General features: G+C 37.6%; 2 protein-coding genes across 2 annotated transcripts; one reads left to right on the top strand and one right to left on the bottom strand.

The window, feature by feature from the left end:
• Positions 1–4,989: 4,989 nt before the first annotated feature.
• LOC131053829 (uncharacterized) lies at positions 4,990–50,601 on the top strand. The gene is made up of 2 exons (XM_057988476.2): positions 4,990–5,466; positions 50,539–50,601. The coding sequence occupies exons 1-2, from the start codon at positions 4,990–4,992 to the stop codon at positions 50,599–50,601; spliced, it is 540 nt and encodes a 179-aa protein (XP_057844459.2).
• A 539-nt stretch (positions 50,602–51,140) lies between these two features.
• Positions 51,141–51,611, bottom strand: LOC131053828 (uncharacterized). The gene has a single exon (XM_057988475.2). It carries the CDS (start codon positions 51,609–51,611, stop codon positions 51,141–51,143), a length of 471 nt encoding a protein of 156 aa, XP_057844458.2.
• Between the last annotated feature and the right edge of the window lie 20,478 nt (positions 51,612–72,089).

Consider the following 72,089-nt stretch of genomic DNA (forward strand, 5'->3'; position numbering starts at 1 on the left):
TTGGAATATCATAAAAAATTCCTAGGACTAGGAGGTCCAGATCGACCTTGTCCTCTGCTTTTTGTGCTTTCAAAAGTTGAGTCTAACTGTTGTCATCTACTCTACCCAATTATTCACTTGTAGCTCCTAAGTCAATTCCTAGCACACAGAAAGAAGGAAATAGGGTTTGTTGATAGGAGTTTTCCTTAGGTTAAACCTCAGTTTAGGAAGTATCCTTGAATTGAACTGAAGTATGAAATAAAAATTATGAAGCAAATATTGGATGATATACCTCATATCTGAAATGATTGATGTATGTCAATGATGTAATGCTGTTTGAATGTGATCACGAATGTTGATGCAATAACATGACAATGCATAGAAGACTCAACATGAACACATGTTTGCATGAGGATTGATGAGATTCTCTCCATGATAGAACTTGAAGAATATGGTGGGATGAAATGTTACCTTGAATGCTTGAGAATTCTTGATGAATGCACATATGATGGGGCAAGTATGTGTTATATCAGTTAGGTGAAAATGAATTGATAGGATGTTCTTATATAGGATCCCCTAGGTAATTTATTGATTAGGCCGACCTCCAATGGTCAAAGTGAGGCACAAGGACCAAAAACCATCAAGGAGGGAAAATGCACCACACTATTTAAATTAGGGCTTGTTTAAGGAGCACCAAGGCACCCATGGTACCATGGTCTAGATAGGGGTACCCCAACTGCCCTTGTCCTCCTGAAATAGGACAAATAAGGTTGGATTCAGGAGGGAACAATCTTGGGATAGGGTTCACTTATCCATGCAACTAGAGGTGACATCAAATTTGAGGTAAAAAGGGCCAAAACGAACCTAGGGAGAACTCACATGGGCAACGCTAAATTAGGGGCACAAAAGGTTATGTAAATCATATAAGGTTACAATTTATGACGCTACAACTATCTTATCATAATACATCTTACATTGCCATATCTTATGCTTGCATGATCATATATGATCATATTATACTTTGATAATTTATAATTAATCCTTGTACATTGATCTTATATGCTTACATGATATTATATGATCATATTCTACTTTGATAACTTATAATTAATCCATATCTATTATTCTATCATTTTCATACATGTGGTCTTATCTACACCAAGATTATATTGTTATATCATATCTTGATTGTACACATTACATTTTCATGCTCATATCTATTGCCATACTTTCTCATTTTGATCCTATATTTTAAAGAATCATGATTCCCCATAATCATATTGAACTCCATTATCACACTTTATTATCTAGATCCATATTAATTATCTTATGATCATATTTGCCACATCTAGTAACTTGACCTACTCTTGAGCCTTTGTGACATAAATAGCTTATCTTATATCTATCTATCTATTTATTAAGGACTATTAATCTGGTTGAGCTTCATATCAATATTGAACTTCATTCCATTTGATCCTATTTATCATATTAATTCTACCCTATGTGTTTTTGTGCTCATGGATGCCACATTGGGCTGTTTATTATACTTTCATGGGTAAATTGGCCATAGAAGGATAGCTTGAATCATTTTATTTATCTTACTAATCTAACCATATGTGTGTTTGTGCTCATGGATGCCACATTAGGATCATTTATTGTGCTTTCACATATTTTTTGGTCATTTAAGGCCACATCACAAAAATTTTGTTCATGTTGGGGGTGATGATTCAAACTTTAATCCAATACTATACTTCTCATGATGTACTATGCTAATTATAATCACTATGTTTTACTAGTTGGATGATTATCTATACTCGCATGCTTATCATTTCTTATTAATTTAATCACATGCTATGACTATGATTATCTCACTCAATATGTTTTTTATTTTATATATTCTTATACGCTCATGTTTATCTTTAATATACCTAACAAGATCTTGCTTAAATCAATTGCACCCTGTGAGGAAATCATTTGAAGGAGGGGACATACAATATCACTAATGTTCTCATTTTTACATTTGATCTATCCCGTAGTTTGGAATCTACTTATGGAATCTTTTGTCCTTGTCTTGCTTAACTTCATGGGAGAATATATGTAAAAGAAAAGAACATGGTTTAGGAAAATCTCTATCCTTTTTGGACTAAGTTGTTTTGTCAATTGCATTTACTCTAGATACATGTTTGAAAATGTTAAATACATAAATCTTTGCATTTTGATGTAATATATTTGGATAAAAAGACATTCATTGCATTGAATTGTAATCATCCACTATAATCTAACATAGTTAATCCCATTAAAAAAATATAAATATAGTTACACTCAAATTTTAAAAATCAAACAAATAATTTAACATATTTTTACAATTATTTCATATATTTATTATTTATTTCACCTAATTTAAAATATATGTTTCAAACAAACAATAATTAACATCAATTATTAAATTATTAATGTCAAGAGGTATTCCACAATGACAACAACAAATGAAGCATAATGGTGTGAGTGTGATAACAAAAACACTTATCTTTTATCTTAATTTGACATTCAATTTCATGTCAAGATATTGATATTTATAAAAATACATTATATTTTCATAATAAAAATCACATAAAATTTACATCTTTGTACATAGTAACAATATAATTTTCATTATAATTTTTGAAATGTCTTCTCCCACTCAGGTTTTCGCCTCTGCATTTCGACCATTGCTTGGGTGTGGCACCTTTGCTCAATCTGGGTGTGGCGTCCCTCCTTCATCCTCGCTGGCTTTGATCCCTCCCCCCTTGGGCACTGGCTTCTTTGGGGACCCGACCATCACTACCTGTGTGCTGACTCCTCCGATGTGTGATGATCCCTGCGACTCCCCTGTTCCTGCGGTGGTCTTACTACCTGCTGGGGGTGGTTTTGGTGCTCCTCGCATGGGCGCTTCCCTTTCGGAAGATGGTCCCCCTTTCGTGAATGCCCTCCCGGAGAGTGTTGTTGTTGTTGACTCTTTAGCTCTCGATAATGGTTCTCAACCGATTGCTACTGGTGCCAAGGTTCCGCCCAGGCCTTCATTTGCTGGCGAGCGTAGCTTTGCTTGTGTGGCCAGATCTATTGCCCAATCCTCCAAGGGTGTTTGTCCTCTTCCCTGTGCCAAATCCTCCACTGTGGTGGTTGGTGGGCAGGATGTTGTGGACAACATTGGGTTCTACCAACGTTGTGCTTTAGTTTTCAAATTCTCTGGGCTCTGGCCTTCACTTCCTGACCTCCATCGTTGGGTGAGTGACTCTTGGAGGCCTTTGGTAGCTCATAATGTTGAGCTTTTTCCTTGTGCTAAGGGATTTTTTATTGCTTCTTTTACTTCTTCGACTGATAGGGATTTGGTTTTGGGCAAGCTGTGGGCTTGGGGAGTTCACTTCCTCTCTGTTAAGCCTTGGACAACTTCTTTCAACCCTCTCATTGAATTGCTTAATGTGCGTCCAGTTTGGGTTTGCCTTTCGAATCTCCCTCTCCATTTTTGGGAGCTTTCTTGCTATGAGGCTATTGGTAACTCTTTAGGTTGATTCTTAAAGGTGGATGATGCCACGTCTTCTATGGGCCACACTACCTTTGCTCGCATCCTAGTTGATATTGACATCTCTTTGCCTCTCCCGGGAGATGTGGTTCTTATGGTTGGTGATCGGCCTTGGACACAACTGTTAGATTTGAGGGTCTTCTCTTTTGATGTCGAAAATGTTTCTCTATGGGCCATCTTGCTTCAGAATGCTCTATCTCACGCCACAAAGGTACTTCTACTTGGTGGAAGGATGCTACTGTTGATCACTTGACCATCTATGTTGCTAAATCTGATTTGGACAGTTCCTCTTAGGAGGATGAGGTGTATTCTACTACTGCTAATGTTGCTGTCGATTCCATCGTTTTGGCTCCTCCTGCCTTGATGAACCCTGTTGCCTCTGATTTGCAGCTTTTCTCTACACCTACTGGTCTTGCTCCTGATGCTCTACAATAGCCTTCTGTTCTGCAACTAACTCATGTTCTGTAGCAGTTAGTTGTTGTCTCGCAACAACTTGCTACTGGCTTCACTGATGGTTTACAAGCGAGTTCCTTACTGCTTTGTCATTCCCTTGATGGCCCCGATAACAATATCGCCTGGATTGTTGTTAGTCGCGGGTGGAAGGGGAAGTCCTCCTCGCTCCCCCATGGATCGGGTGTCCACACCCCTTTTTGAGTTGGGTCTGTGTTGTTGAAGGTTGGACAAATTTCCTTTGTTCAACCTTGTTAATCCCAGACTTGCTCCGATGTGCTGTCTTTTTTTGCCTACAGGCTTTTCTTTTTTGATAGTCTATGACTAGGTTAAGGACCAGTGCCCTAGTTAACTTCGTTTTTTTAATAAAAAACAATATAATTTTATAGTAAAATTAAAAAATCCAAATAAAAATTGAATTGATACGTCTCCACATTTTTTAGATAGATGTATTTAAGATATCTATACTATTCTAATTGTTAGACATACACCTCATTCTAATCAATAATTCAATTGACTCTTTTTTCCTAATGATAATGGATCACAAAATGTGATGCAAAAGATTCTCACACAATTGAATTTAGAAACGACGCTTATTATTTTTAATATAAACTGTGAAAATTTAATATCTCTGATATTACAAACTACCTATTAAAAATATATATATCATTTAAATAATAATAAATCGATCTTTCCCTTCCCTAATTTTCCATATTAAAAGTGATGGCAGGAGCACTAAAAAACTGGGAACCATTTCAAGCAATTTCTTGAATCTTTTTAATGTCCGTTAAAACGTAGGAGGGATATCAAATCAGGCCTGTGGCTATCCAGCAACCTCAATGCACTTTTTTTCGGCTACTAAAAGATTTGCTATTGCCATTAAATTTAAATCACAGAAAGAAAGGAGAAGACCATAGAATTGAGTAGAAAGGGGATTGCTGGACTACTATTTCTGAGAATGGGAAATGATTCAGAGCAGTCAAGGAAGAAACTCTATACAAATGGCTTTGGCAGAAGAGGCAGGGCAGATAACTCCTATGGAAGAAGAGGCATCCTTTGTAAACAGATCACAGGAAATGTCTCAAGAAGAGACTGAGAATATTAAAGAGAACTTTTCTGAAAAGGAACTCTTTCAAATGCTTTCAATAATTGCAGCTCTGGTATTTTCTGTTACTCTCGCTGCAGCATTCACAGTTCCAGGGAGAATGAGAAATGAGCAGGGCATTCCAGTGCCAATGCATTCGGCTGCAATCAATGCTTTCATAACATCTAACACTTTAGCTATGTGCCTCTCTGTGTTTGCATTACTTCCGTTATTACTCAGAAAATCTTTCTCTGCGTTTCTGTTACAGGACGAGATTTGTAAGTTTGATCGAAATTTGGGAAATCAGAAAAGTGGATATGCCTTTGCAAGTGAACTCGTCTCCTTGGCTTTCGTGGCAGCCATGATTTCATACTCAACGGATTTTTATGTTTTGGTAACGCCAACTTGTTTATGGTTAGCGGTTTTCACTTGCTTTGTGGGATGCGCCGTCCCCTTCTTCGAGATCGTTGGGCGGATCGTACTGATTTTTAGATTGACTTGGCTCTTATTAGGGCTATTTTTTAAACATATTCCAATGTATGGGAGAGGGGTCATTAGTAGGGTAACTAACTATGTGAATATGCCGTAGTTGTATGGAATACTGTAAGATTTTCAATTTTTTTATTAAATTTTTTATTGTTCTTGTTGAATTGATTGTCTGAGTTTTATTGCATTAGTGTTTTAAATCACATTTTGTGATCTATTTTAGGATATTTCAAAGAGCTTAAGGAGTAGGATCACATATTGTGATCTTGTTAGGTTGATGCAAAAAACCACACACAATCAAATCCAAAAATAACAATAAGAAGCAGTTTTTGTGTGATTATAAAAAATATTTTATAATATATTTAATAAACGTTCATAGATATTTGCTACTTTTTAATATGGATCATATCTTAGATTATTATTGGCTATTAATTTAATTGATAATTAACTACAATGGTTATTAGATTGATTCTTGCCATGTGTTGTAAGAATTTATGTGATGTTGTTTGTTTGAAATCTAATGCTATGTAATACGATTTGTTCTAATTTTATTGCTAGTAGTTGTAATTTTAATGCTAGTAGTTGTAATTTGTTGTTTCACCTATCATCTCTTGTTTATTCTAACATCTTTCTTGATTTCTTTGGTTTGGAATGATTTGTTATATCTTCTGGTAGATGGTCTTACCAATTCATTTGCCAATGTATATATGAACAACACGTTTGTTACCATTAAAATTGATGACAACATTTATTTTAGTAGAAAACATGATAACATTTTATTTGAAAGAGTTGTTTTAATTTTAAATAGACTAAATTGACATAATAAAGTTTTTGTTAGTCTTTTGGATTAGTGATATATCTATTAAAATATTACAATAAATAGTAATAGAGATTGATTTAATTTGTTAGTCTTTAATATAGATTATGTTGACATGTTCTAAATTTGATTATTGTATGATCATCTTTAGACATTTTATTATAAAATGCAATCAATTTTTAAAGAGATCATACTATCAATTTTTTCAAATTTCCACAATCGATGCTATTAATTGTGATAGATTTATGGATTAAATTTTATAAGAATTTAATCTAAAGATCTATCACAATTAAGATCATACTATATTAAAAAATTATATAAAATTATTCTAATACATATATAAATTTTTTATATTTCTAATCATAAAATATAACTTAATAAAATAAATTTCAATAAATACTTATTACGTCAAAGACATTCCCTTTATGAAATAGATCAGTTCACTTTGGAAATCAACGGTTTATAACCTATAAAAACCGTGCAAGACGATTGAAAGATTCCTGACCATTAGATTTTTCTATCCTCATTTTTTTTCTTGGTAGTAATCCATTTTTTCTTGCTAGTAATCCATGTGTTTCCGGTGCTATTTTTTTAATTCTCCGCTCATTTATTTACTTGCTTCTTCACCAAGCCTATTGTTTTTTTGAAATATCATGCAAAACAAGCTTGATAGATATTTCATTTATTCAATTTTACTTTTGTCAGACAATATGGGAGATTATTTAATAATAAAAACATATTATTTCAATACATAACATAGTCAATAGACCGGCACTAACACCACGAATGAAAGAGAGACCGAAAAGTAAAGTACCAATATGAAATGAAAATGACAATTTTTATAAAATGAAATTCTGGTTCTTTATATCCCTTTAAAAGATTTTCTTAAATAATTTTTTAATTAATTTTCTGAATCTTTAGAAAAGTTAGTAAGTTTTAATAATGGGAACTGTAAGGGCATTTTTCATTCTGTGTATACTTCTTAATTAATGTAGAAGTTTATGAAAAGATAAATCAATGCTTTTTAATTCTATATAAAATATTATTATATACTAAAATAGTAAAATTTAAATTATTCTAATAATATTTAAAAAATTAAAAGTGAATTATAGTATAAATTATTTTTTATATTTTTAAATATAAAATAAATTTTACAAATTAAGTTTTCGATTATTCATATAAAGTTATGTTAATATTTTTTTCATTTCTTATTATTTAATTATATATAATGGTTAAATAAATACTTTTTTCTTATGTTTGGTCTATATTAATTCAATGTCGCGTAAGTAAGAAAATGTAAATTAACTTAGAACAGATCTAAAAAACAATTGGGGAATAGTGCATTATGATACAAAAATTTATATCCATATCCTTAGCAAATATCTTGGGATTTCCTCCTTCGGAATCCTCTGAATATATTTGTAGGCCAAAATCCTAGCCCAGCCTCGATCCTGTTCAACACACCACCTCCAGTACAATTTAGCCGCCAAAGCCTCCCCAAATAAAACAGACTGCCTTAAGCCAAGCCCACTCGACTGCTTCGGGCTACACACCAAGTCCCAATTGACAAGACACCATTTTTAGAAGGACAGGTTGCCTGCCCGTAAGAATTGCCTTGCTAGAGAATCCAATCCCTTCAAGAACCACTTAGGGGCCACTTGGAGCATACACTGATAAATCGGAAGAGCCTGAACCACCGACTAGATCAGTTGAACTCTCCCAACAAACGACAACAATCTGTGTGTCCAATGTTCAACCTTCATGCGAAATTTGTCCAAGATACCCTGCCACAAATCCTTGTGAGGATTACCAGTAGAGATAGGAATACCTAGGTAAGTCAAGGGAAGAGAACCGACCTGGAATCTCAGGATATGAGCAATCCTCCTCTGAATAGTTCCAAGTGTGTTGAAGAAGAGAATGGAATATTTATCCTCATTGATCAAATAGCCCAAAGTGGCAAGATAAACATCCAAAACTTTACACAGATATGAAGCTTCTCTAATCCGAGCTAATCCCATCAGGGTCATGTCATCAACAAACTGCAAATGGGACTGGGGATGCAGGTCATTTCCCCAACTCCAACCTTGAATAATACCCAGACCCACGTTATGCTTAATCAACCTCTCCAGACCCTCAACCAGAAGAATGAATAAGTACAGGGAGAGGGGGTCCCCCTGGCGAAGACCCCTAGATGCACCAAACAACTAAGTATGATCTCCATTAATTAGCACAAAGAAGGAGGTAGACGTAACACAACTCATTACCCATTGAATCCATTCATTAGCAAAGCCAAACGCCCTAAGGATCTTTTGGAGAAAGGACCAACAGACTCTATCATAAGCCTTAGCCATATCCAGCTTAATAAACATAGCTTTTTCCTTGGAAGCCACCATAGAATGAATGGTCTCAGTAGCAATGACCACACCATCCAGGATTTGGTGACCTTCCACGAACCCACTTTTCTCCTCTAAGATGACATCCCCAAGCCAGTTCTTCAACCTCTCCACTATCAACTTAGAAATGATCTTAGAGATCACATTACATAGAGAGATAGGGCAGAACTGGCCTAACCGATCAACCCCATCACACTTGGGGATTAGTGTAATGAAAGTCACATTCAAAGCACAAAGCATCTGCTTATTCCTCTGAGACTCTTGGACCACCTCCAATAAGTCCAATTTGATAGTATCCTAGAAATCTTGAAAGAACTCAACTGGAAACCCATCCGGACCAGGGGCTTTTCCTTTCCTCATGTGAAAAACAATCCTCTCAAGTTCTTCTAGCAAAATAGGACCCATAAGTTGCTCATTCATCTCCCTAGTAACTAGAGAAGGAATACAAGCAAGAACCTAATTCTCCTCTTCCGAATCCCCCTGAGTATCCTCACTAAAGAGGACCGAAAATACTTTAAAGACTCCCTAGAGATCTCCTGCAAGGATAAACACTGCTCACCTCTATCATTGACCAGAATAGGAATATAATCACCATGTCTTCTTGCTTTCACTAAATTGAAGAAGAACACAGTATTCTTGTCCCCCGCTTGAAGCCAATCAATACAAGCTCTCTATTTCCAATAGATTTCCTCCCTAAGCTCCCATTCCTCTAAAGACTTGATTGCCCTGTCTTCCTCCCTAAGAAAGGCTTTAGAAAAACCATGCTCTCTTATTTCCCTGGTAATGCCATTCAACACTATTTGAGCACTTAGCATGAAAAATATTCCTGAAACACTGGCGGTTCCATCGTTTAAGCTGAACCTTAACAAATTGCAACTTCTTGGCAAAAGTGTACATAGCAGTGCCAAAGGCTGGCTTCCCTTTCCTCCACCACTCTGCAACATGATCCTGCAAAGAAGGATCCCGTAACCACATAAGCTGAAATTTGAATGGAGTGCGAGTGACCCGAGTAGAAGAAGACACCAACTTTATGGGTTAGTGGTCCAACCCTCTCCAGTCTAGAATCTCTGAACATGTGGACCACCCCCCCACCAACCCAAAAACTAGAAACCAGAAAGTGATCCAACCTCTCCGCAATCCAATACTCCCCTACCCTCCTGTTGTTCCAAGTGAACAAACCATTACCAGGCTTAATATCAACAAGATGCAATGAAGATATACTATCTCAAAGAAGGAAAGAAGAAGGTTCCAAACACATAACACCACCCTTCTTCTCACACAACTCTAAAATGGCATTGAAATCTCCCGCCATAATCCAAGGATGAAAAGGGAACAACCCTCACATAAAAGAAATATGAGACCATAAATTTTTCTTACCCTGAAGATCAGTGGGGGCATAAATGTTAGTAAACAAGATATATTCCCAAGTCTCAAGACTAGAGGCAACCCCAGATAAAGAAGATCTGGAAGCAACCCACCAAATAGGACGAATCCTCAAGGGGTTCCAAAGACAGGCCACCCCTCCAGAGGAGCCAACTGCCTCAATACATTGACACTCGCCTCTTCCCCAAAGCTTCAACACCACACCCATCATACTTTCCACAGGAAGTTTAGTTTCCTGCAAAAAAAAGGTCATCAGGTGAATTACTCCTTATCAACTCCCGAACAACTTTTTATCTAGGGCCGCTGTTCAAGCCCCTCACATTCCATGATAGCACAATTATTTTGAGGGATTGGAAAAATGAGAATCCAGAGTCTTTACTGACCCCGACTCAATCAAATTCTCCCTCATCAATTTGATCTTATCCAAATCCTTCTTTCTACCAACCTTCAAATTCTTCTCCGATGCTCCTTTCTTAATGTATTTCTGATGAAGACCCAGGTGTAAGGAGGTCTTATTACTTTTGACCCTAGTAGGTTCCAATTTTCGAGCTGCAAGAGAACCCTCCCCCCCAGCCAACTTCACTTCTGCACCAGAAGTGGGTCCCAACTGTGCCACTACTGGCTGATCCATCTCCATTTGCTAACTTCCAACCACTTACAGAGCTTGGGTAGAGTCCCAGATTACACTTTCGAGAACCAACCCTAATGCACCTTGATCCAAAGGAATTAACCCCGGGTTCACTTCCTATTGGCTAAGGTCATCTAAGGCTTCAAATTTGTTAAAGGTATCCTCCTCATGTCTCTCCTATAAGGACCTCTTTTGTCCTTGATTCCTGTTATTTGTCTTAGCTGAGACAAAACCATCAACACCCACTACCTCATCTGACATGACAGCTTTTCCTTTATCAACCCCATCTAGGTTATGGGTCAACTGCTAAGGTTGGCGCACCACCGGTTTATACCTAGGACACTTGCATTGTAAATGACCATACCCATGAAATAGACGACATCGAAATGGTAAAGTCTCATAATCCAACTGCTGAACCCAAGAATAAGAGCCCACACACATATCTATAGCATCTGGCAAAGGTTTACTAAGATCAATTTCAACACGGATACGAGCGAAAGTCATTACCTTTCTCCCCAGGTTTTGCGTTGAAGATCCAACTAACTTCCCAAGAAATGAAGCGAGTACCCACAACAAATCCTCTTGACAACATTCCACCAGAAAATGTGGTAAACAAACCCACACTGGGACCCTATTCGGGAGCTCCTCCGAAGGGTTAAATCCCACATGCCAAGGTTTGATGAACAACCCCACTTGGTTGTAAAAATGCGGGACTCCTTAAAAAACCCTATTGCGATCCTCCATGCAGCTGAATGTAACCATGAAGTAGTTGTTTGCCAACAACATAATCTCCATTTCCCCTTCTGGTGCCCAAGTCCTCTGCGTCCAGTTTTCCAAAAATTGCAAAGAAACCCTCATCCCCAAAAACTTGCAATATAGCGAGTGTTTTGAAAAGTATTCAACATCTTCAGCTATCATCTCTGGAGGAATAACCAACCTCAGCCTCTCATTGCATCTCTCTAGACAACCATTAATCTTCGTAATTCGAGAGCCACCAACACTACCAAACCTCTAATCTGAGGCAAAAAGATTATTATCAAAAGTCTTGACACTTTGGGATGAGGATTTTGAACCCATCGCAGCACGAAAATCCATGATGAGAGGTGGCTTCGAGGCCTCTCCACCAATACTAGATATTATACCTAACAAAAAACCCACATCCCAAAGGGGAAAAAGCAAGGAATCACACCCCTACAAGGCAAAAAAAACCCACCCCTCCCAAGCACCACTGAATGGCAGAGTAGACCACAGCTCCCCTGCCCCACTAGTTATCCACGAGCCCGCAGGAAACCTCGAGCCCTTGTCGGGCGTAGCACAACCCCCCTCCTATAGACCACCGCTCAACCACCAACACCCGCCACCCCTAAAGAAACTCCTCCCCTTCCTGCACTAACCTCCACCGCCCTCCCCTCGACGCACTAGCAGGAAACGATCGCCCACAAGCTAGGGCATCGATGCCCTAGCTCAAAACCTTGCAGACTCCTTCACACACGACGCCATCTTCCCCTAAACTATACATTCAAATAAATTTGTTGTTTAATTTAATTCTATATTTAAATTATAACATATATAAATAAAAAATAATGTACAAATAGTTAATTATATATTTAGAATTTTTAAATATCTCATCTTTATTTTTTAAGATTTTATTACTTATTACATAATAATATATAGTAAATATAATATATAAATAATAAATTACATGTTTAAAATTTTATCTCTATGTATTGTCCAAGTGAGTAATTTAAACTACACGGGACACATACAAATCAATAACATCAAACTTGGTTATTGCTAGATTTAGGATTTTTTGAGTTTATAGGGCAATTTTTAAGCTTCGCCAATAAATAGACTAGAGGCTTTCTTATAAGCATATGAGGCTCCCTTCATACATAGACTCAAGACTCTCAAACATATTGATCAACATCACTTTTCTCTCCCAATAATATATTTAATTGTTTAAGATGAAACTATCAATAAGAATTTTTATGTTTATTATTTAAATCCATCTCCATCTCCATCTCCATCTCTCTCTCTCTCTCTCTCTCTCTCTCACACACACACACACACACACACACACACACACACACACACACATAGACATGCACCCTATTTTTTGTCCCCATCTCTATCTCTACCTATCTCCCCCCTCTCTCTCACTTTCTCTTTATTCCTTATCTCTATCACCTCTTTTGTCTCTCACTTCCCCCCCCCTCTCTCTCTATATATATACCTCTCTCTTTATATATACATATACCTCTCTCTATACATCACTTCATTTATATATGTCTTCCTATTTCTCCACCTACCCCTCTCTTATTGTCTCCCTCTTTCTATCTTTATTTCTCCCTCTCCCTCTTCCCCTCTATCTCTTTCCATCTCTCCCTCTCTATATTTATCTATCTCACCCCCTCTACCTTTCCCAAGTTATATCTCTCTCCTTTATTTCCTCATCTCTCCCTCTTTCTATCCCTATCTCTCACTCTCTCCCTATCACTTTCTTTCTATATCTATGTGCATCTCCTCTCTCTTATTTTATATTTCTCTCCATCCCCCCCTCTCTCTCTCTCTATATATATCTCACTCATATACACACTCTCTATTTCTCCCTTCCTATCTTTATCTCTATCTCTATCCCTCTATCTTTCCCCCTGTATCTCTCTCTCTTTCTTTCTCTCTATTTCCCTATCTCTCCCTCCTTTATTTAGATCTTATTATCTCTACCTCTCTCTCTTACTCAACCCATCTTTCCTGATATATCTCTCTATTTATCTCTCAATATCTTTCACTATCTCTATCTCCCTATCTCTCTAATCTCTTTCCCTATCCTTCTCCATCTCTCTATATCACTCTTTGTATATATATCTCCCTCTCTCTCTATATATATTATGTTATCTTTCTCTGTTACTACTCTTCTTCTCTCTCTCTCCTTCTCTTCCCACTCTTTTCTATCTCTATCTCCCTCCTCTACCTATATTTCTCCCTCTGTCCCCTCTCTCAATCTCTCCAAATATACCCCTCCCTTGCTCCCTTTCTATCCCCCATCCATATCTTTATCTCTACCTCCATCTTCCTCTTTATCTCTCCCTCTCTCTATCTCCCCTTATTTTTCTCCATCTCTTTGTATTTGTCTCTTCTTCTCTTTGTCTCTACATCCCTCTTCCCTCTATATCTCCTTATATATCTATCTACACATCACTATATCTTATCATATATATGTCTCTATCTCCCGCTCTCCCCCTATACATCTTTATCTCTTCTCTCTTTCTCTCTCTTTATCTATCTATTTGTATATCTCCCTATCCCTCCCTTTATATCTCTCTATCTATTTCTATCCCTCTCCCCCCCCTCTCTCTCTATCATCAATCTCTATCTCTTTACCCCTTTCTCTCTCTCTCACACACACACTCTTCCCCTTTCTCTTGCAAACATTACATGGATCTGCTGGTATTTGGGTTCGATTGTCTTCCTGATTAAAAGGTTCTATTTCAATTGTGTTTTGATTCCTATAAATGGATTTAAAACATCAATTGCTAAATGGACTACCAATTGACCTCATGTACTACAAAATATATGCAAAAAAAGACATTTTTCTTGATCGACTTTCCACATCTCTTTTTTCGGCGTACCCATTGCACACCAAGGTGCGATTGCTAGTAATAATATTATGAATAGAATCAAACATAAAATTTAAACATTACATGGATCTGTTGGTAATTGGTTTTGATTGTCTTCCTGATCAATAGGTTCTATTTCAACTGTGTTTTGATTCCTATAAATGGATTTAAAACATCAATTGCTAAATGGACTACCAATTGACCTCATGTATTACAAAATATATACAAAAATAATATATATTTCTTGATCAACTTTCCACATCTTTTTTTGGCGTACCCATTGCACACCAAGGTGCGATTGCTAGTAATGATATTATGAATAGAATCAACCATCAAATTTAAACGTTGGAGGGTGAATACAATTGAATTTGATTTTTCATATCCCTAATCTTTCATATTGAAATGGTGCATTAAAAAAGTGGAAACCGTTTCTATCGGTTTGTGAATGAAATTTTTTAAATTTTAATTAATGACCGTTAAAACTTCAAAGGGATATCAATTTTTATACCAATGATAACACATGAAAGTAAATTTAAAAGAATCTCAAATCACATTCTCAATGTCTTATTACAAGATTATGAAGCGGTGATAGATGTTTGGGAATTTCGAGAAGTGTTTTGTAACTCAAAGATTCATTAGTATATATATCTTTAAATTTAATATATATATATATATATCAAGGCGTTGAATTTTTTAATTTAATATATTTATATTAAAGTTGAATGAAAAAAATAAACGCTTCAATATATATAGGCATAATCTATATGTAGTCACACAAATCTGTCCAGCTTAATTAAATAAATATTCACTATTTATTTGATTAAAAATCCACTAGCCATCAGTTAATTAAATTAATATTTAATTAATTCATCTCCAAACATTCTCCTTTAAATTAAATAAATTATTCAGTTTATTTTAATTAATTCATTAAACCAAATTCACAATCAATTAAATGAATAAAATCTATTTATTTAATTAAATCCCCTTTTTCCTCTTTTAAATAAATTAAATTAAACATTTATTTAAATCATTATCCCCCCCAACTTGCATTTTCCTACAAATGCAACTTGCACACATTTATTGAAATAAATGAATTTTAATTTTAATAAAATTCTATTTTCCCTCACCCACCAAATCCAATTGCATTCCTAAATCTCCTTCTAGATTCTTCTAAACCGCTTCTTAATTAACCTAATCCATCCCCTAATTATTGCCACATTCCTAAGCAAAATGAAGTCACTTCTCAAAGACTTCAAAAGTCTTTGAAAAACATTTAATGCTTTGTGTGTTCAACAAATTAACCTCCAAAGTCTTCCAAAACCACTAATGGCTTTTACATGACCATTTATGGCTCTTACATAACCATTTATGGTTATTTCAAACTTGTCTCCCCAAACATTTATTGCTTTGACTATGTTTATCTCTCTTGCCTTTTGCACAAGAGTTTATCCATTGGATAAAAGCTTTATTATTTGAATAAAGAGTTTATTCATTCAACTAACCTTGACTTTAACTCCCAAGGTCATGTCAAGCATTTAATGCTTATTCCCTCTCCTCTCAACCTATCTCACATTGACACTTGTCATCCTGGGATTGGGTTGAAAGCCTTCACATGGATTTGAAATCATTCAATCCTGACCCTTGTTGAGATTGCTCAATCTCAACCATCCATTTGTTCCATTTTTCCTATAAATAGAGCCCATTTCTTCATAATCCAGATCCTGAAAACTTGTATGCATTTAACCTATAGGCATTTTAGAGAGCATTTAGTATAGCAAACTAATATCTTGTTATTTTGGTTAAAATCAATCATTTTAATAGCATCTAGTATTTTAGCTTTTCATTTTACATTTGGAGCAAAATACCCAAATCTCAATCCTCCATAAGCATCCATAATGCAAAAAGCTGCTGAGAGCTACACTATTTTGGAACTTGGAGAGGAGAGGAACAAGGGAGAAGGAGCTAAGAGCATGCTAAGAGGCATTTGGAGATGCCTTATTATCTTTGTTTCATTTGTTAGATATATTAGCATGATTTTAGTATCTCTTTTGATATGCCTGTTTAGATTAGTTTTTGATTGACTAACACTAACGATTTCTTGTGTCTTGTGTTGTTTGTCATTTGCTAACCTTGTCCATTTCGCAAAGCATCATTTGGTGAACTTGATGTGAATCCAAACACCAAAAAGATCATTTTTTTTTACCAATAACATGTTTGAATGTTGAAATTGTCACACAGGTTGCGCTTTAGCGCTATTGATCACGTTATAGCGCTATTGATACTTGTTGTTCTAGCGCTATTGCTCTTACAATAGTGCTATTGTATCAAGATTAGCGCTGTTGACATGGTTTGAGCACTTTTGACCCCGTTCTGGCGCTATTGACCCTGTTTAAGCGCTTTTGTCTTCTCTGTCTTTCTTATTCTTTTAGCGCGTTTGTGTTAAATAGCGCTTTTGTTCAAACACAGACTAGCGCTATTGTAACAGAACGTTGTACAAAAGACCTTGTAACCGAAAAAGTGAAAGTTTTTAGGCTTGTGAAAGCCCCCCTTAGATATGGATTTTACTAATCGGTTGTTGTTTGTGCAGGTTTAAAAACTCACCCTTTAAAATCAAACACTTTATTTTGGTGTTTTAAAACTTGAACAAACAAACTTTCCTTGCTTTCTAGTTAGGGTCACTTGTTTCTTTGGTGCATTAAAACTGAACAAAACAAACATTTATTTTCTTGCAAGTTAGGAAACACACTTCATTTGGTGCTTAAAATCAACACTTCCATTTTTCTTGCATCAAAAGAATTTACAATCCACACTTCTATTTTTGGTGCACATAAAATACACAATCAACTTGTTTAAACATTTTTTGCAAAGCGATTTTTCTTCATGCATACGTGCTTCAAGTTCAGTTGACCAGGATTTCCAATTTCTAGATTACAAACACATTTTGCCATTGAAGGATAAAAAGAACACCATGAATGTTGGAGCAACATCTCCAAATAGTTAGATCACATTGCAACGGCAGATTAAAAAGAACAAGTGTTTTTCGTGCTTGGCACACTTGTGCAAAAAATTGGTCGAGTGGTCCCACTTCTAACACACACTATCCTCTCCCTTGGCTTTCGTGGTCCTAGGTGCAAGAGAAAAGTGTTAGTAACACTCAAAATTTTCATCTTTTTAAGAGAGACCTGCCAAGAGACACATCACTCTTGGGAACGACCTCGTGTGGTAAATCCTTCGAGCCGCTATAGAAATCAGGTGAGAGCGAAAGCTGTAGCCTTGGGTATAGCTGTTCCTATAGTGTAACTGGCCGAAAGGACATATGGGCCCCACCACTAGTTACAAGACTCTTAAGTGAGTCACTGCAGAATGAACTTATGTCCAAAAACATCGAACATGACTAAACACCTTTAAATAGTAGCCCACCCGTTCTATTGATTGAGGATATTTGTGATATAATTTAGTGCAAGAGCATAGATGGTTTTGCTCCCAAGATACTCACCATACGTATTTCCTTGAGTAGAAACATAGCTTTTTGAAAAGTCACTTGTGGCTTGATAAAAGTGGTGACTCCCCCATCATAGGGATCATCTATTTGTTATGCTCGTGTAAGACTTAGTATATCACATCCTTACCTGCCAAGGCGGGATTTATAAGGTATGTAGTACCAAAGTCGAAGAAATATCAAGATGTGGGCTAAATTTATCACAACTGGCCATTTGACCTTAGGGATAAAAAGTGTTTGAAGTGTGTTCGTTTTAGTCAAGACCAAGTGCAAATTGAGCCGACTTCAGGCTTTGGAAATACACCTTAAAATACATCTAAAGGAAGGGTCATATAAAAAGTCCAAGGATTCGGTTGATCTAGACCCATACTCATTTGTGCCTTTGAGGCTACATTCTTGTGTTTGTGTGCTTACTTTGTTTTCTTGTCAAAGAAACATCAAAAGAAAATCACTTCCAAAAACAAAGTATTCATCCAACCAAACACCTTTCGAAACAACCAAAAATATCAAAAACAAAGTGCAAACAACAAAGAATCAAACTTTATGACCATTCTTCACATCTTGCGAAAGAAGAAGCGTCATCAGAATATCAACTTGAAAAGAAGACCATTGAGCTCAAAGGCTTTGATCAAAAGGAGGAAATTCTTCTATCTAAATAAACAAATCTTTGTCTCCCATAGAGTATTTTTGCATCACATGCGTCTCTACCTTCAAGGCAAAACAAACGAATTTGATTTAGAATCATTGAACCGCAGAGCTTTTATGCAATATAGAGCTTTGAGTTATCACAAAAACCAAGGAGGTAAGATTAATCCCAACTTTTTCCCAAACGTCTGTATCACATACAACGTCGCTCGAGAAATACCACCAACACCCGAATGGGAAGAGGTAGAGTTTGTCCCATTTGTGACACAAAGCTTTTATTGAAGTTAAAAACATTTTCATCCATCATCTTACTCATACATCATCATCAATCCATTCCAACTCTCAAAACATTAAGAGGTTCTTGTCCCAAGTTCTCTTTTTAGATATTGCTTGAATCAAACGCATCACATCACTTTTTAGATTGTTTCTACATCTAGGGTAAGCTCATCCTAAGAGACACATCTATGCAAGTTAAAACTAGTTCATGAGTGAATCCTCTCATTACTAGGTAGTTAAATCTGTAACACATCTCAGATTTCTCTACACCTTATCACATCCAACCTTATCAAAAACAAACAAGCAATTCAAAGAAGGAATTTCGGTTACATCTACCTTAAAAGTGCTAGAGATCTACATGCAACACAATTCACCAACCATCAATCTTTCATTTCATCAACTCATCATCATTTTCACACAACTTCAACAAAGGCTTGTAAACAAAATGGCCCAAACCCGATCACAGTCAAGGCAACGAGAAATAGAAATGGAAGAAGAAGAAGAGGAAAATCTCAATGAATTTCAAGAAGCACTTGGAGGAAATGCAAATGACGAAAACCCAAGTACTCCCACTCCTGCAACAATAGAAAGGGCCCAACATAACCCTCTCTTTAACAGATTGTTTGACAAAATACTCCGGAGCAATGCAGATGCTCACTTTTTAAAGCTCACTCAAGAAGGAGCAAAACTCCCCTCTGACTTTGATCTTGCCCAATTAAGACAAGCATCAGAATGACAAAGTCACCATGAAGAGGAGAGAGGTAGAGATCCCATCAGATATAACATTCCTCGAGGTAACCCACCACCTCCTCCTCCAAATGAAATAGAGATGTTGCAGCAACAAGTCAAGAATCTCGCCCAACAACTTCATAGTGGCGTCAAAATAGACCAATTCTCACTCAATGACATCTTTCCCTACCCTTTTGATCAGAATCTTTATATGCCACCCTTTCCACGAGGATTCAAAACACCCAAATTCAAAAAATATAGAGGAAAGGGAGATCCCTGCGATCATGTCAGAGAATTTCATTCCGCTTGTCTTGAAGTGGCATATGAAGACACATACCTAATGCGCCTTTTTCCCCAAAGCTTGGGAGGAACAACCACGTCATGGTTTTTCCGACTACCAGGTGGCATTAGAACATTTGAGGAACTCATCCAGAAGTTCCTAGCTCATTACTGTCATAACATTGAACGCGACATCACCATGGCTGATCTATGCAACACTAAACAAAAACCAGGTGAACTATTCTCAGTATTCCTACAACGATGGCGTCAAATGTCTAGCAGACGTTCTCTTCAGTTACCTAAACGAGAACTAGTGGAAATATTCATTTCCAACTTAAACAAAGAAATGGAATTTCACCTGGATATCAAAGACACAGACTCTTTTAATGATATGATCACCAAGGGTTTGCAATGTGAGCGGGCCCTCATCAAGAAAGGACTCATCAAAATCTATAATGAACCAAAGGATGGTCCTCGCCCACGCTTCAATAGTGATAAACCAAGCTTCTGGAACAAAAACAAGAATATCGTCAACGATGGGGTTGTGGATGCCAGGACTATAAAAAGTGCACAACCTGTGGTTCGGTTTGCAGGACAGAATCCTCCACCTCAGAATAACACAAATGTTCCTTCCAATCAAGGTCGCATCACATCTCATGATGAACCGAGACCTCGTCAGCAAAAATAAAAACGAACATACACTCCCTTAAGGGAACCCATTGAAACAGTATTGCGACAACTCATTTCTCAAAATTTGGTCACTTTACCTAAAACATCAAACTATGAGCCTCAGGTCAAACCCGCATGGTGGCGAGATACTGAACACTGTGATTTCCACCAAGGGAGAGGACACAAGACAAGTAATTGTCACCGATTGAAAGATCTTATTCAGGATCTTATTGACCGAGGAGAAATTGAAATTGAAGGACATGACCCAAAAACAACAAATAATGATCATCTGATGTTCAAAAATCCACTTCCATCACAAGATCAAAGGGGTCCTTCCACTTCTAGGTGAGGCACTGATACCACAGATTATACGCAGGCTGCATATAATTACACTGTAAATCATCTGTATGATGCCAGTGAACAAGTTGCAACTATATCCTTCAAAAATCCCAACTCAAATTGCAATGTTGTTACATGTCGCAGCAAGGTTACCATAAAGGCAGCTCCACAAGGCACCACCTCAATCCCAAAGCAGTACAATCTTGTGGAACAATTAGACAAAATGCCTACGCTTATATCCATTTTAGAGCTATTGCGCCTATCGCCATCTCATAAAACTATCTTGGATCAAACACTCCAAGAGGCGTCAGTCCCTGCAAACCTGAATACACACCAATTTCAAGCCATGGTTGGAAGTCTAAAGTCATCACCTTGTCTTACTTTTTCTGAAAGTGACCACTCTTCCTTCCAGCTACCTCATAACGCTTCGCTACACATTGAAGGCTTTATCAACCAACATAGGATCAAGCGAGTCTTGATCGATAATGGAGCAGGCCTAAATATTTGTACACTACAATCGGTCACAACATTGGGATATGCAATAGAATTAGTGGATCCTCGCAAGAAGATCACAATCAAGGCCTATGACGATGCAGAGCATTCATCCAAAGGAGCTGTGGTACTACCAATCCGAGTGGGCCCTATGGTAAAACACATCATTTGTCAGGTTCTGGACCTTCCTCTGCCATACAATCTATTGTTAGGAAGACCTTGGATACATGCCATGCAAGCCGGTCCATCTACCTACCATGAATGTATCAAGTTCCCACATAACGGTGTAGAGATCACAATCCTGGGTGATGCAAATCCCTTTGCATATTGCCATAATATCAGCCATCAATCAGAGATTACCGTTCCTAACAATAGAGAAGCCATTTCCTCCACATCATACATAAGTCCAACCTCTCTTGCCAGTTCAAACACCACTATACCCAAGCAAGAAAAGCTTAAGATCAAAATAGCAGAGGAACGTCCTGGGGAATACAACTTAAGTCAACTCTTTTGTGTGGGACAAATGCCCACTTCTCCTAGAACACATAGTAAACCACAATAGTTACTCCAGCAACCACTAATCACGCTAGCATGTGCTTTGACGTCTTTCATCCTTGGAAAGAGTCAAGAAGAAGAAACCCAAGATGAGGACTTAGCGGAATGGATCTATAAAGATCCCATCATCACTGATATACCGCAAGTTAAGCTACCTACCGATCAGTATGGCAAAGGTCTCCTCATTATGCAAAGAATGGGGTATGATGGTCAGAGTGCTTTGGGATATTGCAAACAAGGACGACATGAACCTCTGCTGCTGGAATTAAAACCCAAAGGTAATATAGGCCTAGGCTTTGAAAAAGAGATCTTTCCTAAACTCAAATTCAAAGGAAAGCCCAGCAAACCATTATGTCAGCCTACGACAAAAAGAACACCTTTCATTATCAAAGCAACATCGAACACCATCACAACTGCCCCACCGAGGCTCAGAATCCCAACACAACCATCACCAATGCCAATCATCCCACCAATCAAATCAGTAATCCCATCCGCAACAGCCATCACATCAATAGTACCATTAGCAGTAGCAATTGTATCAGAACCCGCAGCAGCATCTATGGCACCAGCAGTACTAGCAGAAGCAACTGAGTCAACACTACCGATACTCCCAGTACCAGATTCTTTAATCCCCATCGACCTTCCTACAACATCGATCATTTCATCTATAAAGGTACATCAACCAATCACACTTGCAATATTTAACTCAAAGGACATCCCAGTATGGTATAGTAATTGGATGCTGGAAAGTGATTCAGAGACCGACTCACATGAATGGGAATTTGATTCCATTCAGCTTAACACTTCAGATGAGGAAGACACATCAATACCTCCACCCCGCAAAGACATCCCTGTTTACGGAGAAGCATAGATAAAGACTTCTTGGGTTCCTAGGCTGACAACATCTTCCACAGACCCTACGTCTCATCCTATGCCTGATTCTGATAGGGAGAGTACCATTAACGACCTTCACCATAATGTCTTAACCCTCTCTGATACATCTAACACACTTAACCTAATCGATAAAGTAATGCCCATTATTCACCTTGAACTCATCGAATGGAACCAACCAAATCCCCCATGTCTTGACTTCTTCCAAAACAATGAGGCCATCATTGACTTTTTGGAATTAAGGGATAACCTACCAAGCGGGGATCACAAAGCTGGATTCGCCATTGAACTTAATAGCGCAACATACTTTGGGGCGGATGCCAAACCCTTCAACTACAAAAATATAACGATAAAACATGGATCTTCCAGTGAAAACCACACTGTGGCACTGTTTGATCCAACAAAAGTAAAAAGAAAGAGCGTATCCAACGGTGAAAATCTCTCTGAGGTGCCTGAGGATGAAGGGTTTGACATTCTCCCTGCTAGTGCACAATAGGAACGATCAACGATTCTCATTGAGGAAACCAAAGAATACAATGTGGGGACTCCTGAAAATCCTCACCTCATACATCTGGCATCTCTTCTCACTCCAGAGGAACAACCTAAATTTATAGAGTTCTTTCAAAAGCGTCAGATCAACTTTGCATGGTCATATGCAGACATGCCTAGGCTTGATCCTAATTTAGTCATGCATCACCTCACCATAGTAGAAGGAGCTAAACGTGTCAAGTAGAAGCTTCGCAAGATGCATCCTCAGATTGCAGTGCTAGTCAAAACATAACTCAAGAAACTCCTAGATGTTGGTTTCATTATACCAATTGATTATGCAGATTGGATCTCCAACATTGTGCCTATTGGCAAACCAAAAGGGGGCATCCGCATTTGTACCGACTTCAGAGATCTGAATAAGGCATGTCCTAAGGATGACTTCCCCCTGTCAAATATCGACATCATAGTGGACCTGACAGCAGGACATGCCATGCTTTCACTCATGGATGGCTTTTTAGGATACAATCAGATAAAGATCACACCAGAAGATCAACATAAGATAGCCTTCACATGTCCATGGGGCACATATTGCTGGAATGTAATGCCTTTTGGTCTCAAGAATGCAGGAGCGACCTATCAACGGGCAATGACCACCATCTTCCATGACATGATGCATACTATGATGGAAGATTATGTTGATGACTTACTAGAAAAATCACTCACCAGAGAAGGGCATCTCAACATATTAGATAAAATCTTTGATAGATTGGAACAATATCGTGTTCGACTCAACCCCAAGAAATGTGTCTTTGGAGTAACCCCCGGGAAGCTTCTAGGATACATTGTCTCAAGCGAAGGTATTGAGGTCGACCCAGAAAAGGTAAAAGCAATCATGGACATGCCACCACCAGAGAATATCAGTCAGCTAAGGACATTACAAGGGCGACTTCAATCCATCCGAAGATTCATTGCACAATTGGTTGATAAGTATCACCCATTCACACACCTACTACACAAAAACATCCGCTTTCAATGGGATGCTAGATGCCAGCAAGCATTCTAGATGCTCAAAGACTATCTCATGAATACACCATTGCTGATCCCACCAGATCCAAGTAGACCGTTGTTACTCTATATCTCAGCAACAAGTACAGTATTGGGTGTACTACTGACACAACATAATGCAGAAGGGAAAGAGTGTGTTGTTTACTACATTTCTCGTACATTGGTGGGCTATGAACTCAATTACATACCTATTGAGCAAGCTTGCCTAGCAGTAATCCTGGCAGCCACTAAACTGAGGCACTTTCTGTTAACACACAAGGTACAACTCATCACAAAGATCGATCCACTCAAGTATTTACTCAGCAAAGCAGCATTGACAGGTCGCTTGGCCAAATGGGTGATGATTCTGAGTGAATTTGACATGAAGTACGTGGATCGTAAAGCTATCAAAGGTCAAGTTATTGCGGATCAATTGGCCGATGCACCTCTCATAGGTGATCATCCTCTCATTTCCAATTTTCCAGATGAAGAGATATTCATGATCACAACAACACAACCATGGAAACTATACTTTGATGGTTCATACACTAGGCATGGCTCGGGGGCAGGCATTCTGTTTATCACACCTCAAGGTGACAGCATCCTGAAGTCTTACAGGCTCACATTTCCATGCACTAATAACATAGCGGAGTATGAGGCCTTGATCACAGGACTCAGGCTAGCCGTCCAATGGAAATTACAAGAACTGCAAGTATATGGCGACTCCCAACTGGTCATTCGACAAGCAACAGATGAATATCAGACCAAGGATGATAAACTCATGCCATATAAGCAAATGGTGGACAATCTAAAGACATCATTTACTAAAATTACCTTTGAGCAGATACCAAGAGATCAGAATCGAGCTGCTGATGCTATGGCTACTATTGCATCTCTCCTAGATCTTCCACAGAATTCAACACACTACGAGTTCTTGGTAGAACAACTTTGGATTCCTGCTTATGATATCCCCGAATCCGAAATGATATGTCACCTTGTTGGTTTCGAATCCTCATGGTACGGTGAGTTCTACACCTATCTCCGCAATCACATCCTTCCTCCCAACCAATCGAATAACCAACGTAAAACCTTCATTTGCCAAACTGCTCGATATACCATTATTGCTGAAACCCTATACCGACACGGTCTTGATGGTACTCTCCTTCAATGTCTAGAACAAGGTGAGATAATAAAGGCTTTGGAAGAAGTCCATGAAGGAATTTGTGGGACTTACTCAAGTGGTCCGTCACTAACCAAGAAACTCCTGCGCAATGGATACTATTGGCCATCTATGGAAAAAGATTCCTACTACTTTGTCAGAAAATGCAAGAAATGTCAAATTCATGGCGACGTGATACATGCACCAGCCCAGGAACTGCAACCAATCACAACACCATGGCCTTTTTGTCAATGGGGCCTTGACCTTGTGGGTAAGATTCATCCATCTTCATCCAATGGCCATAAATTCATTATTACCGCCACCGAATATTTCACAAAGTGGATTGAAGCTGTTCCACTTACCCAAGTCACCAACAAGCAGATCGCCTCATTCATCCTCAACTAAATCATCTGCCGGTATGGTGTACCCATGTCCATCATCACAGATAATGGCCTTCCTTTCAAAAATCAGGATGTCCGTGAACTTTGTGAGAAATTTCACATCCAACACTGCTTTTCCACTCCTTATTACCCACAAGGCAATGGTCAGGCCAAAGCATCCAATAAAAACATATTGAGGATCCTAAAGAAGATAGTCAATGATGTCGGCCATGATTGGCATGTTCAATTGAATCCAGCACTATGGGCATATCGAACTAGCATTCGAACCCCTACAGGCGCAACTCCCTACTCATTGGTCTATGGTGCAGAGGCTATCTTGCCTATTGAAGTCAAGATCCCATCACTACGGGTTTCCTTGCACAATCTCATCGATGATGAAGCATACAGAGTATCCCGTCTTCAAGACTTGGAGCTACTTGATGAGAAGTGACAAGCTGCATACAACCACCTCAAAGCCTATCAACAACACATGAGCAGAAGCTATAATCATCGAGTTAGACCTCGTATATTCGAGGTAGGTGATCTTGTTCTCTGAGAAAATCCTCGTAACCAACCAAACAGAGAACATCAAGGAAAGTTTGAATCAAATTGGCTGGGTCCATATGTTGTCACTGCTGTATTTGGGTCCGGGGCATATCAGTTGGCTACTTCAGAAGGAGAACCACTTGCAGATCCAATCAATAGCATGCACCTCAAATGGTTTTACACATAAGCTGCACAGAGCATCAGGCTCCCATATATACTGGCAAAAATACCAAAAATATCCAGATAAATGACCTAAAGAAAATACAAAAACATCAAAAGAATAAAGAAAAATCATGCATCCAAACGGCGAACAAACCACTCTGGTGGCACCTTGGGTAAGTGCGATGGTGAAAACCTAACAAACAGGTGCCACTCGTAAAAGGCTATGGCTCCATTATCTTTCAAACTTGTTACGATCACATCTACTTCATACATACATCCATCCATCCATCAACCATGGCTTGTTATAATTCTACAAATCCAAGAAAGTACTACATGCATCCTGCATCCTGCTTTTTTATAGTCATGTCTAAACTGGGGGCAATTCCCTTAAACTATTGATGGAAGTGGATTCTACATTGTCTTGTGATTCATTAAAAGTTCTTCATTTAAAACTATCTCACAAAATCCACAAATGTTCAAAACAATTCAAATCCAAAAACATTCAAAACAATTCAAAATCCAAAAACATCCAAAACACTTCAAAAATCCAAAAACATCAAAAAAAATATCGAAAATCACACAAAAACATGGCAACACCTTGTACATACTCATCCAAGTGGACACCAAAACAAACAATGACAAATACTCGCACAATGATCACTTCTAAAAAATTGACCAACACAATCGACATCAACAATCAAAGCTGTCTTCAACAAGGATGCATCCTTCCTTACCAAAACAAAGACAAAAATGACGTTTTCTTTGACAAGAAAATTATGTTAAGCTATCAATTACTTGGTTGATTTGTGAGTAATTCATTCGTTTATCTGTATTAGGATCTTTCAGCATTATTTTGTATCGTCTGTGCATTATTTCTGATGAAGTACTGGGGCATGTACTAATGGTGTCTACGTGGGAAGTTCACCCAGCTACGTGATCTTATGCAAAATGCAGTCATAGATCATTACGGCTTGCTGACTACAGTGTATACCTCGACCATATGAGCATGAACCATTACCAAGGATCCTTATTTTTTATTCTTTATGTATATACTGTTTGTTTGCAGGAACATTGCTCTTCCTTTGGTTCCTTCCCCCTCATCCAATTTGGATAAAGGTTTTATCTCTTATTACGGTATGCACTTGTCTTAGGATATGATCAGCCTAAGATCAAGGAGGATGATCCAAATCATGCATGAATGAAGATAATCCTTGTTTGTTCTGCAAGCAATACTCTGGTTGACTTGACCCTTATATCAAGTCTTTGGTATTAACTTGCTATATAAAATCCATGTAAGGAATACTTAGGTCATCTTGAATCATTATGTCAAGATGCTTGTATTCTCTTCCAACATTTTAAAGCTCAATGATGAAAATAGAGCACTATGGATCGTCATTTCATCTCATCTGTTTATATCTTGCATTTTGTTGCATATCACCCATCCATTCACTCATTCATATGTATGATTTATATGCCAAAAGTGAACAAGGTTCATATGAACAGTTATGTAAGAATTGAGCTGGTCTTGGATACAATCACGACCGAGTACTCTAATACATCATCAATGCATCATGCAAAGTCTCAAAAACCTTGCATTCCTCATGATCATATCATCATCGCATTTAGTTGCATCTTGCATTAAGTACATTCATGTCCTTTTTTAACATTGCATATAGTTCATTTTTGACATTAGTTTTCATTAATCATTTGCATGAATCATAAATAAATAGATTCATTCATGGGATCAAATTGTCCTTGATTGTATTAAGCCATTTGCTATGCATTCATTTAGTGTCCATTATCCATCATCATTTCATTATCCTTTATCATTTATCATTGCATACATTCATTTATCTATAGTTAAAAGGTGCATTCATTCATCCATTATTGTATCTTATTATGCTCATTTTTAGGATTCATTCACATTGCATTCATTATCCTCTTTTTAATTACATTAAGGTGCAGTTATTAAAACCAGGAGTTGCATTATCGTCACATTATCATTTTTACATAATCATATTTAAGCATTTAGAATCATAAATCCATTTGTTTCCAAACATTGGTTCATATCATTTTATATATCCATTATACATATGCATTCATTTAGACATTATCATATAAACATTTGTACTTTACATTTTGTTTATCCATATTACATTCATTTAAAAACATCTACATACATATCCATACATAACATCATTCATTCAACCATTGCATTAACATCATCGCATAAATTATCTCATCATTATATCACAAATAGGAAACATCAAAATCCTGTTCCTAAATCATCATAAACATACATCATCATCATGGCATTACATACATAAAGCATTACATCAAAATCAAACAAATCATACATATATAAACTTGCATTCATATGTTAGTATCCAACATCATAAATCATCATAAAAACATGCATATAAGAAACATCTCATCAAATGCATACATGTACACATATCCATCTAAACAATAACTCATCACCCTACATAAACATCCATACATATCAACCGCATATCATCAAAATATGGGATCTCCTCATATATATCATCTCATCTATCAGAGTACAATGAAGTCTACAAAATCGGCTACCAAGAGCCATCCAAGATAAAGTCCAAAAAAATAAACAATGATACAATACATATATGCAAAAATGCTTTCTCAGATGCCACTTTGGCTAGATGCTGTACCACCATCGCCACCTACCCCCCCACTGGTACCCGCACCACCTGATCCATCTCTCCATGGAGGCCTCATCAAACCCCCACTCACTCCTGCATCCCCTGATCTCTCCCTCCGCAGAGGACCCATCACACCCCCACCGCTCTGCACCCTCTGTGATCACTCTGATCTGGCCCGCCGCATCTGAGAATAGCTAAGAGCTCACTGACTAGCTGGCACTTCCTGCTCATATAAACCCCGCTAGTAGTCTATCTCCACTTGTGCTCGCCGCATCTCCCTCATCACCTCCCTTGTAGGCCCCTGTGCTCCTACTCCAACCCGGACTCTCTCTTGCAGCTCTTCTAATCTCTCCACTGCACTATCCCTCTCCTGCAGCACTACAGCCAGCTTTGACTCCCGTGCAAATAACTGCACATCCCTAGCCGCCACCTCCGCCTCCAAATCCTCTACTCGGGTCTGCAAATGTGCTATCATATGATCTCGAAGATCTCCAGAAGCTCCCTCCCCGGTATCCATAGCAGCCTCACCTGTACCACCCTCTCCAGTAGCTCTCTCCCCTCTGTCCATTGAGATCTCCCTCTCCATACCCCTACCACCCAGTCGAACTCCTCCCTGTATCAGCGGTCTCTGTGCTATCCGTAGTGGCAGTCCACCTCTCCCTCTCCACTGAATCCGCATCCCCAACCCACCACCTCCTCCTCCTCCTCCTCCTCCATCTCCATCCTCTCCTCCAACTCCTCCACCTACCCTTGGTCCTTGACCTCTTGCCCTCCTCTGTCTCCGTCCCCTCTCATCCTCAAAATCCGGAATCGGCTCTGTTGGATCGGATATCCGTAGGATTGGGTGTGCCGCCCGGTACTATGTATACTCATCTGATACTCCTACATCCACGACCCTCGGTCGTATGTCCCACGGTCTTGCCTGTAGCATCTGAAACTCTGCCAGTGCCTGATCATATGGCAGCACTGGCCCCCATGCGTACCTCTCCCAAATCACCCGCGCATACTCCCCTAATCCACTAGGCCGTCCCTGCTGTTGTCCAAACTACCTCATCACTCTCCCCGACACCTGTCTCTCTACATGGTACGAGGTCCTCCCAATGAGGAATCGAGTCATAAATACATAGGGCAGTGCCTCTGCCTCATCATCCCATGGCTCGCACTCCAGGTATGGTCGCCATATGACTGCATCTAGATCATCTAATGCTCGCCGCCACCACTCTAACTTCCCTAGGTGGGGCTGACTCATCATGCCGCTATATATAAACATATACGACCGATCTAATGCATGGAACCTAAGACTCACTGGTCGAGTCACAGGTAGGTGCTCCCAGGCCCAAATATGAAGCAGCGTCATTCCCACTGCTAAGGAACCCCTCCCCCGGTAAACCACCTCATGAAGCTCCTGGTAAAGGTGTGCTAGCACGCACGACCCCCACGCAAATCGGGTCCCCTCGGTAATCATCATCTCGATCACCTGCCCCCACCCCACGGCCAAACCATGTGATCGCCTGTCAAGACACAGAAGTCCTCCCACGATGCCTGATAGAACTGCTGGTAGAGGCTCATATAACGCAACTATCTCCTCCCATGCAATAGAGCCATCATCAATAAAAACATCCTCATCAAAGAACCTCTGAACTGCAAGGGTCCCCCAGGATCTGTCATACGTGACTAGCTCCCCCCAAATCGAAATCCGTAGGATGCGCCACACATCCTCCAGGGTCACTGTCATCTCCCCCTGTGCCAGATGGAAGGTGCACGTCTCGCTGTGCCACCGTTCTGCTAATGTTGTAATCAATCCGTGATTCATCCGAATCACGGGCATGTGCATCACTTCATACAATCCAGTCACAGCAATACAATCAATCTCCGCCTTTGTCAGTCGATCCCGCAACCCCTGTGTCGTCGGATGTCTCTCGCGTAACTGCAACACGCCTAGATCCTCCTGCACATGGACATTCATCAATCATCATCAGTTGTTTTGTTTCAAACTTTCTTAAGTTTAAACCTAAACTATCAATAGATACTTTGATCAAGTATCTTCGGGTCTCAATAGGTAAGCAATCATGGCAACCTAGACTTTAACAGACATTTATCCTAAAAATGACCTAAGTCTCATCAGGCTGCTATGGTTCAAAACAACTCTCACTTCACATTGCCATCCATCCATCATTAGGCATCAGGAGCTTTTATTCATACAAACTGGGGCATCTATTTATCCTAAAACAAAAGCGCTATTTTATCAACAATAGTGCTCAACCCCTAACAAAAGCGCTCAATAAGCTATCCAACAACGCTCAAACTATAAAAATGCTAAAACAACCACACAGTAGCGCTAATTCAGAGCAATAGTGCTCAATTAAGCACTCAATAGCGCTTATTAATCAATAGCACCTAAACATTCATACAATAGCGCTAAAACATTTCAAAAGCGCTCAAACAATAGGCCAATAGCGCCATTGCGACACAGTAGCGCTAGTTAATTGGGCAATAGCGCCAAAACATAGTTTCAGCGCTATTGCTCCGACTCAAATTGGACTCAGCAAAAAGCCTATAAAAAATGCATAAAAATTCAAATTTGCGTACTGCTGGTCCGTAGTCGTCTGGCCGCTGGAACCGATGGACTCGCTCAAATCTGTGCTCTGTAATCGGTACCGGCATCCTGACTACTGCTCGCTCCTCCCAAATGTCACTGTCAAAAGCTCTGGTTTCACACTGGTTGCGGTCACAAATGATCCTGTTTTCATCCCTTTCACCCCATTTAAACCCTTCGCTGTCACCATAACTTCCCCCTGCTGACCGTCGTGGTCCCCGTGAACTTCCCGAGCCCCCCATTTCTCCATTTTTCCCTCGATTTCTTCTATTTTTCACTCGTATTGCTCACTTCTTCTCTTCTAACACCCTGCCAATTTTCATTCTTTTTCGAGAGATCGCCCGATATTTCAAAATTTTTCGAACCATCTCTCGAGGGGGCATACCACCCATTAAATTAAATATTTTATGGGGCATTTCTTCACACCTATTTCTCTTTCTTTGAAACGACGCGATAAACCGCACCGTCTCAAAGAGAGGCAAATGTAGTTACACAAATCTGTCACGCTTAATTAAATAAATATTCACTATTTATTTGATTAAAAATCCACTAGCCATCAGTTAATTAAATTAATATTTAATTAATTCATCTCCAAACATTCTCCTATTAATTAAATAAATTATTCAATATATTTTAATTAATTCATTAAACCAAATTCACAATCAATTAAATGAATAAAATCTATTTATTTAATTAAATCCCCCTTTTCCTCTTTTAAATAAATTAAATTAAACATTTATTTAAATCATTATCCCCCCCACTTGCATTTTCCTACAAATGCAACTTGCACACATTTATTGAAATAAATGAATTTTTATTTTAATAAAATCCTATTTTCCCTCACCCACCAAATCCAATTACATTCCTAAATCCCCTTCTAGATTCTTCTAAACCCCTTCCTAATTAACCTAATCCATCCCCTAATTATTGTCACATTCCTAAGCAAAATGAAGTCACTTCTCAAAGACTTCAAAAGTCTTTGAAAATCATTTAATGCTTTGTGTGTTCAACAAATTAACCTCCAAAGTCTTCCAAAACCACTAATGGCTTTTACATGACCATTTATGGCTCTTACATAACCATTTATGGTTATTTCAAACTTGTCTCCCCAAGCATTTATTGCTTTGACTATGTTTATCCCTCTTGCCTTTTGCACAAGAGTTTATCCATTGGATAAAAGCTTTATTCTTTGAATAAAGAGTTTATTCATTCAACTAACCTTGACCTTAACTCCCAAGGTCATGTCAAGCATTTAATGCTTATTCCCTCTCCTCTCAACCTATCTCACATTGACACTTGTCATCCTGAGATTGGGTTGAAAGCCCTCACATGGATTTGAAATCATTCAATCCTGACCCTTGTTGAGATTGCTCAATCTCAACCATCCATTTGTTCCATTTTTCCTATAAATAGAGCCCATTTCTTCATAATCCAGATCCTGAAAACTTGTATGCATTTAACCTATAGGCATTTTAGAGAGCATTTAGTATAGCAAACTAATATCTTGTTATTTTGGTTAAAATCAATCATTTTAATAGCATCTAGTATTTTAGCTTTTCATTTTACATTTGGAGCAAAATACCCAAATCTCAATCCTCCATAAGCATCCATAGTGCAAAAAGCTGCTGAGAGCTACACTATTTTGGAACTTGGAGAGGAGAGGAACAAGGGAGAAGGAGCTAAGAGCATGCTAAGAGGTATTTGGAGATGCCTTATTATCTTTGTTTCATTTGTTAGATATATTAACATGATTTTAGTATCTCTTTTGATATGCCTGTTTAGATTAGTTTTTGATTGACTAACACTAACGATTTCTTGTGTCTTGTGTTGTTTGTCATTTGCTAACCTTGTCCATTTCGCAGAGCATCACTATATATCTTAAAATTAAAGATATATATGCTAGTAGCAGTGCGACTTCCAAACATGTAAGAGATTAATATAAATTTAATATAAACATGTTAAATAGGATATTATGTTATTATAAATATTAGTATTGTATACTTTAAGAACTAATAATTAAGAATTTGTCTTTTATCATTTGTTTAATTAAACTGACATTTTTATCTTGAGTTAAGGTTAATTACAATATTAAATTATTATTGATAACATTTAATAATTAGTAAATTTGTCTTTTAATATTTTCTTTAATTAAATTGGTATGTGTAAAAGTTGATCATCAACCATAGGAGCCAAGAATCATCTACAAGCAAAACACCTATCACACAAAAGATATCAAGCAAAGATAATATGCTCTATAAGAATCAAAAAATTATGTATTGAAGCACAAAACAATATTGGAGGTACAATTACATTGAATGAATGAATCTATATAAAGGATTAATGAAACCTTAGGTGTAAACTCGAATGCTAAAATTAGGAGAACTAAAGCAATGCAAAGTAGGAGCTAAATTAAGTTCAACTACATCTAGAACCAAAACTAGAAAAGTAAACTCTAGATAATAAAAAAACACCTAAGTTTAGATTTTAAGTGAAAAAGAAATTAAAGGAATTAATTAATAAATAATTAGATAATTGTCCTAAAATTACTCTATCACTATTCCTTAAGATTAACTTAGGGATAAGCTAAAGAGCTAATGATGAATGCAAAATGCATGCATGAATTCAAATCCCAACAACTAGGTCTAATTAGGTACTCATGTACAAACCAGTGCAAAACAATGTAACTCACACCAATGAGAACTCTTTAAACAAAGAAAAGGAGAAAAAGCACATGGGAAAAAATCCCTCTCAAAAAATGAGAAATGCAATGAAATGAAAAAGTTACTACATGTGACTAAGATGAAGTACTCCAAGTGGCCCCCTAAGTATAGAATTACTCATAGAAGTACAATGAATATCCTCCCATAAGAGAGAGAATAAGAGATGATGTATCATCCCCATAAGAGAGAAGCTACAATGTTAAAGATGAAAGCTTGAGGACATATGTTGATGAAGACCCAAGAGTGGCAAACTATGTGTCTCCCCTTAGGATGAAACAAATCAAGTGGCCAAGGATGAAACAACTCCATGAAAGGAGATGGAAGGAATATTTTCAAATTGTGTGCCATGGAAAACTATTCAATTGTCAAATTTTTTGGAATCATGATATGCCAAATCAACTAAAGCACATCCAAACTGTTGTGTAGATACCTGCTTAACAACCTTTGAAGGTACTGAAGTTTGGATGACAAAAAATCTCAAACTGCTATCAAGGAGGAATGGAATATGATCCTCAATCATGTCCCCAATGTCTAGAGTGTGTGATGTATTAAATAACCTTGCGGTATCATGCAAGTACTCATCCCACTCTGTTGAAACTAAAAAGAAATAATCAACCTACTGAACTAAGTTGATCTCTGAAGAAGTGGAAGGAGGAGGAGGATAAAAAAATGTCTTAGGAGCCATTGCATATGACTAAAGCACATATAGGTTCAAGTGACCAAACCTATCCTCTAATTTCTAATCCACTTTTGATGCATGAGAGATAGGACTAGATGCATGCTCAATGAGAGAAAAAGGTGAGAACTCACACAATTGGGATGCATGATCAACACTATCAATTCCAACCATCTCTCTACTATGTAGATCTTTGAGGAGCATCGAGTTAGGGGTAAACTCAATTGTCTTGTATGTCCCATTGTGAGTAATCGATTAGATGGAAACAAGGTTGGGACATAATGCAAGGACACAAAGAACATTATTGAATGTACCATCATCAACCTCACTAGAACCAATCTCATTAACACTCATGTAAGTGTCATTGCCCATCAATATCTGTGGAAATGCATGATGCTCAAAAGAAGAGAACATTCCCTTTGATGGTATTGTATGATGCGATGCTCCTTAATCAAGAAGTCATCTAGAGGACTAAGAATGTGACGATGCAAAGTGATCATGGCCTTTCATCTTGTCTTCACCACATGTCATAGATGAAGACCCAAAATATCCTGGTCCTGAAGTGGTGAAAGAGGATGTACTAAATGAAAGTGGCTGAATATTATTCTTGTGAAGAAGTTATTTTAGCTCATCAATCTACTTTGCATAACATTGATGCTCATCATGTCGTGGCTTGGTGCAATAAGCACACTTAGGCTTGTCCATGTGATTCTGAAGTTGGAGGAGCAGATTATGTACCTATATTCTTCTACCTCTTCTTCTTTTGATTCCCTATAGATGTAGGAGTCTTAGCAACCAAGGCTTGAGATTTGGAACCAGAAACTTAATCAAGTTGTGATAGCTTGGCTTGCTCTCGTGTCAAGCACAAAATGCCTCTAATGAAGGCATAGTGAATGCAGTACCAAAATCATCCATGGTGGAATATAATGATGATAAAAGAACTAAAATTAGCCTCGAAGCTTGGACAAAATCAAGAAGATGCACTCCTTGTCAGTCATCTGCTTGCTACAACCCTGTAACTATAATCAGATCGATTTGAACTTGTCCAAAAAGTCTTGAATGGAAGGAAATGAATCAAGTGTCAATGATTTCAAATCCGTCTGAATTTGAAATGCATGAAACTCATTAATACCCCCAAACATTTACTCAAATTTGAGCCACACAGCCCTAATAGTGGTACATGAATCAATATGGAACAGGAGAATCTTGTCTTAAACATGCAGGAAATCAAACCAATAGCTTGATCTGTCTTAACTCTATTTTGAATGATCTCATACTCACTAGTCAACTTGGGCTAGGTTTGATCTAGACAACACTATAAACCCCTATACTAAAGAAATGTAATCATTGTAGTCTTATAGTTATGATAGTTATGAGTGTTGAGTTTTTTAATAGAAGGATCAACCATTAGGATAGGGTTAGAGAAATATAAGAATCTGAAAGATGATGATTCTACTCCCCTCCTCCCCACAACAAGAAAAATGAACACTTTTGTACTTGAAAGTGCCTAACTTTTTAGCTATCCTAATATTTTGCCTAAATTTTTGTGTCCTAAACCAATTTGACCCAAAATTTCAATTGCTCAAATTTTGACAAAACAACAGTCGGTCTTAGGGTTTTTCAATGTTGTAGATGCGATGATAACCTCCATTTGAGCCCAATGTGCAGAGAAAAATTACCCTAGGTTAGATATCTCAAGCATGTAGACAAGAGCTTGACAGATCTTAAGCTTTGATATCGTGTAGAAGTTGATGATCAACCACATGAGCAAAGAATAATCTGGAAGCAAAACACCTATCACACAAAAGATATCAAGCAAAAATAATATGCTCTATAACAATAAAAGAATTTTATATTGATGTACAAAGAAATAATGGAGATACAATATTGGAGGTACAATTACAATGAATGAATGAATCCTTATAAAGGATGAATGAAACCCTAGGTGCAAACCCTAATTATAAGTTTAGGAGAACTAAAGCAATGCAAAGTAGGAGCTAAATTAAGCTCAACTATATCTAGAACTAAAACTAGAAAAGAAAACTATGGATAATGAAAAACCAACTAAGTTTGGCTTAATTGAAAAAGTAATTAAAGGACCTTATTAATAAATAATTAGATAATTGTCCTAAAATTACTCTAACAATATGTTTATATTAAGTTAAGAATAATTACAATGAGGAAACAATGAAGGCGCTGAACTCCGCCCCCATCTTCATGGAGGGGACACAAATGCATCTCTTTGATTGGAGACCAAGTTTCAATCCCTGGACATAAACAACTGTGAAAACCTCAACATCGTTTTGACTTTATAATCTGCCTTCGGAATTCTGGGGGGATAAGATAGTTAGAGGCATCAGAAGGAAACTAGGTAGATTTCTCTATCTAGATAGATCTCTAGAAGAATAGAAGTTGGGGGTGTATTTTATAATTTGTGTGAGCATAAAAAAAGATGCAGAGTTCCCATCAGAGATTGAATTTTTATTTGAAGTAGGAAATTGGACCCAAGTGATTCAAAGGGAAGACAAACTGACTTTATGCCCCCAATGCAAGTCAGTAGCTCATGATTTAGATAGGTGCCATTCCTTGGTCTGTGTAAGTAATCTCCACATATTTGTTCAAACGAATTTTAGCTTCAGGAAGATAGACATTCTGCTCGGGGCTCTGCTATCAGAAATGGAAATGGAATTGATTGAAATGATCTAGCCTGAGAAGATGAGTTCAGAAGAAGGGCAAAAAGGAGTGGATGAGAGTGTAGATATTGAGAAAGCATAATCAAACAATGCCAAAGAATCTCAGACAAAAGATGACATAAACAATATTGCGGATCCCAAAGTACAAGCAGTAGTGGATGAGAGTGTAGACAATGAACATGCAAGATCAGACAATAATAATGAACCCTAGATAAAATATGACACAATCAATAAGGAGATTGGGATTGCTAACATGGACCCCAGAGTGCTAGGCTTCCTAGGTCTACCGAAGATATCATTGTTAGGTCAAGGAGAGTATTTAACTGAGATTGTCCTTCAATCTAATAAGGGAGACTTGGGTTGTGGAAGTACTGAGAAAGACTAGGCAGGGATTGAGGAGATCCAAGATACTGAGGCTCTATTAAAGAGTGTTGAGGTTGAAGACGGTCCCAACTCAAATTCAAATGTGGATGATAGCTTTGAGAGGAGTTCCAGGTAGGGGTTATGGAGGAAAGAGGCCTCGAGCAAATTCAATCTCTTTTGAAGACCCCCAAACTGAGAACAAATAGGCAAAGGGGTTGACAATCCAATAAGACCAAACTGGCTACGGCTGCTTGTGCAAAGGGCAACCTAATCTCTTTTAAAAAATTATTAGAATCAAGACGGAGTTACCCCTTTCTAAGGAGCCATGAGGATCTTAAGATGGAATGCTATGTGCTTAAATGCCCCCAACAAATAGTGCCTTTTCAAGAGCCAAATTGATACTTGCAAGGTTGATCTAGTTTTATTACATGAGACAAAGTGGAGCAAGGCAGAGCAAGAAAGCAAGATGAAATTTTGGAGATAGTGGGAAGGTATTTTTGTAGAATCAATCGGAGCTTCAGGAGGCATTAGTGCTCTCTAGAATCCTACTAAGGTTAGGTGCACTTTTGAGATAGCCCATAATAACTGGATGAAGGTCAAGTATCAATGTTACCAGGGCAACAAAATTTGGAAGGTGATCAATGTGTATGGGCCAATAGCTACAATTGTAAAGAGAGAGATGTGGTATGAAATTACCAGGGAGCTCAGTACAAATAGGGATTATAAGATCATTGTTGGGGGAGACTTCAATGTTGTGAGATTTTGCCAAGATCACGAGCTCAATGAAATGTACAAATAGAGAGACAAAATATAGGACAAGAATAAACTACATTCTCATCAATAGATTAAAAATGATTGTTGTTACATACAATGTAGACGAGCCTGCATATATAGGCAAGGCTAAATGATAGATAGAGTATTCTCACAATAAGTGGATATGATAGAGTAATAACAAGATCACACCATAAAAGGTGGAAATTCTCCTACACACATTATCCAAATGTGTCACAAACACCCAAGTGTCTCATACCCAAACTACTATGAAATGCATTTCCTAAGTAAACTTAAGTAAGGTGTAATAATATCCAACATGAAGAATTATTTACACCAACACCCCCCCTTAAGTGCAACTTAGGGGAATACACTTAAGTCTACATGCAACTAAGAAATGCAAGATGGGTCTCGACTACAAGGCCATGTTAGGTATCCATGGAGAAATGAAAATGCATGCAGATCAATGCAATGAAATCTCTCACAAAGTGGGGAAAGAGAGAAAAACCCAATGGGAAGAAACCCTCCCCCAAAAGAGAGATGAAAGCTATACAAGAGAACTCTCATAGAAGTGTGTGAGGAACAAAACCCCATGTGAGGAAAAAGTCCCCCCCATATGAGAGAAGAAGAGAAGCTAGGAAGCCCCCCCTCAATGTAGAATATACACCAATGATAGAAGCTCAATGATGTATGAAGAAACTGCTCCATGAACGTCAAACAATATTCCTCCCCTTAGGAAGAAACAAAATCAAAGGTGTATCCATGAAGTCTCCCCAATCATGAAGGGAAGATGTAGGAAAAAAACTCATGATGAATGGAATCTCTGAAAACTTCTCAAGTGTCCCCATGTCGATGCTGAAATATACCCCCTCCAAAGGTGGTGAACTGCTCCACACTGCTGAAAAAGGCACTCCAAGATCTAGTGGAGAAGAATGTAGAACATGATCCAAAGACTCACATGTCTCCTCTAAACATAAAGAGACCTCCTCCAACTATTGTACATAAGAATCCACAATCATATCAACCTTGAAAGAATGATCATGTAGAGAATAAACAAGAGGGTCAGAGTATTCCCTCACAACAATCGAAGAAGGGTCATCTTCATCAAAGAGAAGATGAATGTCATCAATGATGTCTCCTAAATCTGCAATGCTCATCAATGATGTCTCCCGAATCTACAATGTAGGATTCCACAAACAAACCTGCAATGTCTGTCAAGTAATCATCCCATGAAACTGAAGCTGGAAGACATGATATATCCTGCTGCACTGAATCACATGAAGGAAAAACTGTCACACCATCTGCATCATCATGTGCAATAGGTGATATGATATCAATAGGAGGAGATTATACACAAGACTCAAGAACGGGGTCATATGCGAGAATCCCCAAGTTCAAGTACCCAAAGTTCTTCTTAAAATCTGAATCATCACAAGAAGTGTGATCATCATGTGTAGAATCATCAAATGTGAAATCATCATCATCAACAAAATTTGAAAAAGATTTTGCCAAGATCAAGAGCTCGATGAAATGTACAAATAGAGAGACAAAATATAGGACAAGAATAAACTGTATTCCTATCAAAAGATAAACGATCAATTGTTGTTTTCGATTTTTAAAAGACAAAATAAATCACCCCCCACACCCTAAAATGAAATTTAATTTTTTTTTATTTTTAATTTTCCAAAAAAAGGTAATAAAACATAAAAGATTAAAAAAAAATAAAATTCAAACCTGTACCTGCAAGTCCATATGGCGAACTAGGAGGGGAAATTTTTTCAACTCGGGGTAACGGAGGTCGATTTCAACGAATTGACAATCGATCTTGGGGTATTTGGGCCTTCTGAGTGTAATGGCAATGACGAATTTGGCCAAAAATGCTCCAAAATTGCAAATTGCTACCGGGACAAGTCACCACCCTCCACCTTCAAATGGCTCTAGATTTGGCCTTGGATGTCAGATTTGGATGAAACAAAAGGTGATTATAACTTTTTCAAACCTCCTCAATCCAATGGTGACCTAAAGTTTGACTCAACAATCTCCAATAATAACCTGCAATAGAAAGCTCGAAAATGCAAAACCCCAAATTTCTCTCAATTGGCAAACCAATGGCATTCTAATGGCTCTAACACCATGTGAGATTTTGCCAAGATCAAGAGCTCAATGAAATGTAGAAATAGAGAGACAAAATATAGGACACGAATAAACTGTATTCTCATCAATAGATAAAAAATGATTGTTGTTACATACAATATAGATGAGCCTACATATATAAGCAAGGCTAAATGATAGATAGAGTATTCTCACAATAAGTGGATATGATAGATTTATAACAAGATCACACCATAAAAAGTGGAAATTCTCCTACACACACTATCCCAATGTGGCACAAACACCCAAGTGTCTCATACCCAAACTACTATGAAATGCATTTTCTAAGTAAACTTAAGTAAGGTGTAATAATATCCAACATGAATAATTATTTACACCAACAAATGTAACACTCAACAACTCAGAGAAGCAAGGAGGCATCATGTCAAAGAACATAACACAACAAGAATTTTAGGAATTTGTGGATTCTAATCACCTCAGGGAAGAATTTTCAAGCAATGGAAAATTCACATGGACTAATAGATGACAAGGCTTCACCTACATTGTAGATAAATTGGACAGATTCTTCCTTCATGGGGATTGGTCAGTGGTTCCAAGAAAGGTAGAAGCCTTAATATTACCCTATAGTGGATTAGATCATTTTCCAATTCAATTATACTTTGCCACGGATCCATACTCTGGAGGGACCCCCTTCAAATTTGAGAAGATGTGGATTAGGGACCCATCACTCTATGATCTCCTGGCTTAGTGGTAACAGGAATGTCGGATTGGAAACCATTCCAAGCTGTTCATTTTCCATAAAAAAGTATTATATATTAAAGCTAAATTAAAGGAATGAAATAAAGATCATTTCAAGAACATATTCACATAAAGTGAGAGGGTTGAAAGTGAGTTGAGGGCTTTGAATGAAGTAATTACTAACGGCATGAGGGATGAATAATTTAGGAAGGAGCAAAGTCTAAAGGTAGAGCAAGCAAAAATTTTAGCTAGAGAAGAACAATTCTGGAGGCAGAAGTCAAGGGAACTTTGGCTTAAAGAGGGGGACAAAAACACAAAGTTCTTCCATAACTCGACAGTAGCCAACCGAAACAAAAACAAAATATTGGAGCTAATCAGAGAAGACAGGATTGTGGTTAGTTCCAAAGAGGAGATCAGCTATGGAGAGGTTAGGTATTTTCAAAACCTTTTAAACCAGAGTAATCAGAACATAAACTAGAGAAGAATCAGAGATGAGTTCCTTAATTAGATCCCTAGCATCTTAACAGATGAAGACAACAAGGAGCTCATAAAACCCATTACTTTGGATGAACTCGAAAAGGCCACCTTTCAAATGGCTCTAGACAAAGCCTCTAGGCCGGGCTTGCTTCTACCAAACATTTTGGTATATCATCAAGGAAGAATTATAGAAATCTATGGAGGAACCAAGTAAAAAAGCCACCATCCTTGGAGTAGTCAATCAAACGTTTGTAGCCCTTATTCCCAAGAAAAAATATGCCAAGGTATGAGTGACTAACATCCAATTTCCTTATGCAATACTTGCTATAAGGTCATCACCAAAGTTATTGCAAATAGGCTTAAGAAGGCCATATACAAGATCATTTTAGAAGAGCAGAGTAGCTTTTCTCCAGGAAGATCTATAACAAAAGGTATTGTTGTTGTTGATGAAGTAGTCCATACAACTCGAAAACTCAGAGAACCTTGTATGATAATCAAGTTGGATATTTTAAAAGCCTATGACTAGGTGGACAAAAGTTTCCTGCTAGAAGTTATATCTAGATTTAGTTTTGGTAACCCCTAGGTCGATTGGGTGAGAGGATGCATTGAAACCCCAAAATTCTCTATCCTAGTCAATGGGGTTAAGGAAAGGGGACCCTATGAAAGGGGACCATGTGTCCCCATATATTTTCATTATTATGGTAGAGGCTCTCAGTATGAGCATTACTCATGCCAGGTTGGAGGGGAAGTAGAGGGGAATAGAGATCACACCAAGTGTTGATCCAGTCTCTCACGAGCAATTTGTTGATGACACTATCTTATTCGGGGAAGTGTAAAGGGGAGAATCTAGGAGTATCAGATATATGCTAGACAACTATAGTAGAGCCTCAGGACAAACCATAAACTAGCGCAAGTCTGAAGTCTTTTTCCTCAATGTGCAACCGGACCTCCAACATGAAATTGCTATGATTTTGGGCTTAAAAGTGGCAAACCTTCCTAGGATTTCCTCTATTTGGAGGAATCATCAAAAAGAGTTATTGGGACAGACTGATAGAGAATTGCAAGAAAAAAATGGAGCTTTGGAAGGGAAAGTGGCTTACATTAGCAGGTAGGCTTCTCATGGTCAAAGCAGTTTTATCTGCAATTCCAATATATTCAATGGATTGTATGAAATTGCCTTCATCAGTAGAAGATAGTCTCAATCAAATTTTGAGGAAATTCTTCTAGAATGGCCCACATGAGAACCAACAACATGCGTTATTGGTCTGGGACAAGGTATGTAGGCCATGGGAAGCCGATGAGGTAGGGGTTCGCCAACTCAATATCATGAACTTGGCCCTAGGAGCAAAGCTTTCATGGATGATGACCAAGTCTAACTTGAGATGGATCAAGATTATCAAGAGGATGTACTTAGATTTAGATGACCCAATTAGTATCTTAAGGGTAACAGATCCCCCAAAAGGTTCAACTATTTGGAATTCCATCTACGAAAGCAGGGATATTGTTACAAAACACATCACTTGGGAAGTCTACAATGGTCATTATGCCTCCTTTTGGGAAGACTCATGGGATGGCCATCCAAAACTGTGTATCAATACTCATCTATGGGAGATCAGATTAGAAACAACCAGGGTATGGGGGAGCAAGGTATGACATTATGGAGAAGTGGTCAAGATTAATGGAGTTGATAATTGGTGTTGGAAATCCCTGGAGAACATTAATGATCCTCAAGCTCAAAAAGAAATGCTTGCAAATTCCAGTCTCATAGGAACATGACAAAATTAGGTGGTGTGGTTCAAAGGATGGGGAGTACAAAGTGAAACTTCGCTACAAGATTAAGGAAGTGGTAGAAATCACCAATCAATGGTCAGTTAAACTCATTTGGGGGAAAGATCTACTTCCCAAAGTGGGAGTTTTCTCTTGGCTAACCATTTGGGGTAGAATTTTGACACAAGATAGATTAGCCAAAATAGGCATCTGCGGGCCCAACAGATGTACTCTGTGCAAGAACAATCTAGAAACCATGAATCATCTATTGTGGACTTGCCCATATGCACAATTCTGTTGGAAAAGCCTGTTGGGTAAATTAGACTTCTAGAATTTGGAACCATTGAGACTAAAGGAGTGGTTCACCTCATAGCCTAGATGCATGTAGAAGGGAATGCTCAATAGTATATGATAGGTGCTTCCATCAACACTAGTTTGGGAACTTTGGAAGGAAAGGAACATAAGGATTTTCAAGGATCAGATAATGGCAAGGGAAGTGCTAGTGACAAAAATAGAAGCCTCAATCATGGAACTTGTAAATGAAGTGGCTAAAAGGAAACAAAAAAAAAGATCAATGTCTTCAAAAATAGGGATAGCGAATTAATGAAAAAAAATTCTGGTTTCATGGTTCGAAGGGGACACAAACTAGCCCAAACAAAAAGAAAAGTTAAACAAAAGAATGCCACATTTTGGCAAGTCACCGAGAAAGGGTGGATTAAGATAAATTTTGACGGGGCTTCTCTGGGCAATCTAGGGCATGCGGGGGCAACTTGTGTAGCATAGAATGATCAAGGTTTAGTCGTGGGGAAATTGACTGAATACATAGGAAAGACAACAAATAATATATCAGAAATCAGAGCAACCTTGAAAGGGGTTGAACTAGGCAGAAAATTGGGAGCAGTAAAACTACACCTAGAGGGAGATTCTCTCCTAGTGATCAAAGCAATCAGAAACAAATGGGTGGTAAATTGGCAACTCGAGAGATGGCTTGCTCCCATTTTAGAGACCCTAAATGGTTTTCATGAGTTCAAAATTAGTCACATCATTCGGGAGGGAAATGGGATGGCGGATGAGTTGGCAAAACAAGCAGTTGAGCAAAAGGACTTTATTTATTTATTACACATTGAAGCATGAGTTGGGAGTGTTGCTTGATGGATTTGGAAATGATCACTAGGACAATAATTGTATGTAGGAAAAATTTCCCAAATGCTCTGACAGGTGTGGATTTGACAAGGGAGGTCACATTGTTTGAGAACCTATATTTGGAAAGTAAGCGAAGTGACAAGATAATCATACAACAATATTACAAGAAGCGTTGGCTCGAGATTTGGGCGGTACGATTGCTAGATGGCAAAGGGTCAGGCTTCCATGTCATCGAAGAGTGATTATGGGATGGATTGGTAACAACTAGGCCTTTCATAAGGTACGTCTTGGATGTTGCGGTCATTATGGTAGGAATTCACTTCATCTTGAAGCCTTTTCGAAGATAGGGTTTTTATTCGCAGAAAGAATGGATGAAGACTAATTTCACCTCCTCTTAGTCTTGAGAATTCTGGAAGCCTTAGCGATGGATACCCTTGTTATTTTAGAAGCAACCAAACAACAAATGTCTTTCCTGGGAGAAATCATAGAAAAGTGCCTGCTCGTGGTGTTGGAGTTGAAGAACCCCTTGATTCTACATGCAATAAATAAGGTTCTAGGTGTTGAATTCTTGTGAGCGGCTCACAAATAAAGGGTAAACTCGAGTATAACGACAATGTTCTTGGTGCTCTGCATACAAATGGACATTTGCAAGCCTAGAACAAAGAAAGTTTGCCAAATGCTTTTTTGGTATTCTTTTATTGGGGAAATAGATGTTGTTACAGACAACATCAATGAGAAGAAGCGCATTTTGTTGTCTCACCAATACTATATGGCTCAGGAAGGTGGTGCGGATGTGAGGAAATTTCCAATTGTACAAACCATGGAGCTAGAAAACTTCAACCACAGTCGAGCAAAAAGGAACCAAAATCTAGCTTTCTTTCTCTTTGTGACAAACAATCTTGCTAGGCTGGAGACATGATTTGGGGAAATTTGTGAAGGAGGAAGATCTCCAAGGCCATAGGGACATTGGGGTGGATGAAAATGGTGTGGTTGAGGAGGGAAATGACTAGGGAATCGACAAATGGGAATTGTGGATTCCAATGATATGAAAATCATTGAAGAAATCTCTATAAGGGAGGCACATGAGGGATGCATCCAGGAATGTTCGGTAATTGCTCAGGCAATTGTCGCTCAGAGGATGTATGAAAATATTTCAAGCTCCTCGGAGAGTGAGTGACCTCGCTTCTCCTGTTTTGTTGACAAATAGTTTTTTGTTGCCCAATTTCTCTATACTTTTACATGCTTGATATATTAGCAACTATATAAGACTATATACAGTGGTTATAGGATGAAGTCTAGGTATATGTAGGAGGTTTGGTTTCTCTTTGTGCCCAGGTTTTGTTCTTCCTTGACCAGAGAATGATAGGAGGATATAATATGTTCTCATTTTTGGTAGTGGCACTATGTCCTCATTTTAGGTGGGAAGTAACAGCACACGGGCACCTCCAAAACATGTATAAACCTTTATTATCAATATACTAGTGCAGGCCTATCCAGCTATTCACCGATTAAAAAAAATAAATTTGTATTTATAATTATTTTGGTTTAGGGTTAGTGTTAGGGTTTAATTTTGTTTAGGGTTAGGGCTAGGGTTTAATTTGGGCGAGTTCACTTATAGTGAGATGTAGTGTTTAATTTTGTTTAAGTTATGGATTCAATTTTGTTAATTAGGGTATTATGTTAATAATATTAGGATTACAATAGTATTATATACTCTAAAAATCATCCAACAATATAGGAATAGTTTTTGGAAAGCCAAATACTTGAAGCTTAAAGTGGATAAGCTTGATGATAATGGCTTTATGGTTTAGGATTTGATTTGGTTTAGTGTTAGGACAAGGGTTTACTTTTTTTTAGTCTCTTATTTAGTGTCTAATTAGGTTTAGGTTAGGGTTAAATTTAATTTATAGTTAAGGTTTAATTTGGTATAGTGTTTTTTATTACATCAAAATCAATTTGGTATAGTGTTAAGGTTGGGCTATAATTTGTTTTAGGGTAGATTTTTCTTTATATTTAGGGTTAGGGTATATAAACTGCAATATATTTCTTGAGAAGGCTTAGGTTTACTTTCTTAATTCACGATTGATTTAATATATAATTTGTATTTATTTTTTAACATTATAGTTATAGTATTATTGAGTTTGTTCTATGATCACTATTTATGATAGTATTAATTGATTTCATCCTGTTAGTGATTTAATAAATGTTAGGGTTCAATAAGTTAGAGGTTTAGGGTTAGAGTTAAGTTGGATTTACTGTTAGGGTGAGATCTTATAGATATATTTTAACTTAGTATTAACTTGATTTGGAACTATATTAGTTTAAATTTAATAGTTACGGTAATGATATAGTATTAATAAATTTTCCCCTCATTAATAATTTTATAATAAGGTGTAGGGTTAGGTTTAGGGTTTAATGTAGTTCCATTTTCAATACACATCAAGATAGATCACAGTGACATTGACTTTAAAAATTCATCCAACATGGGAGTAGATTTTGGAAATCCAAATACTATAAAGCTTAGATTAGATAAGTTATTTTTTTGAGGTTTAGGGTTTGATTTGGTTTAGTGTTATTGTTAGTGTTAGGGTTAGGGTTGAACATTAATTCCGGGTTTGGGTTTGGGTTAGGGTTAAGATATAATAAGGTTCAACTTTAGGGTTAGAGTTCAATTTGATTTGGGGCTAAGATTGGGGTTAGGGTTAGGGTTCAATTAGGTTCAGGTTTAAGGTTGTGGTTGAATTTGGTTAATATTAGGGTTAGGGTTATGGTTTCATACAATTTCAATTTTAATATAATACAAACTAGATCACAGTGACAATGAAGTTTTAATAAGGTTTAGGTTTAGGGTTAGGGTTCAATATATTTTTGGGTTCGAGTGAGGGTTAGGGTTAGAATTCAATTAGGTTCAACTCGTAGGTTAGGGTTCAACTTAGTTTAGTGTTAATTTTAGGGTTATCAATTTGATTTAGGTTTTGGGTTAGGGTTAGGGTTCAATTATGTTCAAGTTTAAGGTTACTGATTATTTTTGCTTTAGTGTTAGGGTTAGGGTTAGGGTTTGGTTTCAATTTAATGTTATTTTAGGGTTAGGGTAAAATATGGTTTAGAGTTAGTTTTAAGGTTTGATTTGGTTTATGATTTGGATTTAGTTTGGTTTAGGAATAGGGTTCACTTTGGTTTAGTGTTAGTGTTAGGGTTAGGTTTTGATTTGGTTTACTATTAGGGTTGAATTTGGTATAGTGTTAGGGTTTAATTTGGTTTATGATTCAATTACTTTTATAGTTGTTATTTAATTTAGTTTACTATTAGGATTCAATATGATTTAAGGTGAGGGTTTATTTTGCCTTAGTGTTAGGTTTAGAGTTCAATTTGGTTTAGATTTTGGGTTAACGTGTAGTTACGGTAAGGGTTCAATTTGGTTTGGTTTTATGATTTAATTTGGCTGTGTTATGATTAGGGTTTAATCTGGGTTAGTTGTAGCACTCGATATGGTTTATATTCAATTATGATCAAGCTTACATAGGAATTTGGTTCAATATTTCAATAGGATTAGGGTTAAAAGATTCAATTTTATTGAGGTATGGGGTTACAATTCAATTTGGTTTAGGATTAGTGTTCAATTTGGTTTAGTGTTAGAGTTAAGGTTTGATTTGGTTTAGTATTTAGGTTCAATTTGGTATTGGGTTAGGGCTTAATTTGATATACAATTTGGATCTAGTTTGGTTTAGGGTTAGGGTTTATTTTACTTTAGTGTACGAGTAGATTTCGATCTAGTTTAGGGTAGAATTAGGTGTAGGGTTAGCGTTAAATTTGGTCGAGGGTAGAATATTATTAGCATTACTATTGTTAAGATTTGGATACAGTTTGATTTAAGGATAGGGTTCATTAATGTTAGCATTATGTTTTGATTTGGTTTACCATTAGAGTTCAATTTGCAGAATGTCTTCAATCATAAAAATTTAGTTAGCAGTGATTTCAAATGAGAGGGTTAATAATCATTTGGGTCGTAGATCAACGCCTTCCTCCATGAAATGAGTAGAAGGCCTGGAACAGGACAACGACTTTACTGCAAAGTGGGTGGCGTAAGGATTTTGGCGAATTGTGTATCTTGCTCAAATATGATGATAAGCGTGCGATCATTAAAGAACTCTTTTTCTAAGAGACTTGGGTTGTACATTGCTCAAGGGAGGTACGAAGCGGCTTGCGGCGTGGTCAAGTGGCTAGCGAACACTCTTGAGCTAGACCTCAAATGGTCTTTTCAAATAAATGGCATCGGGCTTGTAGAAATTGGAGATGGTGGCCGAGCTAGATTTAAAGCTCTACATGCATGATATTAATTCTCTCACAGAGACGCGTATGATGGGGCTGGCATCCATAGGAAGTGACCTTTAGTATAGATAGGTGGAATCACTAATCCACATGGCATTGTGAGTTGATACACTTCTCTCCAGTCCATAATAGAAGCAAACTTCTCCTCAACAACGTCAAAGTAGATGATGGATTTCTGGGGTGCGATTACGAACGAACGATTGGCTAATATTTCTAGGTTTGATTCAAGGGAGTTCTTGACTCACATCAAGATTGTCCTCGGCGAAGAATACTTGAAAGTTTTGTTCAGGTATAGATGCAATGCAGATATCACATCTATCTTTGCCGCTTGGTGCTTTGAATTGGAAACGAAAGAGAATATTCGGTGGCTGGTAGAGAGCTGTATTAAATAGGAATGACGCGGTGGTTTTGAATCCCTAATGGCCATGGAACGCGAGATGAAAGGTTTTGTTTGCAATGACGGGGTGTGGCTCCAAGTGAGTGAGTTCACTCCCCTGCTTCATCCCTTTCTGATATGGAGTGCGACTAGTGATAAGGAGGCACAAAGGATCGATGCACAAATCGGTATGATCGGGGTGAAGTTTTTTTTTAAAGAGTGAGGAAGCAAAGTCCCTTCGATGGGAAATGCAGAAGTGGGGACCCTACAGAGAGCGCTCACCTGGCGTGCTGGAAGCTGCTCCCTCTAGACGAAGACGTTGAAGGCCAAAAGGATCGAGGAAGAAGGCGAGGACGTTGTGGATTGGATTCCCTTCGGATCATCACACGACTGATGGACCTTCTCAAACTGGTTAACATGCATCACCCTCTCAGGACATAAAAGAGGTGATCATGATTGCGAGTAACTGAAAGCTGTAATATGTTTTGAAACTCTTCTATCGTTTTTTGTAACTATTGGGCTGTATTTTGTTTCATATATTGTTCATAGATAGGGGGTCGAAAGATGGATAGGCAGGCAAGGAAGTTAGGAGCAAATTTTTTGGATTCATAGCTCTTTGGCGAACTTTGAAATTTATTTACATACAAACTTTTGTAACTCGTTTTGATGAATCAATATACAATACTAATTATCGACCAAAATAACAAAAAAGAAGAAGTTAGCAGTAGGTTTAGGGTTCAATTTGGTGTAGAGTTCACATTATGGTTTGGTTCAATTTAGCCTATATGATTAGTTTTAGTGTTCAATTTAGTTTAATATTCAATTATTATTAAGTATATGGTTCAATTTGGTATAACATTAAGGTTCAATAATTTGGTTTAGGGTTGAATTAGGTTATTAATTACATTCTAAAAACATTCTACCTATTATATTAAGTTTTTTCTTATTATTATATTATTATTATATTCTTATTATGTTAGTATTATATTATTAATTTTTTACTAGTATTATTTTATTGATATTATTACTATTCTTTTTAAGAGTAAAAAATTATTAAATAAAATCAGAGAATACACAATAGGGCAAAAAGCTCAAAAAAAGAGATAACCAAACATCAAGAGAAGGTCACAAGGACCCTTCCCCAAAACAAACTAAATCTCTTGGTCATCTTCAATCATCTTATCCAGAGTGCCAAAATACTCAGGGGACAGGAGCCCCCGATCCTCAACATTCCACCCCCGAGAGTTCTCTATGGCCCATTGGGCCAACCAATCCGCAAATCTGTTCCATTCATGAGGGATGTGACTAAAAGAGATATACTCCAAGGATAAACATAAATTTAGAATTTGTCTAGCCACCATGGCTAACTGCCAATTAATATCCCCTAAACTTTGAGTACTCAACATATCAATTATGATCTGTGAGTCAGATTCATAGTCAATCCTTCTCCAACCAGGAGCATACCTCTTTTCAATTGCATAGAGTATTTCCAGGGTCTCCATAAGGTTATTAGAATGGACCCCTTTAAAAGCAGAGAAAAAGAAAACAACCTTATTGTCATTACTCCTACCAACACCACCAATTCTTGCAGGTCCTGGATTTCCCCTCGAGGACCCCTCCATGTTTACTTTCAGAACTCCTTCAGGAGGAGGAAGCCATTTCCCCCCTATGAACTTTCTTCTTGGGATTCCTTGATCTCTTGCCAGAATAAGAGTTCAAACCCTTGTCAACAAGATTTATCTTTTTAGAAATATCCCTATTAGCACCATCCACCGCTACTGAAAGAACACACTTGGCTGCCATATTTTCTTCAAGTTTACCAACAATCTTATGCCACAAACAGACACCATCCAGAGCCACCTCCTGAAAGAATCTTTGATTCCTTTCTAACCAAAGATTACAAATGATGAAAGAGGGGCCAATAACCGAGCAATCTGAAGAAAAGGTGTTTGAGTTGGAGGTCTTCCTAGGCTATCCCAAAACTCCACCAAAGAAGTAGCATGAACACAAGCATGATTCCAAACCCTCCACCAGAGATGCCAAATCTCCCTAGTGTAGGGGCATTGGAAGAACAAGTGAGACACATTCTCAACATTGTTCTTACAAATAAAGCAGATTGAAGGCCCCTAAAATCCATGTTTACTCATATTATCACAGGTTAAACACTTATTTTGGGCCACCGACTAGAAAAAAAAATTGCACTTAGGCCATGAGTATCTATTCCAAAGCTGCTTCCACCAGTTGATACCCATTCTGCCATATAATTTTCTATCTAACTCTAGGTAGCTTGAAGAAACCAAAATTTTTCCCTTCGGATCAAGACCGCAAACTAAAGTATCACTCTCCAAAAGGGAGCTATAAAATTTTCCAACAAGGATTCCAACAAGCTCCTGATAATCCTCTTCAAACCCACCCACTGACCATTCGTGGGGATCTTTCCAGCAAAAAATCTCCATTTGACTATGATGTTTAACCTTCTTAAAATCTTGCACCTTACACCATCCAGCCTCAACAAAGGCATTGCAAAGGGGTTGAAGATGTGTGAACTGAGTCACAATCAGAGGATGACCATCCCACAAGTCAAACTAGAATAATGCATCTGACCCCCTTTACATAACCAAAAGAGGCCATCCTTGATAATCTTTCTCTCTCTTAAGACTGTCCCAAATCATGGATCCCTTCCCCTCCAGAGGGTATTGAGGCACTTCACTACCATAGACTCCCCGCAAGTACTTATGCAGTAAAATTATTGCCCAACTCTGATCCTAACAAGTACACCACCTCCATTATAATTTAGCCACTAAAATGTGATTATTCATCGCAGCAAGATAGATTCCTAAGACCCCCTCATGCTTTGGTCTACACACTAAGTCCCACCTAACCAGGCTCCATTTAGCCAATAGTAAATTACCAGACTAGAGAAATTAATGTGAAAGAGCATCAAATTCCTTAATCAATCCAGAAGGGGCCACTTGCACAAAAAATCTATAAAGAGGGAGGGCTTGCACCTTTGCTTTCAAAAGATTCACTCTGTTAGAAAAAGAGAGCCACTGGTAGGTCCAGTGACAAACCTTCTTGCAAAGTTTTTCCAAAATATCCCGCCACATCTCCTTTTGTTGAGGACCTAAACCAAGGGGAATCCCCAAATAAACCAAGGGGAGGGAACCAATCTGAAATATCAGAATATGAGTAATATTGCTTTGGATAAGCCTCACAGTATTAAAAAAGTATATGGAATACTTGATTTCATTAATTCTTTGTCCCAAAGCCGCCAAATAAATGTCCAGAGTTGTTACGATATTAACTGCCCCAGTGATCCTAGAAACACCCATCAGAGCGGTGTCATCTACAAATTGGAGATGCGAAGAAGGATAAAAATGATCACCCCATTCCTAACCCTGAATAAAACCTTGTTGGACTTGAGATCTAATAAATCTTCCAAACCCTTCAGCCAAAATGATAAACAAATATAGAGACAAAGGATCTCCTTGGTGAAGACCCCTAGAAGCACTGAATATATCTGAAGGAACTTCATTAATGAGAACAAAAAGAGAGGGGGAAGATACATAACTCATGACCTAGTCAACCCATTCATTGGCATATCTAAAAGGTAACAAAACCCTTTGCAAAAAGGTCCACTTCACCCTATCATAGGCTTTTTCCATATCCAACTTGATAAACATGGCCTTTTTCTTAGAAGTTGTCATAGAATGAATATTTTCCGCAACAATCACAACTCCATCCATAATTTATCTACCTTATTAGCCCCATCTTTCTTTGGGATAAAGATGAGAAAGGTAGCATTCAAAGCCTGCAACATCTATTTATTTCTATGACATTCTTGAACAACTTCTAGGAGATCAAGCTTGATTATTTCCCAAAATTCCTGAAAAAAATCAATAGGGAAACCATCAGGGCCTGGGGCCTTCCCTTTATTCATATGAAACGCCACATCTTCCAACTCTTGAAGAGAAATAGGCCGAATAAGGGTCTCATTCATCTCTTGGGAAACTAATAATGGGATGCAATCTAAAATTATAGCTTCCTCCCCCCATATTGGGGGGGTATCCTCATTATACAAGGTAGTAAAATACCGCAGAGCCTCATGGGAAATATCTTCTTTTTAAGATAAGTGGACACCTTCTGATGACACAAGGGATGAAATAAGATTAGAATTCCTTTGATCCTTCACACATTTATGGAAGGAGATCGTATTCCTATCCCCCTCCTGAAGCTAGTCAATACGAAACTTTTTCTTCTAGAAAATATCTTCACAAAGCTCCCATTCCTCTACTTTCCTAATGGCTAAGGACTCCAGTCTATTCAACTTTGTATTCGTGCCTTTATCCCAAATCAAGCGAGTAATATCATCAAGATGGGTCTGAGCTACTAATATGATAGCCTGAAGGTTGCAGAACCCCTTCTTATTCCATCTCTTAAGCTTGTATTTCAAAAACTATAATCTTTTGGAAAAATAGTAGACGACTCTACCATGTGTTGGTCTTCCTTGGTACCACCAGATATACATTAGATCATAAAGAGAAGGATCCCTTAGCCTCATAAATTGAAACTTGAAGGAAGGGTTCTAATGAGAAGTAAAGCAGACCACAGAGAGCATGGTCGAACAATGATTTGAACCCCTCTAGTCTAAGATTTTAGAGTTGGTAGCCCATCTGTCACTGATCCAAAGACAATACACCGAGAATCTATCAAGCCTCTCTAAGATTGCATCTCCACCGCACCTCCTATTTGTTAGGGTTTCAAGCAGATCCGAAGCAAATATGAACTAACAATTATATACAGATTTAAATACAAAAGATAAAGGAATAAAATAGGACACATATAACACAGAGATTTAACGTGGTTCACCCAGAATGGGTTACATCCACCATACACAGCTGTCCAATCTTTCTATTATCCAGCAAAAATAGTACATCAACATTACAATGCCTCAAGCATCCCAGCCGCTTATAACATGTGTTTTTAGGGCAACAAACAAAGTCGGCCTTTTTAGGGTTTTATTACAATGTCGGTTTTCATCAACAAAAAATGGCAAAACAAATTTTCTCGGGGGCTGCCGCCCCCAAACCTCCGCTCGGCCCCGGACCCCAACAAGGATACGTGCTAAGTGTACAGTACTTTGCTGATCAGTTGCCACATTTCAACAATCTCCCACTTGGAGATTGATCAGGGTCCACACCGAACAATTTCCCACTTGGAGACTGAAACTACACCACTGTACATGTAACATCCGCTGGAAAAACACTAGGACTCGACTGGTATACATTCCACAATTATCAATCAAGAAGACCAACAGAAACTGATGAAGAAATCAGCTTCTCCTATGGAACTGCCTTCATAAACATATCGGCAGGATTCTCACTTGTGTGAATCTTCTCAAGCCGTAACTAACCCTCCTCCAAAATAGTCTGGATGAAGTGGTACCTGAGCTGAATGTGCTTTATTCTTGAATGAAAAGCAGAGTTCTTCGCAAGATGAATGGCACTCTGGCTATCAGTATATAATGGGCGATTCTCCTGTGTCTGACCCAATTCCTCCAGAAAATATTGTAATCAAATCATCTCCTTCCTGGCTTCTGTAGCAACAACATACTTAGCTTTAGTGGTTGAAAGTGCAACAACCTTTTGCAGCCTAGAAATCCAACTGACTGCAGTTCCCCCTATAGTAAAAACATACCTTGTAGTGCTCCTCCGTGAATCGATATCACCTACCAGATCAGAGTCAACAAATCCACTTAGAGCAGCATTAGATCCTTTGAAACATAATGCCTTCGTAGTGGTTCCTTTCAAATACTGAAGGATCCATTTCACAGCATTCCAATGTTCCATACCTGGATTACTCATAAATTTGCTCACAACTCCCACTGCATGTGCAATATCTGGCCTTGTGCATACCATTGCATACATCAGACTACCAACCGCTGATGAATACGGGATGTTCTAGACATTTTATTTACGTCTTCCTATGCCTTTGGGCACATTTCCTTAGTCAATTTGAAATGACTAGCCAAAGGTGTACTAACTGCTTTTGCATCCTGCATGTTAAATCTTTTCAACACCTTTTTTATATACTCGCTTTGGGACAAATTCAGGGTTCTATTTTTTCTGTCTCGTGTAATCCTCATACCCAGAATTTGCTTAGCTGCACCCAAATCCTTCATTGCAAATGACCTGACTAATTTATGTTTAAGATCATTTATGTGTTCCATGTTAGACCCAGCAACAAGCATGTCATCAACATAAAGCAACGAGATAATATAACTGCCATTATCCAATCTCTTAAAATATACACAATGATCAGAATGACATCTATGATAACCGTGTTCAGCCATGAAACTATCAAATTTTAAATACCATTGTCGGGGTGCTTGCTTTAGGCCATACAAACTTTTCTTCAACCTACACACCAAGTTCTCCTTACCTTTGACCTCATATCCCTGTGGTTGCAACATGTAAATTTCCTCCTCCAAATCTCCATGGAGAAAAGATGTTTTCACATCTAATTGTTCGAGATGTAAATCATCTGCAGCCACAAGACTAAGTATAGTTCTAATTGAAGTCATTTTTACAACTGGAGAAAATATTTCATTATAATCTATACCCTTTTTCTGTGCAAAACCTTTTACCACAAGTCTGGCCTTATATCTTTTCTGACCTCCTTCCTCCTCCTTCAGCCGATAAACCCATTTGTTAGGCAAGGCTCTTTTTTTTGCAGGTAAAGGGACTAAGTCCCAAGTCTGATTTTTCATCAAGGAGTCCATCTCCTCTTTCATGCCTAGCTCCCACTGTTGTTTGGCATCCATCTGCATTGCTTCTTCATATTCTTCTGGTTCACCAGAATCAATTAATAATATGGAATACAAAGAAGGAGAAAATATTTTAGGGGGTCTACTTGACCTCGTAGAACGTCTAACACTTGCAGCAGTTTGTGGGACATTCTGTTGTTGCTGAGCATCAGGTACCTATGGCATTTCATTTTCAGGAATCTCATCCAACACCACATATTCTTGCTTGTCCTGTTCATGCTTCTTTTCCTGCATTTGTTCTTTATACATAACCTTCTCATTGAATATAACATCTCTACTTCTAGTTATTTTCTTATTTTCAAAATCCCATAACCGATAGCCATATTCATCTATCTCGTATCCAATGAAGGCACATTTATGAGATTTAGCATCAAGCTTGATTCTGTTTTTTTAATCAACATGGACAAAAGCTTCACAACCAAAAGTTTTCAGAAAAGAATAATTTACCTTTTTACCAATCCATGCCTCCTCTGGAATACCACCATCCAAAGGGGTTGAAGGTCCTCTATTTATCAAATAGACAGTAGTATGTACAACATCTGCCCAAAAATGTAAGGGCAATCTAGCATGCAATCTCATGCTCCTCGCGCATTCCATGATAGTCCTATTCATTCTCTCTAACACACCATTTTCCTGTGGAGTTCCTGGAACTGTCTTCTGCTTTCTAATCCCATTTACTGAGCAGTAATTTTTAAATGCTTTGCTACAATACTCACCTCCATTATCCAATCTGAGACACTTCAACTTTTTTCTTGTCTCATTCTCAACCAAAGCTTTCTATTTCTTAAAAGTTTCAAAAACATCTGATTTTTGTTTTAGGAAATATACCCATGTTTTTCTGGTTGAGTCATCAATAAAAATAAGATAATAACAAGATCCACCAAGAGATGATACCTGAGCCGGTCCCCATACATCTGAATGCACAAGCTCTAACTTCTCACTCTTCTTCTCTTTCCCAACCTTGGGAAATCTGACTCTTTTCTATTTGCCATAAACACAGTTTTCACAGAACTCTAAATCAATCTTCTTTAGTCCTGGCAATAGATTTTTGGAGTGAAGGATTTTCATCCCTTTCTCACTCATGTGCCCAAGCCTATGGGGCCACATTATCGAATCTGTTCTTGCAACATCTATTGTTGTTGTCCCTGCAGTAACTTTATCTGTAGCAGCTAAGGTAGAGTAAGTGTTACCAGTACATAGATATAATGTGCCTACCTTCACACCTTTAGCTATTACTAATGATCCTTTAGTGACCTTCCAGATACTATCTGAGAAGGTAACTATGCAACCTTCACTACCTAGTTGCCTTGCAGAAATTAAATTTCTTCTTAAGTTAGGAACATGTCTTACCTCCTGCAGAAACCAGTCATTTCCATTCTGCAACTTGATCAGCAATTTGACAGGGCTCATCATCTGGGGTGTAGCATGAAATGAAGCCCCAGAATCTATTACCCAGGAATCATTAACATTATCCAAACATAAGATTAAAGCATTTTGTAAAGTATTACTTGCAATATTAGCTTCCTTACTATCATTTTCATTTTTGTCTCCTTCTTTGTTTTTCTGAGACCAACAGTCTTTCTTTAGATGACCAGGCTTTCCGCAGTACTAGCAATCTTTCTTTCCTCTAGATTGAGAGTGTCCTTTCTTTGACTTCCTTCGTGACTTCTCATTCCAAGGGCCTTTTCCTCTTTCCTTTGATCTTCCTCTGTTCTCCACATTCAAAACACTACTTGATGATGTTGGAGTCTCACTTGTGCTTTTCCTTCGCATTTCCTCGCTTAGGATAACACCAACAATATCATCAAATACCAAAGTATTTTTTCCGGAGACAGAGTTACTTACAGCCATAACCAAGCTATTCCAACTTTCTGGCAAAGAACATAAAATCAAGAGAGCCCTAACCTCTTCTACAAAAGTAATTCCTACCGAAGACAATTGACTGGTAATTGTATTAAATTCATTTAAGTGCTCTGCTACAAATCCTCCCTCACTCATTTTCAATTAAACAAACGCTTCATAAGAAATACCTTATTCGAAGTTGAGGGATTCTCATACAGCTTAGCCAATGTCGCCATCAAATCTACAGCCATTTTTGCTTTTGTTATATTGAAAGCTACAGACGGTGCAAGGCACAATCGAATGGATCCCAGTGCCTTTCTATCTAAAATGTCCCATTCTTCATCTGACATTGTGGTCACTTTCTTTGCCTTTCCTTCTAATGGCCACCACAAATCCTTTTGATACAGGTAATCCTCCATCTGCATTTTCCATAACTGATAATTCTGACCGTTAAACTTTTCGACCTTGAATTTGGAATCCTCCATTGCTCCCACTCAAATCTGAAAGTCCTGCCAATTTACAAAAAACTTCGCTCTGATACCAATTGTTAGGGTTTCAAGCAGATCCGAAGCAAATATGAACTGACAATTATATGCAGATTTAAATACAAAAGATAAAGGAATAAAATAGGACACAGATAACACAGAGATTTAACATGGTTCACCCAGAATGGGTTACGTCCACCATACACAACCATCCAATCTTTCTATTATCCAGCAAAAATAGTACATCAACATTACAATGCCTTAAGCATCCCAGCCGCTTATAACATGTGTTTTTAAGGCAACAAACAAAGTCGGCCTTTTTAGAGTGTACAATACTTTGCTGATCAGTCGCCACATTTCAACACTATTATTCCAGGTAAACATGCTATTGCTTGACTTCACATCATTCACATTCAAAAAATAAATATTCAAGCTAATAAGATGGGCATAAGGATCCAACCTAGGCACTGTAGCATCCTAAAATTGCACCCATTGCATTTTTATCACATTTGGGTCTTCGCCTTAGTGTTTGCACCCCTTGGCTTGATCAGAGACTTGATTATGCTCATACATGTCATAAACACCATCTAGCTCAAAGATGTACCTCATTGCCACCTTGATCCTACCCCAAAATAGGGTAGGACTAAGGCGTTGTGCACAAGTCCTCCCTAATGGGGACCTATTTTGGACCCCCTGAACTATCTCAAATTTGAGTGGGAAAAACCCCTCGATGTCGACTCATGTGAAAAAATTAATTCATTTTCCCTTCGGGAAAGTATATAAGAGGGATTTCCCCTGTCATTTGAACACAAATCAAGCAATCACAAGTACACACAAGAGATCAAGCATTCAAGAGAAATTGAGAATTTCCAGTCTTCCTTCAATCTTTGGAGCAACAATAGAGTCAAGATTTGAAGCATTGAAGAGGAGATCATCATCCTAATTCCATGTGGAGGCAAGAAAAAATTCACAAGGAGGTAGAAGAATCTCATTTTCAATCAATTCAACATCCCCTCAAAGAGGAGGATTTCTACTTTCAGTCATTTAAATTACATTATTTCAACCACTTCGTTAATTCCAAAACCAGGGTTTGACCTAAAGGCAAGCCCCTATCCCCAACACATTTCCCTTTCCTTCTGTGTGCAGAAAGCAGGTGCATAGTTGTAACTCTTGGGATAATATTCAGATACAGAGATGGAAAAACCTTTTTCGGCGATTAGAAATTTCGGAGGACCAAGAGGGGGCGTCTTGGTCCCTGCACTCAGTCCTTGCTACTTTTGGCAATTTTTTTAGAGTAGCTCTGAATCATCTCATACTTTTCAGATCTAGGTGCACAATGAAATCCTGAATTGACGACTCATTGTTTTCTCAAATTTGTCTTCATTTCCAACACTTATTATTCATTCAACTGATCAACTTACAAAAGAGAGTCAAACATATTCCATTTCAATTTATCTAGTTAGTATTCAATTGTTATCTGATTAGTGACTAGATCTAGTGGATCCCCCCCCCCGCTCTTTTGAATGTAAAGGCATCTCCCCATTCAACCAAAAATAGGTGATTTGGTGATTGGGCTTAAATTAGGTTGAACATCTTGTTTAGGAGAAAACAGAATTACGTCAACAGTTGGTGTTTTGGTAGAAGAAATGGTTTGGGAGGAAACTTCACAAGCTCTAGCACAACGTCTCCATCGATGTTCTTTCGCACAACGATTTCGTCTAGTTTTGGCTGAAGGTTTAGGTTCATCAGGTATAGGATTTGTTTCTTCTTTTAGGAAAGGATGAATGTGCTGAGGTCTTTTAGGTTGGACAATAGGAGAGGCCAGTCGATTCTCTTTGCAAGAGGAAGGAGGAGGAACTTCACCATATAAAGGAGGAATGGGAGGTGTAGGAATGAGATCGGGTCCATCATGAGGAGGAATAGGTCTACCCTTAGCTTAACATTTGGGAGGAGGAGCATTTATATCCTTGGGAGGGAGAACAGACTCATCCACGAGAGAAGGAATTGATGTCTCTTTGGCAAGAAGATTATTTCTTTCCTTAGGAGGAAGAATAACCTTATCCTCAAGAAGAGGCATGTAATCATCAGGAGGAAGGTTACGTGTTGGATTTCTTGGTTTAATCAAGGTTAAATCATCTCAATTTCCAATTTTGATATGATTTAAAGAGAGCATCACTTCTAGGTTGAAGAGGCTGGAATTTTTCGGACCAAAAGTAATCAAGACAAACACATCCATGCCTCACTACAGGTTGATACATGCTATTATTTTATCATTATTAGAAAATTTTAAACAAATATGAACAATATAAGTGATCTCTTTCATGGAAGAGAGCCAAGGATGTCCCAACTTCACATGAAATTGATCAGATGTAGGAATGATAACAAATTTAACATCTAAGAATTTAGTGTTGATATCAATAAGAAGTGTGATAGAACCAATAGCAGGACAAGAGAAGCCATTAAAAACTCTAAACCACATTAGTATCATCATATATCACTTGATGCAATTGCAAAGTATGAATAACTTCTTCATTTATCACATTAATCATGCAAGAGAGATCAATAAGCACTCCTCTAGAAGGTATACCTTTGAATTTTGCACTTATGTATAATGGTCCATCAGGTGCTTCAATGGTCTCAATAGGATCAAATGTGATGCACAAGTCCTTAGGAGGTTCTTGTTGATCTACAAGTTTCACCACATTATTAGATTCAAGGCCAACATCATTGGGAGAGAAAGCAAGATGATCAGTCTCAATCACATTAGTGGAATGGGATGGTAAAGGATTAGTGAAAACATGAAAATTTTGATTAGGAGGAGCTACAGATTTGTTTCCTTTATCATTCACACCTACCATAGATATGGTATTCTTATCAATCAAATCTTGAATCTTACTTCTCAATGAAAAACACTTTTCAGTGTCATGACCAGGTTGATGATGGTATTGACAAAATGATTTAGCATCAATGTGAGGTGAAGTTGTCTTAGATGGATCAATTGGTTTGATTGGGGGAAGTTTTAACATATTCCTTTGTAATAACTGAGACACAATTCTATGCAAAGGAGTAAATTTTTTTTCTCTTTTAAAGTATTTAGACAAAGAAGGCACACCTGTAGTGGCTGCTACTTGAATGTTGTTGTTGTTGTCATTGAATTTGATGAATCCTTTGTTTGGTTTGAACTTCATAAATGATTGTTGAGCACTATCACACTTATCACTTGTAGCCATGGAAGGAGACTGCTACAATTGACTCACAGTCAATTGATAATTGTGAAGTATTGAGTACAACTGCGGGAAGGAAGTAAACTCAGTTAAGAGAAGTTTATCCCTAATTTCTTTTTGCAAATTAGCAATAAAAATTCTTTGGATATCTTGATCAGGTATAGGAAAATAAATCTGAGAATACAAATGCTTATATCTACCAATAAAATCAATCACTTTTTCTTTAACACCTTGTTTACAATGCATCAAATTAGTCAAAGTGATTTTAGGACCAATGTTATTGTGAGATTGTAAAATAAAAACATTAGTCGATTGTTGAAAAGAGGTAATAGAATAAAGAGGCAAAAAACAACACCATTGCAAAGCTTTATCCCTTAATGTTCTAGTAAACAATTTCGCTAACAATCTTTGATCATGAGAAAATACACTACACAAATTTTGGAGTTTTAACATGAGTTAAGGGATCACCTTTTCCATTATAAAGTTTCAATCAAGGGACTTTTACATGTTTGGGAGGGACAACACTAACAATGTCATTGGATAATGGGCTCACTACATCAAATGTGGGCATATTATACTTAGATTGATTCATAGAAGCTATTTGTTGTTGTAAGGAGGACATTTTTTGAGCTAGATTATTGATGGTAGCTTTGGTAGAAGGATTGAAATTAGACATGTTGGATTGAGACGGAGGAGTAACATTATTGAAAGAAGGAAGAGAATAAGGAGGCGAGACACTATGGTAGGTAGGTATTGGAGAAGATTGGGTAACAAATGGAAGAATCATATAAGGAATGAAGAAATGGTGATTGAAGGAGTTGCCCCCTTGACTAACATTTATAGGTGGTAAAGGTGATTGGGTAACAAGGGGAACACTCATGGTAGGAGGAATGAAAGAAGATGTATTGCCTCCATGACTAACACTTGTAGGTATGAAATTTTGTGTAGAGGTAGCCATGATGTTTGATGTGAAGGTAGCAACACTAGTTATAAGAGTTGTCAAAGGAATGGAATGATTAACTTGACTAGAAGGTTGTGTAAAATTTAGGGCTTCAACACAACTCTCCATGGGCATAATATTAGAATCAACAATATGAGCGATACCACACAAGATATCAACACCATGTTTATCACTTTGAATCATTCATTTTAATCCTTCAATCAATGGGAGAGCCTCACTTTCCGGGTATTCTTGACTCATCCATTGTTGAAGATTGTCAAATTGATCATCCATCTTTGCCAATTGGTCAATGGATAACCTAGTTAGCGATTCCTCCACATCATGAGAATTGTCAAGAGAATAAACAGGGATATCATTAGGATTGGAAGAACCACCAATATCCTCATTGAAAAAGCTAGCCAAATTAGGCTCCATCTCCTCGATAATTAAACCTTAAGAAGCCTTAATTCTATAACTTCTTCTTACCTGGATACTATAGGTAGGACTAATAGTAGTAAAACAAATGCACTAAGGGAGGGAAATTGGAAATTTGTATTAATAAATTTGAATTTTGGAATCTAAGTTGCAAAATAATTGAATAATGCAAAATTCTAGAAAAAATGATTACCCAATTAGATGAACAAATTGACTGAAAGAATAAAGAGAAATAATGCAATCTCGTAGGAAATTGAGAATTATCCAAAGGTGATTGAATTTTAAAATTAGGGCCTAGTGAAAATAATCTATTAATTTTAAAATGAGGGCCTAGTAAAAAACTAACCTCTTAATTTAAAAATTTTAAATTTTGAGATGTCGAAAAAATCAATTTAATTTTAAAAATTAGGGTGTAGGTAATTAACCACTTAATTTTAAAATTAAAATGTTGAAATTTCAAATTTGCTTTCGACCTTAGGGTGACCTAAAATCAATAAAATTTCACAAACCTTTGGAATTGAATAATAAAATACAGTCAAAATAGGCTCCCGAAATTTGGGGAGAAAAAGTCAGGACCAGGTAGCCCTCTCCTGGTCTGATCAACTTTTTACCAAATTTTCAGAGAAGCAAGATATTGTGTTTTTAATGCGAATTCCAAAAGGATATGGAAATTGGAGATGTCTACATATGTGAAATCAAGCCTTGAAGGTGGAAATAGGAAACACTTAGGATGTGCAATAAGATGATTAATTGAAAGAATGAAACAAAAAAGGGCACACACAAGGTTAAGGACCAACTTTTATGAGCTTTAGATTCAATTAAATTGATTAAATGCTTAAAGGAAAATTGAAATTACACAAGATTAATTTAAATTTAAAAATTAGGGTTTGTTGCATAAACCGCTTAATTTTAAAAATTTAAATTTGAAAATTTGAATGTTGTGAGGTGGCAATGTGAATTTTGAAACTGAAGCAAGAACTCAAATCTGAAAATTAATTCAAGATCTACACAATCGACAAGTTCAATTTTAAAATAAAAAACTAGGGTTTTTTATTTATTAAACCACCTAATTTTAAAAAAATTGTTGAAAATTGAACATGTAAATGAAAACTTGAATTTTAAAATTGAGTTCTTCTCAGATCCGAAACAATTAATCCAATTTAGACGCATATGAATCTCAATTTTGAATCCAAAAATTAGGGTTTTTGTGAATTTAACCTCTAAATTTTTTAAAATTGCAAGCAAATTAAACTTGTAATTGAAAATATGAATTAAGCAATTGCATATGAATCTCAATTTTGAATCCAAAAATTAGGGTTTTTATGAATTTAACCTCTAAATTTTTTAAAATTGCAAGGAAATTAAACTCGTAATTGAAAATATGAATTAATCGATTGCATATGAATCTCAATTTTGAATCCAAAAATTAGGGTTTTTATGAATTTAACCTCTAAATTTTTTAAAATTGCAAGGAAATTAAACTTGTAATTGAAAATATGAATTAAGCAATTGCATATGAATCAAACCTGAAAATAAAAATCAGAAGTAAGGATAAGAGACGTCGGGTTCACCAAAATGTAAGGGGAAAATTAGGTGACTTGGCAATTTGCAACATAGAAGGAGAAATCACCTATTTTTGCTTGAATGGGGAGATGCCTTTACATTCAAAAGAGGGGGGGTTCCACTAGATTCAATCACTAATGAAATTAGGACTGAATACTAAGTAGATTGATTGAAATGGAATGTGTTTGACCCTCGTTTGTAAGTTGATTAGTTGAAATAAGACTAAGTGTTGGAAATGAAGACAAATCTAAAAAAATAGTGAATTGTAAATTCGGGATTTCATCATGCACCTGGATCTGAGAAGTATGAGATGATTCATAAATGCTCTGTGAAAACTGCCAAAAGTAGCAGGGATTGAGTGTAGGGACCAGGACGCCCCCTCTTGGTCCTCTGAAATTTCCAATTGTCGAAAAGGGTTTTTCCATCTATGTATATGAAGCTTATCCAGAGAGTTACAACTGTGCACCTTCTTTCTGCACACAGAACGAAAGGGAAATGTGTTGGGGATAGGGGCTTTCATTCAAGTCAAACCCCGGTTTTGGAATTAACCAAGTGGTTGAAATAATGTAATTTAAATGACTGAAAGTAGAAATCCTCCTCTTCGAGGAGATGTTAAATTGACTTAAAATGAAATGCTTATACCTCCTTGTGAAGTTTTGCTTGCCTCCACATGGAATTAGGACTTCATGAGTTAGGATGATGATCTCCTCTTCAATACTTGAAATTTTGACTCTATTGCTCTCCAAAGCTTGAAGGGAGACTAAAAATGCTCAATTGCTCTTGAATGCTTGATCTCTTGTGTGTACTTGTGATTGCTTGATTCATGGTCAAATGAGAGGGGAAATCCCTCTTATACTTGTCCGAAGGGAAAATAAATTAATTTTTGGACATGATCCGACATGGAGGGGTTTTTCCTGCTCAAATTTGAGATAGGTCAAGGGGTCCAAAATAGGTCCCCATTAGGGAGGACCAGGACACCATGCCTTGGTCTTGCCCTATTTTGGGGCAGGATCAAGGTGGTAATGAGGTGCATCTTTGAGAGTTAGATGGTGTTTATGACATGTATAAGCACAATCAAGTCTTCAATCGGGCCAAGGGGCGCAAACATTAAGGCGAAGACCCAAATGTGATCAAAAATTGCAAGGGGTGCAAATTTAGGATGCTACAGGCACACCCGCTCTTTTTTCCTCCAAGCAACATTGAAGTCTCTTGCCATAATCCAAGGAAGACAAGGTGCTAACAACTGAACATATCTAATGTGCTCCCAGAGATTAGACTTTCCAAGAATGTCAAAAGGTGCATAGACATTAGTGAAAAGACAAACTTCACCCGTCTCCAAACTAGAAGCAACCGGGGATATAGAAGATCGACTAGAGATCCACCAAAGAGGGTTAATCTTCCTCGGGTCCCACAAGCAAGTCAAACCACCCAAATTACCCAAAGCTCCAACACACTGACAAAGCCCACGAGGCCAAATACTAGAAGCCTTGTCAAGCATACCATCCACAAACAACTTTGTTTCCTGGGTGAAGACAAAATCAGGACAATTTGTGCTAATCAAACCTCGAACAACCTTTTGTCTAGGGACGTTGTTCATAACCCTAACATTCCAAGATAGAACAAACAGTTCAAAGGCTAGGAGAAGTGAGAGTCAATGGTTTTCACTGACCCGGATTCTACCAGAGTATCTCCAATTAGCTTAATCTTCTCCTGATCTGTCTTACGACTAATCTTGAGGGGTTCTTTGGGGACCCTTTTTTAAAAGATTTTTACTGTAATCCCAAGGCTTGAGAGGCCTTATCATTTTTTCTAGAGTCCACCTTTCCCATACCTGGAGAAGATCCTTGAGAACCCAAGGCATCCACATCCTTATGTCTCAACCTCTCCCTACTTCAAGAGCAGCTGGAATCTAAGTATGCACATCAGTTTCCATTAACCCATTATGCTAAATATTTAACGATATACCTTGATTATCCTCCCCCCCAACCTCAGTAATCACATATTGTTTATCCACAGGAGACCCAATTGGTTCATCATGCATCTTAATGTCCAGGCAGCATAAATATCCTCTACTCGAGCACCTTGAGTTAAATCCATAGGAACCCCTTCCTCTTGAATCAGATTATCCAGAAGTTGAAATCGATTAAAATTCTTGTCACTTTGTCTATTTTGCAAAGTCCGCTTTTGGCCTCTTCCTCTATTATGATTCTTAACAAGCATAAAGTCATCTATGTCCATGAGATCATCTATCCTAAGGGCCTTTCCCTTATCCATATTTGGGTTAGGTTTGGGAGGAGCATTAAGGGTTCTCAATGATTGATTCAAATGAGGACATTTCCTTTGTAAGTTTCTATACTCATGACAAACCCTACACCTAAAGGGTGGAGTTTCATAATCTAATTGTTGGATCCAAGAAGAAGATCCAATGCATATTTCAATTGAATCAGGCAATGGAATATTTAGATCAATTTCAACACAAATGCATGCATAATAAATTACCTTGCGATCTTGAGTCTAAGAAGTAGAACCAACCGATATACCCAACATAAGCATAATAAAGTGAAGAATGTCACCCTTCCAAAACTCCAGCGGAAGCCGAACCCAAATAGGGACACTGGAGGGGATTGCCTCAGTTGAATTAAAACTCTCATGCTAGGGTTTGATAAAAAGCCTGACCTAATTAAATAAATACAGGACCCCCTCAAAAGCCTTATTTTGATTAGCCATGCATGAGAAGACGACTATAAAATTATTTTTGGTAGCAACCAAGATCTCCATATCACCTTCTGGGTTCCAAACCCTTTGTACCCAAGACTCCAAAACTGGCGGGAAAAGGTGAAGCCCCATAAATTTGTAGATGAGACCATCCTTGCACTAGTACTCCACCTCCTCCAAAATTGATTCTGGTTGAAACATCAAAATTGGACAATCTGCGCTCCTTTCCAAAAACCCATTCACTTTCTTAGTTTTAGCCGCACTCTTAGATGAATCGCCCAATGAGGGTCTGCGTTGATGCTCAGCTCCACTAGCATGCACACATACTTCATTTGCATGTAACACATGCCACTTGCATGCACTCCAGGAGAGGAATCAGACACAACCTGAGATTCAGTAATCCCCAAAATTTGAGGATCGCACAGAGCCGCCATGCCAAGAAACCAAAAGGTAGGCAACCTCCAGCCATTAAAGAGCACAAATGCACTGAAATACTATGGCAACAACCCCAAGCCAGACATAGACCTCACCACAAAGAAAAGATTAGCACACATGTTGAAAGCAAGAAACAAAACCAGGAAGCATAAGCAAATATCCCTCCCAAACTAGCAAGAACGAGGTGCTGGAGGCACCCAGTGCCCCACGCACCCTCAAAATCACTTCCATATTGGTGCATCCTAAGGGCTGGATAACCACTTCCCCCTTAAAACCCCCTGTGCAGAAAAAACCCAACCCCGAACACAGAAAAAACACAAAGAGGGATCGTTGCTAGGGTTTCCCCTAGCAGGCGATCAAACTCCTACAGATGCCCTCCATACGCTCAACTCGCCCTATTAATCGACCTCCAAGTAAAAGTCACCATTTGAAGGGGGAGAATTCAATTTCTTTTTCAATCCTTTGTTGTTTTTCATTCATGTTACTTAAAAGGGCAAATTTTTTTAAAAAAATTCATGTTATTTAAAGGGCAAAATTTTAAAAAAATTTCATGTTATTTAGAATGCTTTTTACAATTAGAACTATCTTTCAATAATAAATATTTTTATATATTAAAATTTTCATATTATTTTGAAAATATTTGTTTATGCATTTGATTTTTTAAATTTAGAAACAACATATATTTATTTATGCATGCAATTTTGATTTTTTGAATTTCGAAATATTATGTTTTATATTTTCAAACATGAAACTGTTTTTGATCTTTCTAAATTGAAAATGTAAATAGATATATAATATATATATAAAAACATTCTATTTTTCAACTTATAATAAGAAATTCATTTATCTAATTGATTTCTATTAAATAAAAAAACATTCTAATTATAAAAAGAACATTCTATTTTATCAACATTTGACTGTATATTAAGTTAATATTTTAATCTTAACTTAATATACACATGTTTAGGATCTCTAAAATTATTGCTTTTCTTTCCAAGAAATGAAATAAATTTATATACAAAATTTGCAATTTGTAGATATTTATACTTAATTTTGGAAGTAAAATATGCCAGAATTAACATATAAAGCGCTATATTGGAAAGCTGTAGTGCCTTCAATAGAAACAGTACAGATTGTCGGAGCCCATCAAAATTGGGCATATATGTTTCATCAATGTAGAGTGGTCTTGCATCAGCATACAGAGAGAAAATGAATTCTCAATATTTGGGTTCATGGTGAATGCATTAGTTTCTTAATTCACATATTTCTTAAACCATTCCAACATTTTTTTATGTGCCACTTCAGCATTTGCTACATCAGTTTCATCGGTCTCGTCGTATCTTACGGTCCAGCCATGAGCAACTCCACGATAGATATTCACAAAGCTATCTAGATACCTGCAACAGGAAAAAGGATGCAAAGAGTCAACTACATACATCATCTGTTAACAATTAAACAAGTTTCTCGTTAGAAAAAGAAGATATAAATATCTCCCATTAAAAGAAAGTTTTCATGGATTATTCTATTAAGTTCTTGGTTAACATATTTATCTGATCCTTTTAACTTTTAGGCTCTGTTCATGTTGTTCCCTCATACAGATACCGAGTTTGGTTTAATTATGGAATATTTGTTATTTCCTTGAAACCTCGACATAGGCCGATTGAGAAATGACCTACTTTACTCACATGCAGATTTAATCTGAAAATGTGCTGCTAGAGAGAAAACAATACATGAAAGGGGATGTGTAAGCAGAAGTAACAGTCATTAACAGCAGTGTTACACAAATCTATTGCATATGACTTATGACTGATGATATAAAACATGAAGATGTATATCCATTTGTATAAAACTAAAACCAAATTATATAGTCTTTCATCACAACTGTTACTTTATAGCTGCTATAACTCCACAACTCTGTTCATGCAAACCAGCAGGAAATGACCCCTCTTGCAGTTGCCACTTCCAATATAGTATCAATGAAAGATATAAGGTATGGGTCTTTCTTTGTAACTGCATCAAGATTCAATCCTTATAAAATCCCTACATATTCTCAATTTATACATGTTTTTCTTTGGTCCAATAACAACTAGTGATAGCTATTGTTGCTCAGATATTGCAGCCACCAATTGGAATGGCGAGCTGCACCCAATACCAATGCTGCACATAGAGCACAACAATGGGAAGTCCTGCAAATGATGTGACTCAAGACTCAGGATGATCTCTGCAATTAAAAGGTTGAAGTTCCTTGTAAAATCTTCAATTAACTCTTACTTGTTGCTTGAAGGGGAAAAGGGAAAGAGGAGAACATGAATACAAAATCTTTACCTAGAGGGGCATCGTGCCAAGACAAGGAGACTTTCCATGGCACATGGATTATAACACGAGATCTAATAATCCACAAGAGTAAGGCAACACATTTGCAGAAATGAGAGGCAAGAATGGAAGTATGTGCAGTCATTAGCATGCAAAAGGTCAGGAACTGCTCACAAGACATCGACGGGTCCAATACACATAAATCAAGGCTACCTGAATGCAAACGGAAAGGAAGACAGGAGAAGACTTCCAAGGAAAGCAAATGAGCACATAAAACAGCAATATCTCAATCACCAGAGTGAACACACTTCTGCAACACAAAAGGTGAAGGAAAGTTACACATTTGTATTAACTATTAGAGGTTAAAGAATAAGAGAGATACAATATACCCTGAAGCTCAAGCTTGCAAACTGTTAAGGTTTCCCCCCAAAATTTCCTCTAGTCCCGCTTTCAATTCATAAGAGCTAATTACATAGTGTTCTTCAAGGATGCATCCCTAGTGGTTTTATACAAGTGTGTTGCGAGGTTGGCTTCCTATTGCTCAAATTAATGTGGTGGGCCTTGTTGCCTATTTGTCATGAGCTTATGGTTGTGTGGTCTCATTAGTCCACATCATCAGTTAGTGGCAACAATTATTTCCATTTGTCCTTTGGATTAATTAGCAAATCATTGAGGTGGGTCACATGTATTTTTCTACATGCCTAGCAATCAATGATTTTTGTGATTGTGTGGTTCATGGTGGTGGTAGTTTGTGGGAAGTGTCTAGGTCCATGTAGCGCCATAGGTCTATTTGGGTGGCATGGTAGTCTCGGTGGGAAGACAAAGGTAGTTGATGGTATATGCATTCACATGCTTCATTGGAGTCATTGATCTTGTTCAAAGGACTTGTAGAAGCCGAAGGGAAAACTCAATTGTAGAGCATTGTAAATGTCTACTTACAATCCAGTTGGATCCAATCAACAATCCACAATATTTCAAAGCCATTTTCTAGCTCAATGGTATTGCGAAAGAAAAATAGGTGCCTGCTATGAGTAGTAAGCAGCATTTATTCATTTTGCGGACGTGTTTCTTTGAGGATGTGTGCCATGGCTTTTGATTGCTGGTTTGTGTGCCAAATCAGATTTGAAAATCAAATTTCTTACCAATGCACTCAGAGCTCAACAACTCTTTTGCAAGCCTTGGTACAAGGTGAGATTCTTTTGATGAACTTGGATGGTTTGTGTATGAAATTGAAAGGAGTGATTTCCTGGATTTCTCCACAAGATCTGATTTGATATGGCTCTTTCACTTGAATAACAAAATAAAAGCTAAAGATTTGTCCT

Source organism: Cryptomeria japonica, chromosome 3, assembly GCF_030272615.1.
Source record: "Cryptomeria japonica chromosome 3, Sugi_1.0, whole genome shotgun sequence".
In the NCBI taxonomy this organism is placed as follows: Eukaryota; Viridiplantae; Streptophyta; class Pinopsida; order Cupressales; family Cupressaceae; genus Cryptomeria; species Cryptomeria japonica.

What these genes read in the sequence shown, in the direction of transcription:
- LOC131053829 (XM_057988476.2), top strand. Translation starts at nt 4,990, where the DNA reads ATGGCTTTGGCAGAAGAGGCAGGGCAGATAACTCCTATGGAAGAAGAG. An exon ending in CAACGGATTTTTATGTTTTG is followed by an intron (nt 5,467 to 50,538) that starts GTAACGCCAACT and finishes TATTGTTCATAG; the next exon opens with ATAGGGGGTCGAAAGATGGA.
- LOC131053828 (XM_057988475.2), bottom strand. Translation starts at nt 51,611, where the DNA reads ATGGAGGGGTCCTCGAGGGGAAATCCAGGACCTGCAAGAATTGGTGGT.